Below are 72,089 nucleotides of genomic sequence, written 5' to 3'. Positions count from 1 at the left end.
AAATATTATTATTTTTGGTGAGCAATAATTTACACTTATATTTATAGGAGTTTTGCATACAAGAAACATATAGTTTGCACCTATATTTACTAAAGTTTATGAATTAATACAGTTTGTACCCATATTTTTTAAAATTTACACACATGAATTAATAAAATTTATTTATTAAAAATAATTTAATATTTATATTGATCAAATAATGACCAAAAATACTAAAAAAGTAAAAATTATTGCCCCAAGAGTTTCTCATTCAATTATTGTGATACAAAAGTAGATAATAATAGAACTATATAACATCTAGAAGAATATAAAATGGTAGAGACTTTGACTTAGATGTAACTATTTTCATGTAAAGTTAATAATCGAAAATTGTTAGAAAATTTGATATGCTTGACTAAATTATTATCTAATAATTTTTAATTATCAATTTCAAATGAAAACAACTCCGTATAAATTACCACAGTATAAAATATGATTGTTAGAGCGGTCTTGTTGCATAGCATGTTTTAATTTGTTTTGTTTTCGAGTCTCATAATGCTAATTAACTATTATGTTTATTTGCATTGGTTGTTCTTACCTTGAGTTTTTGAATCTAATAAGTCTAAGATGTAATTAGATGATAATCTTATATATTTACAATGTAATTATTAAGGATAATATCAAATTATTGTTTAATTGTTAAAATTAAATTAAATTTAGTTTGTTAGTGTAAAATTCGGTAAACATTGGTGCATATATCATTCTTGTATTTGAGCACAAATCATAAATTATCTCGTTAAAAACTCTTCTTTATCTCAATAACGTAAATCTTTTAAATAATTTTAAATAATATTCTTATATCTTCACCTTGATTGAAAAATTGGACCATTTGTTATGCTGTTATTAAAATCATGTGTGAATCCTTTGCAATAAAAAATGATTTTACTTATTTTAGACAACACTTAAAACAATTTTCCTAAATTATTTAAAGGGATAACCATCATTTTGTTAAAACAATTATGTATTTGTAATTTTGTACATTTATACATGTTATTTTACATATTTTTAATAAAATAATTAATTATTAAAATAATCAAATCTGATATAATAAAATAATCAAATATTTTTACTTGCTCATAATGTCCACCATTTCCATTACCAATATAGCATGGTTTCTGTTCACATACTTTTATTTGGTGATCATCGGTCTCTGTTCACATACTACATTCCTAATTCTCATTTCTTTTTTCTTAAGTTTTTATATTACTTTATTCTTTGATAATTTATTTTATAAATAAATTGAATAAAAACGCCAAAAAAGAATGAACCCCGATTTAGAAACACAAAAGCAGGATTGTCGACATAATAGTGTATCAAACTTTGCTAAACAATATAATTATATAATGTAAGAGCCTTTTGTGGACTCTCCCAACACAATAATAAAGTTTGGTATGTCTGGACTTTGAAGTTCGAACTCACGCTTTTAAGTTCGGCAAAAATAGTGGAAAATATTATTTAAGAGTAAAGTATTAAATTAGTTTTTTACGGTATAATTCTGTTTTGATCTTTAAGATTTAAAGTGTTTTATTTGAATTAAAAAAAGTTTTATTTAGCTTCAATGTAGTCTTATCATGAATTCAAAGTTAAATAATTAACAGAATGTCCTACATGACAGCAGTACAAGAACAAGGTCGATAATTTAGAGAACAAGTACAAGCTCCAAAAGCACAAAATCAACCGTGGATGCATCAATACATTTATTTATAATTTTTCTTACAATTTAAATGAAATATTTTCTATAGAACGAGAATGATAAATAAATGTATTGATGCATCCAAGGTTGATTTTGTACCTCTGGAGCTTGTACTTGTTCTCCAGATTATCGACTTTGTCCTTGTACTACTGTCATGTAGAACATTCTGTTAATTATTTAACTTTGACCTCACAGTAGGACAATATTAAAGCTAAATGAAACTTTTTTGAATTCAAATATGATACTTTAAACCTTAAAGATCAAAACAGAATTACGTCCAAACGTAGAGGACTAATTTAATACTTTACCCTATTATTTAAATAATAAATAGTTTTGACAATTCAAGAAAAAAAATTATTGTTTTTAATATTAATTTTCTTTTTAACTTTTGGATGTCTAATATCCATTTAGAGTTTTAAACAACATCATGTTTAAGTTTGGTGTGGAAACAGTTTGCTTTTGTCAACTTCTTGTTTAGTAAAATAGTATTTCACTAACAATAATAAATAATAATAATATATTATGTGTTTACACATAATTTTGCACCTAAATATATTCTAATAAACTTAAAATTTATTGGTATAGGCAGGGAGTAGAATAACTTTTTTCTTCCTTTTTTTTTATGGGGTATTTTTTCTTTCCTTATTGTGGTTCGATTTTAAAATTTTTTATCTGATGTTTTATATTTTAATTTGATTTCATCATTAAATAAACAACAAATGTTGATATGGCACAATCTAGGCCTTTTTATTTAAATAAAATAACTTTTATTTACTACAATGGACAAAAGTTTAAAATTTTATGATTCTGCACATTGATTGTCCAATTAGCAAGAAAATGTACTAATAGGCAAATAATATACAAATATAAACTTTTTCTCATAGTAGAAAATAACTTTTTTTTTTAAATAAAAAAAATCTAAAAATATTTAATAACTGTGTAACATACTTGATATTGTCAACGTATCAAAATTAAATTTGATTTGAGTATTATTCTCACGATCAATAATATACTGATTTGAGTATGAGTGTACTTTTTGCAGGTGCCTACATTGCCTCGTGTTTTGCTGACGCTGAAGTATAATTTATCTCTGGTCTGGATAAGAAAGGATCCACAGCAATCAGCATCATCTAAAAGCGTTATACCTTGGGTCGTTTCATATGGCGCCAAGGCAGGTAAAATTCTTGCTAGTGGCTATAGATTATTTTTCTAAATAGATTGAAGCTTAGTCACTAGTTAAGATAACATCCGAGAACGTACAATCGTTCCTTTGTCGGTCAATTTGGCATACCAGGTGAGATTATAAGTGATAATAATCGCCAATTTACTGACAGCCGAATTTCAATTGTTTATAAAAATACTATATTAAACATCATTTCAGCTCAGTCGAACATCCACAAACAAATGAATTACCAGAAGCAGCCAATAAAATATTTTTGCAAGATTTGTGAAGAAAGTTGGACGAAGCAAAAGGACAGTAGGAGGACCTAATTCCAAAAGTCCTCTGGAGTTACAACACAACAAAACACTCTACTACAAGTGAAACACCCTTTCACCTTGTATATGGTGCAGACGCCATGCTACCAGTTGAGATAGCACATGGTTCTTTGCGAATCAACCTATACAACGCCTCCTTAAACTCGGACACCCATATGGCCGAATTGGACCTCATCGAAGAAGATCACGAAACAGCTTCACTCAAACAATATGCAACGCAACAATTGTTACGATGGAAGTATAACAAGAAGGTTATTCCGAGGATATTCAAAGAAGGCAACCTCGTCCTAAGAAAAAGGGAAGAAGCTCAAAAACAGCATGGGTACGAAAAATTGGCAGCAACATGGAACAACCCATATAAAATTGCCAAAATCAGCGAACTCACGCTGCGACTTCGAATATCCTGCGTTAGTTAGAACCTTCTTCAACTCCTTATTTTTGAAGTGAGTCATGAAGTTGGCAGCGATGTGTCTTGTACAAAAGGCTTGGAAGGCATGAGGTGGTTTCCATAAATTTCCCTCGGCGTTCAGCGCACCATCAATTGATTTGTGTCTGTCTTTTGTGATGTCACATGCTGCCGCAGATACGAAAGAAAGAACGACCAAGTCTCTTTCATCTCACCCTCAATAACGGCAAATGCAATAGGCAAAATGTTTGCATTTCCATCTTAAGCAATGGCCATCAACAACATCCAACCGTATTTATCATATAAGTGGGTGCCATCGATGGAAATAAGTGGCTTGCAATGCTTGAATGCCTCAACACACGGTAGAAATGTCCAAAAAACCCGATAAAACATGATAGTGTCGGCTGAACCAGTCCAAGGCTGTGTCACAAGTTGCACCCAAGTACCGACACATCAACAGTTAGCACATATAGATGGTGACTTCTTTTATAGCGAATAACCACAATGAAATGAATTTTATCGGGCAAGTACATCTGCATAGTGAATAACCAATGAGGAAGCTCGTTGTAGGACTCCCAATCGCCATATATTCTAGCAATGACTCTGTTTTGCAAGCCAAACCTTTCTGTAGGACGCTTTGTAACCGAAATGATTCTCCACACCTCCTTGCAGAAACTCTGATGCTGATTGTTGGATCCGCTTTGACCATTGTGAAAATATTTTAAGCAATCACCTTCGAATCCAACCTACGATGGTCATGCCTCATCGATGTTTGCATGCAAGTACGAGGACCAGTGTATCTCCTAACCTCCCATTTTTCTTGCTTTCGACGATATGATATGAGAATATTCGAAGAACAACCAGGCCCGAACTGGATACACTGTACATTATACCTCAACTGGTCACTCTCCACTATTTTATACTCCGCGTCCCTCCTGATGTTGTACCTCTTAACTGCCAACATGACTTCTTCCTTGTTCTGAAATTGTTGTCCAACCTCGAACTCATTACTTGGATCCTCTTCGGGGCTTCTCTGAGTAAACGACCAATCCAAAGTTATTGCATCAAGATTCAACTAGAAAAGTGATCCGGCCAGTCATATGGTCGAAAAATGGCAGGCTGTGTCAGAGCGATTTGTGTGTCACCATAGTAGTTCATCTCTTCTTCCTCATCACCATCATCAAGAATTTCCATTGGTTCATCATTAGCATCGTCTCCGTCATCGGGGTTAACTTCGTACTGATCCATCATCATATCCCTGATAGCAGAACCCTCGTGACTTTCAACATCATCATCCATCATGTCAGCATTACGAACTTCAACATTAGACCCCTCTTGATTACCTTCAGGTGGCATATTTAGATCGACCATCGTTCTTCTAATATTTTGTCTAACAGCTCCACTCAACGGACTAGCATCGACGGTATCTGCAGATGATCCTCGGACACCCAACTCAACGATGAACATGAATAATTCCAACAGATGAACATTTGTCCATCGGTTGTGCCACAACCTTATAAGACATACGTCCTCGTCGTCACATAATCGATACCTAATTCAAAACAATAGAAATATTTCTCACAACCGTAGTCTAATAAATATACTATAAACAGAGCCAAGACAACTGTGATATACCTTTTATAAAACAATCTGTCATCTACTGCGGTCGGATATCTGTAGTAAATTTTTTCACCTTTTTTGTCTGTTGCTGCTCGACGGAATGCAATATCAGATTCTTCAACGCTATTAGACTGTTGACTTCCGATGTCATATAGATAATTATCGGTTGTCCAGATCTAAAAATGAAAGAACCTTCTTCATCGTATACTATTTTACAATCATAATAAATGGATAACAATTGATTCATTGACATTGTAGAGAAAAAATGTCAAGAATGAGAACGAAGGTAGAGAATGAAATTGGGATTTTGAGCTCCATTCTTCAACAGGCATGCTTTTATTTTGGAAAGTCAATCTAAAGTTCGGTGGGAGTGCGGCGAACTTACCTTTAGTACCCAAAAAAAAATCGCATTCTGAAAATTAAAGTTAAAAAATCTTACTTGGGAATTAATTAATTTTTTTTATTTTATTTAAAAAAATCCAACATACAATAGTAAAAGTTCAAGCATTTATATATTATTTGTTATGGGATTTTTCCTTAGAGAATAAATCACGGCTACGTGTGAGAGGTATTAGTAAAATAGAATAAGGAAAAGTATGAGGAGCCAATATAGATATTGTACAATGTATATAATTGATGTTAAGTTATAAGCACCGAATCAAGTATGTTTGGAGTTGTTGCAGTTAGATATAAGTGATTAAGTTATAATAGACATGCTATAACATTATTAAATCCTACTTAATTATGTCATATTCCATAATGTAAATTTATCACAAAGTGTAAATTTTTTCAATTATAAAACATATGCCGTTAGTATCGTGAATATGTGATTAAGGAGAAGTTTAACCCAAAAGTGTTATACGTTGTGGTCAATGACGAATAATTCAGATGTTTATTTCACTATGTTAGCATATGATTATTTCTATTCATACGTGGATGGTTATTTAAGTAATGACATGTTAAATATACTGTCTTTCAGTTTAATATGGATTCGGATGGTTACTTTCAATGACAAAATAGATGGTTATTTTTGCCGCCTGGTAAGTATGTCATGATTAAAAGATATTCTACCAATACATTCATATAAGTTCAGAAAATGAATGAGCAATCACATGTTAATCTTCATCAAGTCTCATGAACAAAATCTTAATACTCCAACTAGGGAATTAGCTCAACAAGCATTTTGTATTAGAAAAAAAAATCATGTTTATAGATATAATAAATTGGATGGTCAATTTCATATGGAATTGGATGGTTACTTTTATAGACAAAATAGATGGTTATTTTTTATGCCTGGTATCGACGGCTGAAAGGTGATGAGGGAGATGCGGTGTCAGTCAGCGGCGCTGCGGTGGGATGGTAATCAGAGCTCGCGAGGAAGAGGGTGAGAAGTGTGCCGTCATTCACAAAGAAGGGATTGGATAAAATTTGAATAAGGATTGGAATGTTAGAATTAAAGTGAAACTGAAGGGTTTTGTTACACTGGGTAAAAAGTGGATACATTTTCAATTTTAATTTAAACTGGGCCAAATAAATAACCCATTATACACATTGTATAGATATTTCATTCCCTAGCGAGATTCATAGAATAATAATATATTAATATGATGATTTATTTTTTATCTACTTACTTAAGATCAGAGTTATCATTTCATTACTCGCATAATAAATTAGAATAATGTATGTGTATTTAGTTTTATGCTATAGTAATAAGATAAATGAATAATTTTCAAACGAGTGAAATGAATTATAAAAATTTTTTTCATGAATATATATTCTGTATTTAAATAGTATAAGAAATAATATACAAGGAAAAGTACAATAATTATTAGTTTGGAAAAAATACAAAAAAGAAGCAAGAATACACAGTGAAACCAAAAAAGAGGGAAGAAAAAGAATATAGCCCTTAAATAATTAAATACAGGTTAACTACTAGTCAATAACAATGACTAGTTTTTACTTTTTATAATGTGACAATTTTTAATTCCTAAACTCTAATTGAGAAATATGTTTAGGTTTAATTTTGGCCAATATCTTAAATGAAATAACTAAAAACAGATTAAGACCTAAAATTTTGTATTTTGTACTTATAAGTATATTAATTATCTGTTTTGCCGCGCCCTATCTTCCGGTGTTTTATGAAATTGCTGCAAAATGTTTTACAACGGTTCAAAACTGCCGCTAAATGACATTTTTGTTGTAGTGGAGTAATACAATTATATATCCATTGATACTTTTTTTTTTCTTTTCCTCTTACTTGCGTTCTTCTTTTTCTTTTTCTCGTAATTTGATGAAAATTATGAAAAAAAAAATTGCAAATAGATTGATAAAGTGAGTGTGAGAGATCATACATGCACACTGCAATAACTATCTCGTGTGATAAATTCTCTTTTTCTTTCTCTCTTTCTTTCTACTTAAAAATTATTTATTATCATATATTATTATTAATTAGATTGAATTAGTTAATTGTACATGCACATTCCATTTTTGAATATTATTTTAATATCTCGAAATAAAATTATCTATGAAAAGAACTCTGAAAATGTATGCAAACATTGGTCAACTAATAACAATACTTGAGACTTTTGAAGTAATGCTATAGTTCAAAACTAAGACAATAAAATTGTTAATTAATTACTTAATGACCTCACATACAAAAAGTAAATATATATATTAAATTAAATAAAAAAAAAGGAAAAAGAAGAAAAGAACTTTTGATTTCTTGAAATGTTCTGTTTCTATTATCTCTGTTCTCATTTGTCTATGAGTTCACACTATATCCAATGCATATATAAATATTAAATATCAATGAACCAAAAACCCTACTTTCTCTCACACCCTCACTTCAATTCCTCTTATCTCTATCTCTCTATCTATCTAGTTATGTTCTTAACACCCCATGATTTGAATTATTGAGAAACAATATATAATAGTTATTAATATTAAACAAATCAAGCAATCATCATCATCATCATCTATAATTTCATGTAAAATCTTCATTCAATCTTGTAACATATAATTATATATAGATAATAAATTGATTATTAAGGTGGATCCAAGGCATGGAAAGAGGTCACTTTCATTGGAAGAAGCACAAAAGGAGGAAGAAGAACATCATGAACACTTGTTCCCAATTTATTCTGAAAGATCTCAACAAGACATGTCGGCTATGGTTTCTGTCCTCACACAAGTCATGGGAGGAGGCATCCCAAATGACCCTTTAACCCCTTCTCATCAATCTACTAATCACAATGATCAACAATCTCAACCACCATCACAAGATCAAGGTATGTAATAATCTGTTAATTATTATTCAGTTTATACTTAATTAGTTATTAGGAAGGTTGATGTTTACAACTCTTGGATTTAATTAATTTCTTTGATTATTTGGTATAACTATTTTGTTCATTCCTTTTGGTGCGTGGCAATTATTATTCTTTTGTTTCCTTGGTCAAAGAGTTCACAAATGCTACACCTAACCATTGATATTTTATGTTCTTATTAATAAATTCAATCCTTCTATAGTAAGATAGTATAATCTTAAATCTTAAGTTTTTTTTTACTTAAATAACTTAAACAAAAAATAAAAAAGAAAATAAAGGTTAGAAACTGCTTAAAATTATTCTCAAATTTGATGAAGTTGTAATTCTATTGTTAGTTTTGTTATACTGTCTGCTACTGTGTTTATATTTTTCGTAATTAAACAAAAATTAACATGCCAATTCCAATACATGATATATCTTATTTTAAACACCAACAAATTAATAAAACCAAAACCATCTTGATAATTAGGGTTACTAATCGTCTAAAAATCTTAAGGGTTTTAATATTGCTCTTAGATTATTCATTCTCTTCCCCAACAAGCTAATAAGTGGTGTGGTGTTTTAATAGATTAATATTCATCACCTCCATAAGATTCTTGCAATTTTCCCTTACAATGAAAAAATAAAATAAAAAGAGGAACTCTTAATGATATTAAGTATTTATGGACTACAGAAAATTTAATTTCTCAGATATGCATGTCAATCTATCACTTTCATCACATTTATACATATTCATAATAATTTATTACATGCATGATCTAAAAAGTAAGGATGAGTGTATGAATATGCATAAATCAAATGTGTTAAATTTATGTTTATATCAACTCTAAAGAAATTCATTAAAACTTTAAATATATAGATCCAATTAGAGAAATGCTATTTGTACACCAAAATTAACTACTAAAATCAATTATCAATGTATTTGTGTATAAATACATGTGTGGTTTAATTTAATTTTCATAGTGTATTTGTATTCGAGCATGTATTTTATACCGATAACGAACTTTGATAGCTGATTTTAGTATACACGTAGTATAACCCATCTAATTAACACCTCACATATAAACATGCATCAAATTATGCTTTCAAGACAATAAGATGGATTTACTTCAATAATATTAGAGGCATGCTACCATGAACTAAGTGTATAAGTAGTGCATGTGTATATTTTACCATTAACTTATATGATCCCGTTACATATCTTTATACATTTCATTAAAAATTTCTCAATCTCACTATGCATTAAAATTAAAAAGTTCCAATGTTTTTACATTGACCAATGTTGTTGTGAGTGTATGCATAACATTATTACATGTTAATTATTTTGGATATATTCATTCCATGCTACATGCATGCACATCTATGTATGTTGATTTAAGCATTGAAACATGAAGGGAACATAAGAAGAAGACATTATAGAGGGGTGAGACAAAGGCCATGGGGGAAATGGGCGGCGGAGATTCGAGATCCACAAAAGGCGGCTAGGGTTTGGCTTGGAACTTTTGAAACTGCCGAGGCGGCTGCACTCGCATATGACGAGGCAGCCCTTAGATTCAAAGGAAGCAAAGCTAAACTCAATTTTCCTGAAAGAGTTCAAGGAACTGGCGAATTTGGTAATTATCTCACGAATTTTCAACAAAATAATAGTCACCATCAGATTCAATATCAGAATACAACAACTCAACAAAGTGTTCAATATCCATCACAAGGAATAATGGCAAGTGACGGTGGATTCGATTATAATCAACAGAACATGTATTTTGTTCCGTCTCATTATCAACACTATTCATCATCTTCTTCTTCATCTTCCGAACCACCACATCAACATTATAACCAACAACAAGAACTTATGAGATCATATTCATTGCAATATGGGGGTTCTTCTTCTTCTAGTGATCATCATTATCATCATCAGCAATATCCTCCTAAGAATTGGAATGATGATGACATGGATGGTAGACAATAATATTTTCAAGAGAATTATATATACAAGATACATTCATATGCATGCATGCATTTCAAATGTTGATTTCTTTACTTTTTTTTTCCCATCTTGGTTGATGGATTCTTTCCTTTTTTTTTTTTGGCATTTTCAAGATTTTACACTTTTGTTTCATGCATTTTTCTTCTTTTGATTTCAGCATGTGTTGTATTGACTAATTACTTGTTAATGAAGTGTTTTATTTTGAATAATAAAGCAAATTATTTAAAATGTTTGACGGATAAAAAGAGACATATAAATAACTATATTTCTAATATAAAAATTAAGTTGTATAAAAACAAGATTACTATCATATAAAAAAAATTAAAATCTTTACATTATAATTTTCTTATCACTTTGTTATTATATATGTTAATTTTTACTAATAATTAAAATATAGTTAAATATAAAACCTACAAAAATATTTAATTAATAATAAAATCAATATGATATTATATGAAATTTTCAGACGAAACCATTCATATCATCATTGTTTAGATAGGGAGAGGAAAACCATACCATGCAATATAATATATGCATGCATGGTTTAGAAGTTGAAGAGAGAAGATATAAGGATAATGGAAAAGGAAAAAGAGAGAATAATTATAATTTTATGTAATCGCCATGAAAGAAAGGAGTTGAAGATGGAGAAGAGACTAAGACTTGTTTTGTTTGTTTGAGGTTTAATTATTATATTACACGTGTGTTTAAAACCATTAAATAAAAATAAAATAAAATAAAAGAATATGAATGTGATAGATGATGTGTATATGAAGAACAAGAACAAGTAAATAGGTTTGAACACGCAAATATTTTTAAGTATATATTCTAAAGCTGTGAGTTCTGGAACGATGGCTAAAAACGCGTCCCAATTTCGGTGTTCATATTTATTTTGGTGAAAATTTTTGTATAATTAATTTGTTGTGAAGTTGATAATTTAATCAAATCTTGTCAAATTATTTAATAATTTTTAACTATAATTTTATATGAAATTAATTGTAATTGAGTTTTCATCATTTATTCATAATAACTTTGTTACTACGTACGTAACACATACACTACCACCTTATTAGAATAATTCACACACAAAACATAATGTCTCATATAATGTACGAATATTGCTTGTTATATATATAATTAATTTGTTAGTTTCTATAATTTTGTTAAATTTATAATTAAGTTTTTATATTTTATTTTAACTGAATATTTACATTATTTTTAATTTTTGTAATTAAATTTTTATTAGTGTAATATTTATTTGCAAATTAAAAATATCCACACTTAAAAACTTAATTATTAGATCTTAGACCACATATTTTTTGGGATGAACATTCTGTTAATTTTAATATTTAGTGTAAAAAATTAATTAAAAATATAAAGACCTAATTATAAATTTAGTAAAATTATCAGAATCAATAGAGTAATTAAATCATATATATATATATATATATATATATATATACTATTAAATGAAACAGTTAAAATTATATCGAGACTGATTATCATTTATTTAAAGTTATATTTTCATGATATCATACATTTTTTCTTAAAAAAAATACATAATGAATAATAAAAGTAAAATCGAAAAAAAAGGTGAGAAGTACTTACAAATTAAAAGCAAATTAGTCACCCAAAAAAAATTAAAAGCAAATTTCATTATAATAAATATATGACTCAGTGGTTAAAGAGTGTGCACAAAATTTGAAACTTAAAGGATTGAAAAACTAGTAGTTACAAAATCCTATTTATATTATCTGACTAACTAGAAAACTAATTATTTATTAGCCAACTTTTTCGAAATTTAATTTTTAATTCATAATAACCTCCAAATGAACATTCAAAACCACACATTAGACAAATATTCAAAACTAAAAACATTCAAATATGAAATAAAAATCTATCTGTTTCATTTATTTTGGGTAATGCATGTTAGAAATTAAAATCCTAAAATTTAACATCCATCCAAATAAAAATCCTCAAAATATTCAAACTCTCCTACTAAAAAGAATATTGAAAAATAATTGCAGAACATTTTAAATAGATTGGAAATTTGAGTCGATTTTATTTGAATTCAAAATAAATAAAAAATTGGTAAAAAAAATATGTTTTGATAATTTGAATATTATTGTTATATGTATTCATTCATTTTAATTATGATATTTAATGCATTATGTTATGACCATACATATTTTTAAATGGTATGTTTGGTTATTCAACTTTTTTAAACTAATATCGAATATTTTCATATTTTTTCTCTATTTCTTTATAATATTTTGTATTTAATCTTTTAATTTTAAACTGTCTATATCCAATTTTTTTACTCAATTTAGATTCGACTTTATTGTGACTCAAAAATAATATCATTTATTAGATCTAGAATTAGATAAAAATCTTAGAAATAATTTATGTTCTTGTTTGAGATTTGATTCCGAAATATAAGTCGACGGTAACTGAAAAGACACTGATGATGTCCTTTTCCGATATGTTACACCGCAAGTTCTTTTTTCGTCCGAACAATATAGAGAATCTGTAAAAAGAATTTCGATACTTAAATTAATCCGTGATCAAAAATCAACTATTTAAATAGAGACGGACTCAACTTCATCCGAATCATAAATATCTCTAATTTATATCAAATAGAGATCGGAGTTCTGTAAAATGATTAATTTTTCAAAATGGAACAAACGCTGTTTGAATCCAATTGTGTTGGTTAAGAAGGAATATGATAATACAGAGTACATTGTTTTCTACCTAATTGTATTAACACTAACTAAATCCGATGAAATATTATTAATTGTGTCTAGCATAATTCAATTTGATTCTCTGTATATAATGAATTTAATTTTGATATGTTATCAATATAAATAATTTTATACGTATATCTAATTATATAATATTATATTAATAAAAATAATTATTTTTTATATTAATTATTTAAATAGTCATCATCTAAAAAAATAATAACAATTATATGTGATTATATAAAATATTTTACATTATTAACATATTAAAATTAAACTCATAAAATTATCAAAGAAATATTCATATTTGATATCCCAAATAAAATCGACCCAAAAATCTAATTATTAAAATGTAAATAAATAACTATATTATTATTATTATTATTATTATTATTATTATTATTATGAACTTTAGATATTAGAAAACCAAATTAATTTTGAAAAGTTTTAATTAATTAAATAATATACACTAACTCAAGGTTCCGTACCTAGTTAAAGAACTCAAAAAGGTATATGAACATGCATGATATATATATAGACACACCTTCATTATTCTTTTTGTCATAATATTATGATATGCATGTGTGACACATGCACACAATGTTGAAATGATAACCAAACATAGAAAATGAAGACAAATTAAAGTAAGCTGCCACCGCCAAAAGAGGGATTAATTATGATTATGATGCCACGTGTGTTATGTTGGTGTTCCTAACTCCTAACCAAACCGCCCTTTTTTTTTTGTATATATCCGTCGCAAATTTAAAATTTATTTAAAAATTTGTTATTAGTTAATAAATTATTGTATGTATAAAACGAATTAATGAATTAACGACTAGATCAATTCGCTTAATTACCAAACCTCCCAATTAACTTTACAAGTCACAAGTGACAACCATAATCATTCACCAAAGTTATGTTTGGTTAAAAAGAAAGAAATAGAAAAGAAGGAAATAGAAAAAAAAAATATAAGAAATTAAGTGAATTTGTATTTTTTTTTTTAAATGTGTTTAGATTGAAGGAAAATAAGAAAGAAAGAAATCTTATAAAAAGATAATTTTATCCTTATATTATAAAATATATTAAAAAGTGGAATAGTATTAGAAGTAGAGAGAGTTTTCTCTCTATTTTCTTTTTTCTTTAATTTTTTTCCTCAATTAAATAATAAAAAATAATAATTTTTTTTCTCATTTTTTTTTCTTCCTTTTCTTTCTTTCCATTTTCTCTTCAAACAAATATAGCCCAAATGTAAAATTCAAGGAATGGATTCTTCTCATTGATATTGTCAAGTAAGATATTCATCATACAATATTTTTTTTATATTTTATTTATTTTATTTTATTTTACTTAAAGAATGTATGTTTCATTTGACGAGAGATTCTCTAATTTAAATGAGTTTAAATTAAATGATTTCTTCTCCAAAACATTCAATTTTGGTTGTTGGACAATATCCAACTATTGTTGAAATTTTTTCAATCCAAAAATTATTTATGTTAAATCATTAAGAAAGAAAATACTAGATGCAGAAGCATACCTGAATTCATAAATATAAATGATGATTGGAAGAGTCTGGATTTTGTGGTTCTTTCGATCTTCCTTAACTAAAACCTTCTGTATCCTTAGGCGGCTGAATTGCAACTCTTTTGATGGGAAAAGAGCAATAAAGGCGGCTTTGGTATGTTGAGGACCGAAACCCTGAAGGCACTATTTATATTTGAGCATGGCACCCATTAAACCCTAAAACCCAAATAAAATAATATCTAAAGTCCAAAAGATAGTATATCTAAAATCCAAAAGATAATTATCTAAAGAACAAAAGATAATATATGGTTTTATTCTCATTTAATTCCAAATCAAAAGTAATAATGACTTATTCAATTTAACATTTATAACAATAAATGAGATCACCATTAGATAAGTCATTTAATTTGAAATAGCGTAATTTGTGATTATAATTAATATATATATTGCCCACAAATAAATTAGAAAATTAAATAATTTCCTAACAATCTCCCACTTGGGCTATACATATATTCTTTCTTAACATAATCACATCTTATAAACTTTATGCGCGCATCTGAATGCTATTTCTCTCGTTACTTTAACAATCTGGTCCGTCTCATACATTAGATATGGAACTACTGCAACTTTTATCACATTAATATCTTGACTAAACCACGACAATCACCATCTTAATATACTTAACGACATAGATCAAATTTGGATGAGTAATATGGAAATTACATGCCAAGTGATCTCATGCATGTCTATTTCCATCTGATCCAACTTTAAAACTTTATTGAGATCAAATACAAAACAAATATTGCAAAATGAACTATTTCACATAACATGAAATAAACCATCAACTTAATTCTGCAGAAAAATAATTCAATTATCTATCATAGGACATATAGCATAAAATACACTCCCACTAAACCAAGGCATTACAAATATTGACACCCATTCGAGCAGTGTGCTCATGAAAGACTTTAGGGATCAATTCCTTGGTTAATGAGTCTGCTAGCATATACTCTGTTCCTATATGTCCTATGAAAATATGTTTTTTCTTAAACTTTCTCCTTGACAACTAAGAACTTGATGTCTGTATGTTTCAATTTTGTCAAGCTCTTATTGTTGTTGGAGTATAGTACTGCTGACTTATTATCACAAAATATGTTAATGACCTTTCAATGTCATCTACTGTACGAAATTTGGTGACAAAGTTTCACAACCATATGCCATGAAATCGGAATCAGAGTACCCAATGATCTCCAAATTTTCTGATCTCTGATGAGTATGCATGTAATCCTTTGTTCTCTTTAGATAACGTATTATGCGTTTAATAGCTATCCAATGATCCTGCCCGAATTGCTCAAGTATCTATCCAACATTTCCACTATAAATGATATATCGGGATGTATGCAGACTTGAGCATACATTAAATTCTCTAGTGCTGATGCATAAGGTTTATCATGCATTGTTGTTTTCTCAAGATCATTTTGGAGCATTGCTTGAGACTAAACTTGTTTCCTTAAGGTACGGACGTGTCCATTGGTCTACAACTTTCGATGACATATCTACTTAAAATCTTTTTGATATAGTTCTTTTGTGATAATCCAAGAATACTTTGAGAGCAATCTCTTAGTATCTCGATTCATAATACAAAAGAGGCATCACCAAGATCTTTCATTTCGAATTTGTTCGATAGAAATTTTTTAGTTTCATGCGACAAGCCTATATTGTTACTGGCAAGTAGAATTTCATCAACATATAAGACCAAAAATATGTATTTACTCCCACTGAACTTGCGGTATACACATTCATCTATAATATTTACCTCAAAACTATATGAGGTAATGCCTTAAACTTATGATACCATTGACGGGAAACTTGTTTGAGATTATAGATGGATTTTCTCCTTTTTTCTGTTGGATCTCCTTAATGATACTTTTTGAAGTTGTTGAGCTTGCTATATGAGTTGGGGTTGAGGAGGATTCTCATTATTTTTCTGTGTTGTAGCAGTATCTTGAGCAACAACAGTATTCTTATTGTTCTCTTGTACTGTAACTAGATCTATAGTAGGATTCTCATTGTACTCTTGTACTATAACTGTATCTTGAACAATAATAGGCACATAGACCTGATCATTGTCAGTTATAGAATCCTCATCAAAAAAAATATTCCTAATATTTTCTTCCCCCAAACTCAACATCCTCAAGAAATCTTGCATTTTTCGTTTCAAAAATAGACCTTAATGCAGGATTGTAAAACTTGTACCCCCGTGAATGTTCATCGTAACTAACAAAGTGGCAACTAATTGTCCTTGAATCCAATTTTCTTTCATACGGCCTATAAGGTCGCGCCTCAGTTGGACATCTTCAAATATACAAATGCTTTATACTGGGACTTTTCCCAGTCCAAATTTCATATGGGGTTTTGTTAACTGCTTTGCTTGGCACCCTATTAAGAATGTACACTGCGATCTTTAAGGCTTCTCTCCAGAGTGATTCAGGCAAGGAAGAATGACTAATCATAATTCTCACCATGTCCTTAAGAGTTCGATTCCTTCGCTCTGCAACACCATTCATGATAGGTTTGCCTGGCATGGTGTATTGCGGAACAATACCACACTCCTCTAGGAAAAGAGCAAAAGGCCCAGGACGTTGCTCACCTGAACTGTCATATCTTCCGTAGTATTCACCATCACGATCAGATTTGACAGCTTTAATTTTCTTTCCAAGTTGAAGTTCAACTTCAGCTTTGAAAGACTTGAAAACATCTAAGACTTGGGACTTTTCATGAATTAAATATAGATACCCCTAACGAGAGTAATCATCTATAAACGTAATAAAGTATCGTTGTCCATTCCAGGAGGCTGTAGGGAATGAGCCACATATATCGGTATGTATCAGTTCTAAGACATCTTTAGCTCTCTCGGCACCTAATTTTTTTTCGTTTGTCCTTTTCCCCTTTATGCACTCAATGCAGACTTCAAAGTCTGTCAAATTTAGGGGTCCAAGAATTTCATCCGACACGAGCCTCTGAATTCTCTGTTTAGAGATGTGATCTAGGCGTTTGTACCATAATGATGCCGAATTCTCATTTAGTTTTCGTTTTGTACCCGTTTGTAGTATTTCATTATTATAGGAATTTAAGTCAAGCCTATATAGATTATCCACCAAATGACCAGAGCAAATATTATTCGAATTATAAAAGAGACTGACTTTATTGTCTCCGAACAAACAAAAATAACCTGATTTGTCCAAACGAGAAACAGAAACCAAATTTCGTCTAAATACGGTACATAAAATGTCTCTAATAAATCCAAGTAAAATCCACTCGTGGAACATAATCTAAAGGTTCCTATAACTTCGACTGTAACTATATTGCCGTCTGTCACATAGATGTATCTTTCAGTATCACTTGGTGGTCGGCTCCATAAGCAATCCTACATAATAATACTTACATGAGTAGTAGCTGGCTACCAGTAGAATAAAAGAATATTAATTTTAGTCTTTTAAGATTAAAATAAAAGAATATTTAACTTAAAAAAAATTGATTTCAAAGTTTAATTTTAATACATTTAAACAACTTTATCCTAAAAAATTATTTTATTATTTTTAAAATATCAAATTTAAACATAATTCAAACACTTCCTTATATTAGTAAATTATGTCATTCAAATCTTAATTTAATTAGTGTACGAGATGTGCTTGGTACGAGTTGAGAGATAGATCGAAAATTTATGAGTTGAGACGGGTGTCAAATTTTCTGACAGGAGCAATGGGAGGTGGTACTTACAAAGACACTTCGACGCTCAAATCAGAATGAATCTAAGAGGTATATGAAGTGTGAAGTGAATTACATACTTATTAAGGGAGTCAGGAACTTCCCTTTATATAGGTAATGGTGATCACTTATCTTTATCTTATTTGGTTAAGATAAAAGGGGTATTTAAATTCGAAAGTTGGTTACGAGCTTCAGTGAGTCGATTTCGGGCCTTCTAAAATGTGAAGTGGTTCAGACCCGAATAACCAGATTCAAAAATTATTCTGAGTACAGAATTCGTAGGCCCGATCCCTAATAATTAGTAAACTTTTTCAACTTTTTCGATAAAACCATCAAAAATCTTAAACATTACGAGACTATTATTTAAGTTGAAACATGTTAGATAGATCATGTAGATGGTCAAAATTCACCTAATAATTTTCATATAAAAACATTTTGTGATGTAACATAGGGGTCGTCAAATTCGGCATGGAATGACCAAAAGTCCAGCCTGAGAAAGTGTTTGGATGACCTTAACAAGCACGACTTTAATTTGACAGTTATTGTTTTATTTTTTTTAATAAGTAGACAACATTTGAAAGAAAAAAAACATTATTTATTTTTTTAATAAAAGTAGTTTGTATGTGATTCATATTAAAAGAAAGAATAATGTTATACATTCAAGTCTTTTATGAATTAAATTTAATTAAGTTAAATAATAAAATTTAAAATAATATTAGTTATAACTAATTTTTATTATATTAGATTAATTTGATTAAATTTTGTTAATAAAAAAATTGGTTGTTTAAAATTATTCTAAAAAAAAAAAAAAGTAGACAATATTTATTTACAGACACAGAATACGAGACAGAAAAATAAAATATAATTATATTTGACAGATGAGACAAAATAAAAAATATTATATCTAAAAATATTGAATTAATATATTTTATATTTTTCTGATAAAAAAAATACTAATAAAAGACACCACTTATTTTTTATTATTTTCATTAATTTTTTATAATTATATTTTTTATTATTATAATTTTTTTTAAATTTTTTATATGAAAAAATAAAATAAATTAAACTTTTATAATTTTAATTATCATCCAATAAAATATAAAACATTAATTTTTATATTTTAATGTTAATGTTTTATCTATTCTGAGAAAGCGTATGTAAGAACCTGGAAGATAGACTTTGTTTAATTTGGTTTCTGATCCTTTGACCATTGAATGAGTCTCAAGCTTCTTCTTTTGCACTCTTCTACGTACCCGGGGGATATGGGGAATATTCAATATATAATAATTGTCACATATGACCCATATCTTCTTATATAATAATGTAATCATATACTAATAATCTAATCATGTACATGTTATACACATATGTTGCTGTATTACTGTACCATTGGTGTCACGTGTGTGTATTTAATTATATATCGAGAGATAATAAAAAAATTAAATAAGTAATTTTGTATAAATATGAAAAAAAATTAAATTATTAGATTGAAATAGAATATTCAAATTTTCAAATTTTCGTTACAAAAAATCCATTGCTAATGCGGTTAAAATATTTTTAAGAAATTTAATTCAAACTAACTCAAGAATTATTTTATCAGGCGCGCTACACGTTCATGTAACCATGTAACCAAGTTGGTCCAATTCCAAATAGAGTCACATGCATTAATGAGAGTGAAAACACACGCCCCGTTCATTATGAAAAAACGTTTCTTCTTCTTCTTTTTCTTCTTCTTCTTCTCTTCTCCATCACGCTTCTTCTTCTTCTCTTCTTCTTCTTCTTCTTCTCTTCTCCCCCACGCTTCTTCTTCTTCTTCTCCCGCGCTTCTTCTTCTCAGGCTCGTTTACGCACGGAGCGTCTTCTTCTTCTTCGCCTTCTTCTTCGCGTTCCTCCTCCTCCTCCTTCTCCTCCTTTTTCGCGTTCCTTCTTCTTCACGTGTTTTCTCCCTATCGTCATTCTTTTGTTATTGTTGTTGCTGTATTTTTTTTGTCTTTTCCTCCTTTTCTCTCTGGTGAAGAAGCAGTAGAAGGTGAGGAAGAAGAGTTTTGAATAATGCAGAATGAATCGAACACAGTATTCATGGTGAATCGAACACAGTACTCATGGCGAACTGAACATAGTACTCATGGTGAAACAATTGTATAGTACTGAGTGAACGAAACATAATCTATTATATAAAATCAAATTCAAACAACTTTCTGCAGAATGAAACGAACACAGTACTCATGGTGAAGCGAACACAATACTCATGGTGAAACAATTGTATAGTACCGAGTGAACGAAACATAATCCATTATATAAAATCAAATTCAAATAACGCTGCCTACAATTTACATATTATCAATTCAATTCAGTACACCTCCGTCCATTTAATTCAATTCAAATTAGCAATTGCATTCCATTCAATTCGATTCAAAATTGAATAATCCAAACTTTGTCAGTTTGATTCGTTTCAGAAGAATAATCCAAATCGCTCTCCTGTTTACCAAAAAATTATGAACCCTTAAACACTAAAACCAGAACCCTGAACACTGAACCCTGAACCCATAAACCCTAAATCCCTAAAACCCTAAACCCTAAACCCTAAACCCAAACCCTGAACACTGAACCCTGAACCCTAGACCCCTAAACCCTAAACCCTCAACCATGAATACGGTGAACCGAAATTAATACACAGGACGAACTGAAAGTTTGAAACACACTGAACCCCTGTACACTGAACCCTGAACCCATAAACCCTAAACCCTAAAACACTATTGTCATTCTTTTGTTGTTGCTGTTGTTGTATTTTTTTGTCTTTTCTTCCTTCTCTCTCTGGTGAAGAAGCAGTAGAAGGTGAGGAAGAAGAGTTTTGAATAGTGCAGAATGAACCGAACACAGTACTCATGGTGAACCGAACATAGTACTCATGGTGAACCGAACACAATACAATTGTATAGTACTGAGTGAACGAAATATAATCCATTATATAAAATCAAATTCAAACAGCTTTCTGCAGAATGAACCAAACACAGTACTCATGGTGAAACAATTGTATAGTACTGAGTGAACGAAACATAATCCATTATATAAAATCAAATTCAAATAACTCTGCCTACAAATCAAAATCACAAAGGCCACTGAACCGAACAATAATGTTCATGTGGTGAATAAATGGTGATCAACTTTCAATCAACAAGAATAGTATTTCTCCATGCAAAAGAAGTACTGAATATAGTAACAACCAATTTCAAAGCCCTAGATAAACTATCCACTGAACTGAAGAAGAAGAAGAACCTACGTGCGTGAATTTGAAAGAAGAAGGAGGAGGAGGAGGAGGAATACTATTCTTGTTGATTGAAAATTGATCACCATTTATTCACCACATGAACATTGTTCGGTTCGGTGGCCTTTGTAATTTTGATTCACCAAATGAATGTTGTTCAGTTCGATGGCCTCCTTTTACTTTGTTCAATATTTAAGATTATTGTGATAGCATGCAGTAATCATTCCCTAGCTGTCTCAACGTAATAATCTCATTTAACTGATTTGAAATTGAATCATTCATTGTTTCCATTCAGAAGTGTAGATCGAAAAAGAAAACGAAGAAGAAGAAGAATGACGGAGCTTATTATGTTGAATTCAATGCAAATCAATAATGAAGAATGCGAGCAAAGAAGAAAAACGCGAACAGAGGAGAACGACGAATTTTATTAGGTTGAAGAAGAAGAAGAAGAAGAAGAAGAAGAAGAAGAAGAAGAAGAAGAAGAACAAAAACGCGATACGTTATATAAGGCGCGTGTATAACAAACGACTGTGGGGTGGGAGAACGCGTGTGTGGAGAAAATCACTTGGATAACATCCATGTATTTTTTACATGGATATAAAGCTTTTCCCTTATTTTATTATTTAGGGATTCTTATATTCTACTTTAGTCTATTAGAGAAATTTAAACTCGATCTATTATATCTCGAGTTTATTTATTATAATCTTGGATATTTCGCTATTAAATTTATTTATGATAAAATATTTATTTTATAAAATTAAAAGTTTTTTTAAACCAAAAATTTCTTTAATTCAAAAATTCAGTTTTTTGTAACAAAATTAATGTTTGTCACAAAATTCAATATTTTTTGCAATAAAAAATAATTTTGTTTCAAAAAATTTAAAAATTTGGTATCAAAAATAAAAAATATTGTGCCAAAATTTCAAAACCTTTTGCATCAAACGTTTATTTTATTTCAAAACTTTGAAATTTATTTATTAAAAGTTTTTTTAGGAAGAAAACTACACTATAAAATAAAAGGAACGTTGTAGATATATAATTAATGATGGAGGGTTTTAATAACCAATACCAAATATTTATTTAAATGTTAATGTAAGTTAAAATAAAATAGAAAAAAACTATAGACCAACTATATATTCAAGTATTTTTGTATCCAAATATAATCAAACAGGCTCAAATTTAACAAAAACTACTTTTATTATACCTGCATGTACACACACGCATTTCAATAACGCTTCTTCTTCTTCATCTTCATCTTCATCTTTGCGTTCTTCTTTCTTCTTCTGTGCTTTCCTCCTTCTTTGTCTTCGCATTCCTTCTTCTTCGCGTTCTTCCTTCTTCTTCTTCGTCTTCCTCCTTCTTCTTTTTTGCGTTTCTTCTTCTTCTTCGCGTGTTTTCTCTCAATCGTCATTCTTTTATTGTTACTATTGTTGCTACATTTTTTCTTTTTCTCCTTTTAATTGAAGTTCTTTTGGATCCATAAATGAACTGAATTTGGTTCAGATTTGGTGAATACTTAACAGTAGAATTAAGTGAACCTAACTCAATTTTTGAATTAACCGAATTCAATTGAGATTTGAACAAAAAGTGATAAACATTCAATCAGCAAGAAAAGCACATTTCAATTCATTTCTGCATGCAAATGAACTCAATTAAATTAAGAGATGAACCGAAATTTCTTAAGAAATAACAGATTTGGTGAACACTTAACAGTAGAATCAAATGAACCTAACTCAATTTCCAAATGAACCGAATTCGATTCAGATTTGAACAAAACGTGATAAACATTCAATCAGCAAAAAAAAAAAAAACACAGTTTATTTCATTCCTGCATGCAAATGTACTCAGTTAAACTAAGAGATGAACCAAATTTCTTAAGGAATAACAAATTTGGTGAATACTTAAAAATAGTATCAAGTAAACCTAACTCAATTCATAAATGAACCGAATTCGATTCAGATTTGAACAAATAGTTAAAAAATTACTTAAAGAATAAAAAATTTAGTCAATACTTATCAATAGCATCAAGTGAATCTCAATTAATATACAAATGAATCGAAATAAACTAAAAAATGAACCGAAATTATTTAATAATAGCATTAGAGAAAATCAAAACTAATAAAGATGTTAGCAAAATATTGGTGTTATTGGTGACGACGATAATAAAAAAGAAAAAAAAAAGACGTAACATTGGGGAAGGAAAAGGAAGAGGAGAAGGAGGAGGGAAGAAGAAAAATCTGGGTGTGTGAATTTAAAGAAGAAGAAGAAGAAGAAGAAGAAGAAAAGGAGGAAAATAAGAAATAATTAAAAAGTTATTATAACAACTTGATTAAATTTGGTTAAATATTTTGTTTAAATATAAAAATTTATTCAAAAAGAATTATTGATATTAACTAATAAACAATTAATTTTTTAGTTGGACTCTAGTTTGATGCTTACCAATTACTGACCAACCAATCGAATTAAGCACGTTATATTATACACATAATTACTAGTGTGACAAGTGGTGGGTCATCAACTAATTTCTAAGACCTAACTAATGTGGCCACCATTAAATTATCATAAATTATGTATCCATTTGAATAACATTTGATTTGCCGTTACTTTTCAACATTCTGTCATGGTTTGTATTCCTCTCTTTTCATCTGATTCATCATTTTTTTTTCTTATTTTTTATTTTGGCTTAATTATTTCGTTAGTCTTTATAATTATATTAAATTTTTAATTAAATTTTTATATTTTTTAATTAAATTTTTACATTAAATTATTTTTAATTTTATAATTAATTTTTTTTAATATAAAAAATATTAAAATTAATTAAATATTTTTTTACAAATTAAAAATGTCTAAAATTAAAAACATAATTAAATTTTTAATTATATATTTTTTAAAAAAATATTATATTAATTTTAATATTTTTAACATAAAAAAATTTAATTATAAATTAAAAACAAAATAAAAATATAATTAAAAAAATATATATAAATTTAATTATAAATTTAATAAAACTATAAACATCAATAGAATATAATTAATTCTTTTATTTTTTATTTTCCGTATCAAATTCTATCAAAATCTATTGTCATAGATTTCAAACTGAGCTAATATAAAGACCACATTTTACGGATTTACTTTCACCTTTTCGGCCACCGAAACTACAAAGATTCAATTAAAGCTAATAATTAAGAATTTGATTATTCTTTTTACAGTTTATTACATATCATACCACGCGGCATTCACAATTATGATTAGCGAGATTTGAGTGTTTTCTACGGCATTCATAAATCAATCTGCTCATATATATACATGGGGATATGTAAGCTAATTTAATGATGATGATAAAAAAAATTAAGTAGCAGAGATATAAGGTTTGAACTTTGAAGTTTAAAAATTATATACGGTTTGATTGATAGAAAATCTAATTGGATTTCTATTATATATGTACTATGATCTATCAATTGATTTGGGGATTTAATTTTTAACTTGGATTGATTAAATTAATTCAAAATATCAAATTAGTAATTTATCTTTAGAGATAATCAGATTATTCAGTTTCCGTGACCATCTTAGCATTATATTTAATCAAAGTGAATTTCGGTAAAATTATAGGTATATTTGTTAAATTTTAAAATTATTTATAGATTTTTTTGTTATTAACATCATTTAAAAAAAATTATTAGCACTTTTTGAATTTTTCGCATACTAATTTAATATTTATTTCTAAAATATACTATTATTGTGGTCTTGGAACTAATACGAGGACAATTACCTATTAAGTATTAACATAAACTACTATAAAAAAAATATCTTTTTAAATATTATTAAAAAATATTTTAAATATATTTTTTTCGTTAATAAAATAAAGTTTAATTATTTTATCGGTCTCTATAGTTTTACCGAATTTTTAATTATTTTTATATTTTTTTCTTTTTAATTAAGTCCCTATATCATATCAGATTTTGTAAATAAGTCCCTACTATGATAAAAACGTTGAAATTAACAGAATATTCTGTTAAACTATACAGAATATTCAGTCAAGTGTTAGATATATTCGTTTTTTTTAATGAAATATTCTGTTAATTTCACCATTTTTATTACGACAGAAACTTAATTACAAAATTTGATATGGTATAAGGACTCAATCAAAAAGAAAAAAAGTATATAAATCTAATTAAAAATTTAATAAAACTATAAAAATTGACAGAATAATTAAATCTAAAAAAACATTTGTGAGCATTAATTTGCCCTAATATATATCATCAATCAAGACAATATTAATATTTATTAAATAAATTTTAGTATTTGTTATGGTGCCTAAAAAAGTATTGTCTAATTACTAAAATAGATAAAATAATTAATTTTAAATTTAAAAATATAAAAATTAAAAAATTTTAAAATTATTATAAAAAATAATTTAGACAAAAATTAAACACCAAACAAAAAAGACTCGCCATAAATCTTTTAGACAATAGCTAGTATGATAATCTGTGTATGTAATGTATAAAATATTTGTTGGTCCCTAGTTGGAAAGTCAACACGCTGTGTATATCATTGACTCATGACTGATTCATTGGATGGACATTCACTTACACTGTTCTGTTCTGTTGTGTCTTGTGTTGTGTTGTTTTTAGTGTTTATTTCTATTGTCAACTTTTTCGGCCATTTTATTCGATTTCATTTTCAGTTTTCAACCCACTCATCATCACTCTACTTATATGTCAAGTAAACCCCCAGATTGCTCATTTTTCTATGGATGGAAAATGAATTCAATTATTAATATAATTATCAATATTAATGTTTAACTTATTATCAATTAAAAAAACAAAGCTAAGAAAACACTACGTGCATTTTCTTTTAAGAAAGAAAAAAGGGGAGTTTTTTAATTTATGAGCTATAAAATTATTAATGTATCTATATGCACGAGCACGACGACATGCAATACAAAATAAGAGTAAAACTTTGTCTATATATATTTTTAAATTTGTCCCTTTTTGTTTTATTTTGTATTCGTAGCATTTTTAGGATATCTGAAGGATATTATTCAAATTATATACCAAAAGAATGATGGGACAACTTGATCTTATAAACAATATTGGAATTATAAAAAATAAATAAATAAATTGGGGACCAAATTGTGGCAACATCGACAAATTCCATGTTAACAAAATTTGGTCTAGCGGTAATTATACTCATAGTTGCTAAAAACTATCATAAAATCGTTTTTTGGTATATCAAAAAAGAAAAATAGGAGGAGCCAATGAAATATTTGTACAAGAGGAATGTTAGGGGACCAGCAACTTTTGTAATTTGTAGCCATCAAATAGCCATCAATGATGGTTTTAATGGGGTGAAATTGGTGTGAGATTTCATCCAATGGCTCGCTTTTCTTTGTTGGTTACATGCTAACCAGAATTTAACAAAGTTGCTGACCCCTAGACTTTTTCTTTGTACAATGCGCACAATAAAGGTTTAGGGAGTATTAGAGATATAATCATTAGTGTTATCTTTTTCCATCAGCGTAAATTTTTGAGATGAGTGGTATCATGACATGGTATTAGAGCTTATTTGTGGACTATTCATATAAAATCTCTACTTTTGTTTAGTTCTTATCAAATTTTTCTTAGTTTTAAGTTAGTAAAATTTAAAAATTATCTATTTTAGTCTTTAGCATTAATTTATTCTATTAGATAGCGCTTGTTTTTTGGGACTGAAGGATTGAGATTCACTATTGTGTTTGATGGTCAAAGACTGAAATTAAAATTTCAGTTCCAAAACTTAAAATTTCAGTCTTTTCAATACTTTTAAAAAGTAAGAACATAAGGAACTAAAATTTTTTAGGACATGGACTAAAATTTTAATAATATTGTTTCTCAAAAATACCCTCATTTAGCTTTTTAAATTTTAAATCTATCCTTTAATCTTTATATTTATATTAAATTAAACATAATACTGAGACATAACCCAGTTTAGTATATTTTATACCAAACATAATATAGATATTTAATTTAGTTTCTGTCTCTCAATCGTTATCTCATAGTCTTAGTCTTTTAGTCTCTATTTCCTTCCAAACGCAACCTTAAGTATTGATGTGACAGGTTATATACGTGACAAACTAAAATATTAAGGTGACAAGATGTATTATATTAATATTTAAAATATCACATAAGTACTTATGAAAGTAAATTAATAGCATGAATTAAAATAGATAATTTTTAAATTTTATTATACCAAAATTAGAAGAAGAAAAAAACGTATAGAATCACAATCTTATTTAAACCTAAAAACTTTTGTTATCATATCTCAATTCATTTAATTTACCAAGGATTGGGGGTGACCAAATTCGATTCTGATTAGCTATTTTCCGAACAAAGGCATATAATTTGGAAGAAGTAAAGATAATGATAATTATCAATTTGCAAAAGATAAGCAAGGTAGGCTAATGAAGAATTATCTTTCATCTTTTTCCCTTTTCTCTTTTAAACAATTAATTAGTAATGTTTACTTTAACTTTACGGATGCTTAATTGAATTCAAAAGGCTTCACTTCAAGTATTCTTTGTGCAAAGTGTCATTTTCAGCATCAAAGTTATTTTTGGTTAGAGTACCTTCGAAGTTAGAAATAATAATTCCTACAAAATACAACCTATTTAAGGTATTATTTTAAGTTTTTTTTGTGAGAGTTGTAATTTACAAATCACATTAGCAACGGTATATTTGTCTTTTTAACTTTGTCATTTGAGCATAGGCATGTTTTCAAACATTCACACGGATTAGGGACTAGTTAGTTTTTTTTTTTTTTTTTTTTATCAAAGATAGGAGACTCGAACCTGCAACCTCTTAATTGAGTATGGGGAGACTATGCCATTTGAGCTATTACTCATTGGTTAGGGACTAGTTAGTTGAGTTTAAGATATGTGAAAAAGATATTTGGGGAATTTACTCTAACAAGGAGATTAAATACGATTTAGTTAATATTCTCTTTGGTTTAGTTTATATTAATCTACACAATTTGTTTAAAAAGTAGGCTAAAACTCAAACCAAATTGAAATTGAAGTACCACACCTTCTTATATATAGTTTCATTATGAACTGATCTTATGTGTAAATGTTGAAATAGTTGAACTGTTTTAGCATTAGAATAATATATATGTTATAACTATATTAAAATAAATATGATTAAATCTATAAATTTTCAAATATTTATGGTTAAATGTATAGTTTTAATAGAATAACATATATTATGTTTCAAAAATTATTGTTAAAATTAAAAGTAACGCTTTTTTATTATTTAGTAACGTTTTTTAAAAAATATTACAAAAAGATGTATTACTAAAATATAAAAATATTGCACACGTATGCCCATCTATCCACCCGCGCACGCACACGTGCATATATGATAGGCCTATTAGGCCATATAACTATTATTGGTTTACATATAATTTTTAAATTAAAATGTACATTAAAATTAATCATCATTATTTATACACAAATACTTGATAACTAACTTTTAGTATTTTTTTTTTTTGGTGACGATAACTAATTTTTAGTATGTACATAATATTTTTGTTTTTAAATATTGTAACAAAATATCATTAATAAAGTTTTTTTTTTGAAACTTTAAAAAATTCAGATAATTAATTGTGATATCAACCAAAATATAAATTTAAGTCTTTTACCTTGTATCATTGGCCAAAATATGAAGTACCATACTGATTTTAAGTAGCTGAGATTTAAGTATCATTATCATGTTTTGATATTCTCTTTTTTTTTTTTTTTTTATATATATTCATTTCTTTTAATCTTATGGTAATAATATAAGGCATGCCATATGCCATGCTGTATATAGGGGGACCATAGATCTCCATGAGAAGAAACTGATGCCTATATATATAATTTGCTTATTTAATTTGGTATATGCTTATATTTAGAAGCATGTATCAATCTATGTCCAAATAGATGCAGAATTTCACTAGTTAAATATCATATAATATTCAATAAAACCAACAAAATCAAAACAAATGATATATTATATTATAGTACTTAGTAGGCTCAGGTCAAACTTTGAACTAATTACATATTTAAATTCTAACCTCATATTCCTTCTTTGTGTGACTTGTCAGGAAAAGGCTGAAATTTGAAAAAGAAAAAAAATTAGAGGTTTGAACTTTGTGAGGTTATCTCCTTATTTTATAAGTGATTACTAGTTGGAAAATATTTTATGTTAAAATGATAATTAAAAATTATTAAAGATTTAATATATTTTTTAAAATTATTTGAAACAACATATGTCTCTATTTTAATTATCATTGAAAACATGTCAATAGTTGCAAAGTTGAAATCCAATGGGCTTTTAATGTGTCCAAAACCTGTAAGGGAGTTATGGATGCGAGAGTCTTGGTAGTTTTTGTGTTAGGCCTGCAAGTCTAGAAAAAAAATTGAAAATTCATTATTTTGGAACAATAAAAAGTAGTAAACACGTACTAAATGATCAAATTTTTTTTTTAATATGACTAGTATTTTAAATTTTAATTAAATTTAATTCGGTAAATATTTTATATTTTTCTAAAATTAGAAGATATATTATTATTCTCTCTCATGTATTATTGCATATAATGTGTTTATTTTGCATATTCTTAAAATATAAAATTAAATATATAAAAAATTATAATTTATTCTCTCATTTCTAAGAGTACCAAATAAAAAAAAAATACTGGAGTACTTGTCATTTAATTAACTATTAAGTATTATTACTAGTGGTAGTCTCTAATATATTAGGTTATTGTTTGCTCATATTTAATTTGAAGAACTTATTTAATTCAATTAAAATTTAAAAGACATTAATTTGCATAAAAATTAAGGAACAAAACTAACTAATAAACATTTACTCCATAATAGCATCTAATCAACTCGTACTTCAAGGCACACTAATGGAATTAAATTTCCATAACTAACTAATAAGTCTCAGGGTTCCTCATAAGTCCTACAAATATATATAGCAGTGTCTAATTAAAATTATATATTCATATATAACTAAGTAGCAAAATTACTACAAAAATAAGAATTAAAAAGGAAGTTGGGCAACTGCTGACGAAACAGAGGTAGAGACGGCTACGGTGGCGGCGACGACGACGGCAGCGTTGTTACTCTCAGCATGACAAAGTTGGCGGAGCTTAGTAGGGACATACCAAATGGAAAGGCGAGGATGAGCATTGAAGATGGCATCAATGTCCCAGCCCTGGCGAGCAGCTATCGCAACTAAAGGCTTGTAACACGCTTGCCTCCAGGCGCCAACGTTCTCGCCTCTCTCCTTGAAGGTTCGTCGGAGCTCGTTAGACGCGTCCTCGTCGAGGCAGTGCAGTGCATAGCAATGTACGTAGTGCCTCATCTTTGGCTTGTTGATGTAGCTTGCACCTGCTTTCTTTGCATACCTGAATACTTGATTTGTTACCTGCGCTACCAAAATTCGACAACAAACAAATGTTATCTCATCCTTCTAATAATATTAAAGTATAAGTCCACCAAACCCGAATAAACTTAATTAATTTAAAATATAAATTTTAAAAATAAAATTTATTTTTTTAATCTATTGTTTAAGTCAGAAAAAACATTGTTATATGATGGAGTTATATATACCTAATGTGAATGTGAATTTTAACTCCATCATTATATGATAGATAAGAAGTCAACTATATTATGGTAATATAATTCATCTTGCAACATCTTTTACTAATGGGTGTATGTGATATTGTGATATCTCAAAAGAATAATCATAAACAGTAACCTACTTATTGCCTACACCCATGCACATCAAAGTAACATTGAATAGAATATGGGCAAAGAACAATTCATCAAAGTAACAGAATCACAGGAACTGATGGATACGTGTCAATTAAAGGGAGAGGTGATTGTGATTGTTATGAGTGCATGCTAGAATCTAAGAAAAGATGCAATGCAATGCATGACTTTGACTAACGTGTGTTAATGTGAAAAGTTAGGGTTACTAAACCCTATATATATGGTTCTTCTTTGTGACCGGACAATACATTTCACCACCGTAAGGATGCAGAATCTCAGTTTAAGAGTGGGACCCTCTCACGAGACTCCCTGACTCGTCACGTGTTCCTTCTTCTAAGCAACACAAGGAACCATCAAAACTGCAGAGACTTACTCTCACTCTCAGAAACCAAAAGATAAAAAAGGACAAATATAAGAAAAAAAATTCAATTTTATTCATTTTTGGAATAAATTCTTTTTATGCATGCATTGATATCAATATTGATTTCCTACCCTATTAATTAAGTTTGGTTTATAAATAAAATAATTAATATGTATATCCGATGATTTAAAAATATTTCTATGGTTATCAAATAGAATTTATATATTTAGACAACATTTTAAATAATAAATTTATAAATTTATTAGTTTTTATGATATGAAAATATATGCATAATTATAAAACTATTTTTTATTGTAATTGCAAAAAAAAATTGAAGTATAAAAACAGAGAGTTTTATATTAGTATAGAATTTTACAATGCAACAAATACACAATTATAGGTGATAGGATAATTTTTTATTCTATCAATCCAGTGAGAACATTATTTTTTTTAACCACATTGTAATAAATATAAATGATAATGTAACAATTATTTCACGTATTATATAACAGATAATGAATCAAATCAACAACCAAAAAAATTGATTTACTTCACGTATGGATAACATTAATTAATGTAGCAAATAACAACGAACAAAGAAGGTAGCATAGGAGAGAGTTAGGGTCATATTATACCTTGGTGGGGCATTTTTCCCCACGGTCCTTCGCAATGGCTTGAACTTGGATCAAGAACTCACGGCATTGTTCATAGAGATGAAAAAGGTAGTCCAATCCATTCTTCTTGCCACGTGCCACTTCCCCAGGCTCAGTCACTATGAAGGGGTGCTCTCTTTGCCTTTCTCCGCCACTGCCGCCATTGCTCCCTTCAATCATGTCATTCTCTTCTCCTTCTAACTCTTCCTCTTCACCATCCTCGTTGTTGCTTCTATTACTTCCCTTATTATTTATCTTGTTGCTTCTTCTCCTCCTCCTTTCTTGCTGCACCTGCTTCCTCCTCTCTTCTCCGCCGCCTACCACCTCCCACGTACTCCCTCCCCCGCTTCCCGCAGCCTCTTTCTCTTGTTGCACCGGTTCCTCTGATAAACCTGTGTACACATGCAAAACTAACATCGAGTTATCCTATATTTTTTCAGAATAAGTAAAGTATTAAATTCAAAACATTTCCTATATATTAGGATATTATGTTTTGGCTAATAATCAGACCCATTTCACATATATACTTTAATTAATTAATGTATCAATAACATCATATTATTCATATATAATAGGTTATGTATATAGTGTTTAACTTGTAGCATTATATATAAAATGATACAAAGAGAAAAAAACACACACATATATGTTGAAACTATAAGTCACAACAACAAATAAATCATGTTAATTAATAAAATAATGAAATTAAATCTAAACAAGGTATATATGTGTAATATATTTAATTTGTAGCAAGGAGTGTGTATATATTACCAATGGTAGAACAGTAACTTAATATAACAGTAGTCATTCATCAAACTTTTCAAAATGACTAGTGTAACATAGATTGACTCATTATATACATATAAGTATAATGATATGATTATGATATGTAACACAAAAAGATAGTTACTATATGATTAAGGGTTGAGTTTAAGAACTTGGATATTTAATTTATTTGGAAAATGAAAATAGAATGAGTTATTACCTTCTTGAGAAAGAGCGTCAAGGGCGTTGGTGGTGGTATCGGTGGTGCAGAGGAAGTTACGGCGTTTGATAAGCTCCTCTTCCTCAAGACGGCGGCGCTCAGCTCTAACGGCAGCCTTAACGCCGTACCTCTCACCGACGAGAAGGTCCCAGCGGAAGATCTGAGAGAGGCTATTCATCATGTCGTCGATCTCATCGTCTTTCATATCAATAAGAGTCCTCACCGTGAACCCTAGCTCCGCCATCTTCGCCGCCGTGTAGTAGCGTATACCGTAGGCTTGGAAAAGCTCCTCCAGACCTCCTAGGTCAGGTCTCTTAGGCGGCGGGAAGGACACCGAAGAAGGGGAGACAGCAGGGGGAGCAACGGTGTAGTCAAGGATCTGAGGCGGCGGACGAGTGGCGGAGGATGGAGGAGGAGGAAGGACGGTGCGTGGGTCCCACTTGAAGAGGCTTGTTGTGAATGCGTCAGCAGGGTCCATTGAGTGTTGAATGTTGAAGAGAGGGTTTGTGAAGTGAGATGAGAAGAAATGATGCAATGTAATTGTATTTGTGTGAGACGGTTTTGGTACTGTGTTCTAATGTTTCGATCTACATAAATATTTATAGAAAATATTTATAATTATTATTTTTTTAATTTATGATTGATTGTACTCTTTGTTGTATTTATTATGGATATTATTAAATGTACTCTTTTTTTTTTTTTACTAAAGATATGAGACTCGAATCCGCAACCTCTTAATTGAGTATGGGAAGTCTATGTCATTTGAACTATTACTCATTGGCTTATTAAACGTACTCTTTATTGTACTCTTTATATAGGTTTATATTGTAATAAATCAAATTAATATACATCAATTTATATATCTTAGTGAATACATAATAAATCGAATCATCTCTAATCAATTTACATGTATACCTATTGCTAAATTGAATATAGCTGTATTAATTTATATAAAAATGTCCATTAGAGATATGCACTTAAAATTTTTTACGTGTAATTTTAGAATGATTTTAGTTTATTTAGGTGTTTTCTCCTAAACAGCAAGAATGTAACCCTGCAAGCATTATACAATCTCTCACAAAAGACAAAAATCATAAAGTCTGTGGTTTAATTTATTTTTTATATATATTTTATATTTTAATATATATTTTAGAATAAAACACATAAACAAACTAAATAGAAGCTAATATTACGTAATAATCATAATGTAATAATATTACATGATTTATTTGATTGTTTATATATAAATCAAATTTATTCAATTCGATTTACACCTTCTTAGATAAATTAAATTAATAAGATTGGAATTAGTAAGAATATATATAAATCGAAATATATAGCTTTGATTTAGTAGGTCTAGTATATAGTAAAATGTTAAAATGACTAACAGATAGTAAATTGAATGTACAGACTTCGATTTATTATGTTCATAGTAAATTGAATGGATTTAATTCAACTTAAAGGTATTGTCACTATAGCTAAATTGAATGTATTAGTCTCGATTTACTATATATATATATACTATTCAAATTCAGTTGTTTCAAATTACAATTCACAACCTCTCCTATCACAAAAATGCATCCTAGAGAGAAAAGTTAGACAACAACACCAGAAGATTCCAATTTTTTTTCCTTATCATTCAAGAAAGATAAGAAGAGTTCGGGATTAAAAGAGGAATTGAAAACCCTAGAAAACTACTTTGCAGTGAACCCAAGCAGGAAGAAATTAAGAAGCAGAGGATTCTAGAATAGAAAAGATTTCTTGAGAAAAATGAAAACAATGAATTCTATTGAAAATGTAAAATCAAAAGCACACTAAGAAAATCACAAATCTGTATTCCTCACACCTATTTATAATTCTTTAACTATCCACTAAACAGTTCTCTCAATACTCCCCCTCAAACTGAGGCACGATTTGTCTCGAAGTCGCAGTTTGAATCTGTATTTCTGAAACGAACTCAGGGACAATGGTTTAGTTAAAGAATCGGCCACCTGATCTTGAGAGGGTATATTAACAACATAGAGAGATTTTTTATTTACTAAATTCCTTAGAAAATGCAAATCCAGCTCAAGGTGTTTACATCTACTATGCAAAACTGGATTTGCAGCCAATAGACAGGGACTCTGATTGTCACAAAAGATGGTTGGTGACATAGGTTGTGGGATTCGAAGCTCTCCCAAAAGCTGCTGTATGGACATTAGTTCAGTTTGTGCAGCATACATTGCCCTATATTCTGCTTCAGTACTGCTCCTGCTCACCTTTGTCTGCTTGTTACTCTTCCATGAGATCAGATTGCATCCAAGATAAACACAAAATCCAGTGATTGATTTTCTATCATCTAGATCTCCACCCCAATCAGCATCTGAAAAAGCCAACAACCTAAAATCAATAGATTTAGAAAATAATAATCCATGATCCACTGTACCTTTCACATATCTCAGAATTCTTTTTACACTCTTCCAATCCAGCAATGTATGCTGATGCATAAACTGAGATACTTTGTTAACAGCAAAGGCAATATCTGGTCTTGTCATTGTGAGATATTGAAGTGCACCAACTATTGATCTATACAGTTTGGGATCATGAAAAGGTTCTGAGTAATGAGCTGAAAGCTTTGTGTTGGACATCATTGGGGTAGGCATCGAATTCGCAGTCTCCATTCCAGCTCTCTTAAGTAATTTAGATGCATATTTGGTTTGTGAAATGTGAACACTACCTGTAGACAAATATGAAGCTTTCAAGCCTAAAAAATAACTAAATTTCCCCATATCCTTTAACGAAAAAATATTGTTCAATTGATAGATTAATTTATCTAATTCTGCAGTATTATTACCGATAACAATCATATCATCTACATAAACTAACAAGTAAATCACATTAGAATAAAAAAATCTAGCAAACAAAGACACATCAGATCTGGTTTCTTTAAATCCAAACTGTTGAAGAGTAGTAGATAATGTTTTATACCAGGTCCTCGGTGCTTGTTTTAGACCATAAATGGCCTTGTTTAGCTTGCAAACTAGTTGTTCACCCTTTGTAGAGTATCCCGGAGGTTGCATCATGTATACAGTCTCATTTAAGGTGCCATTGAGAAAGGCATTATCAAAATCAAACTGTCTCAATGGCCAATTTAATGAAACATCAATAGTTAAGATAACTCTAATAGTGGAGGGCCTTACCACTGGACTATAGATTTGATCATAGTCTATACCTTCCACTTGATGAAAACCCTGTCCAACAAGTCTTGCCTTATACCTCAGAATATCACCTTTAGCATTTTTCTTTATAGCAAACACCCACTTACTTCCAATAATTGTGGTATTAGTTGGTGGTTCTGTTAATTCCCATGTCTTGCACTTCTGAAGAGCAGCAAACTCTTTATCCATTGTCTCTCTCCAGTGAGAACATTGTAACGCTTCAGCCACAGTCCTTGGAGTATTGTGTAGTAGATCAGTTTGTTGAACAGTCAAGACTTTTGGTTTGAACACTCCAGATTTCGATCTTGTTGTCATCGAATGAGCATTTGTTGAAGAGATGGAATGAAGGATAGTTTCAATACCACTAATAGGAATCATGTCCGGAGAAGAATTGGTATGAGATACTGAAGGTGGGTGACATTCTGAAATTCTGATCTCATTCTCATGACTAGAAGTAGTGTCATGAGTGTCCAAGCCTGAGTGAGAAGGAGATGCTGTATCGTGTAATGGTTCACTTGTAATTTGTAATTCAGTATCCAAATGTATACTCAAAGACTTCGTAGCTTGATTCGATGAAGACATTGATGGTGGAGTTGAATCAATGATGGTAAATGCAGGGGCCTTAAGCTGGCTGCCACTCTCTGGATTATTCTTGGAAGAATCATCTATGCCCAAGGTGTTAGAAAACAATTTTTGATATGGAAAAGTATGCTCATGAAACAACAGATGTCGAGCCATATAAATTTTACCATTTTGTGCCATACACTTATAGCCTTTAAAATTTGAATCATATCCTAAAAATAAACATGGTTTAGATTTGTAATTAAATTTAGTTTTACTATAAGGCCTTAAGAAAGGAAAACACATACATCCAAAAATTTTAAAAAAAAAGTATAATCTGGTTGATGCTTAAAAAAACCTCAAAAGGACTTTTGTTATCAAGAACTGCGGCGGAATCTTGGAGCTGTATAGATGATCTTCCATCGAGAGGCTCTGAATTATTAACATTGCCGTGTGTCTCCATGTGCTATAATTGTCTTGAGTGAGTTTGTCTGAGACAGGTGAGAAGGTCTTCTTGGAAGAGTCAGAGAGGATAATCTCCATGACAAAGATGAGAAAGATTATAGGCTCTAATACCATAAAAGAGGAATTGAAAACCCTATAAAACTACTTTGCAGTGAACCCAAGCAGGAAGAAATTAAGAAGCAGAGGATTCTAGAATAGAGAAGATTTCTTGAGAAAAATGAAAACAATGAATTCTATTGAAAATGTAAAATCAAAAGTACACTAAGAAAATCACAAATCTGTATTCCTCACACCTATTTATAATTCTTTAACTATCCACTAAACAGTTCTCTCAATAAGGATAGCAAACATTCTCTAGAATTTCGTTTAAATTCAAAACCATAGCTAATAGTAGAACTATAATAGATATTTTTTGTTTCCTACTGACACGAGCCCACATCTTTGCTTTTCTATCGATCTCTAGTTCTAATCTCCCTCTCAATCCGATATTATAGTGCCAGTATAGACCAAAATCTCGTTATGGTCCAAGATTCCAAACTGTAGACATGGAGGACGACTCGAATCATATTTAGGATTTTAGAGGCAATGGGGGGAAGGGGGGATTAGCCTAGGGTTTCATTTCAGTTTCAACGAAAGGGGGGGATGAATTAGAATGGCGCCGTTTAGGATTTAAAAAAAAATAAAAAAATTTACCACCCGGACCGGGTCATATAACGCAGCTGGGTCACTGTTTTTCATCAAAACCCGTCGGGTTGAACCGGGTTTCACCGGGTTTGTTGCATGGCCGGTTCAACGAGTGGCTCGGTCCGGTTAGGTGACTGGGTTTCCGGTCGAACCGACCGGGTCGAGCCGGGTTTGATAACTATGTTTAGGAGTATTCATAGATCGAATCGTATCCACAGATCTACGATGAAATCGGTATTCGATCCGAAAATCGTATATCCGATCCGTAGACTGATCGGATCTGCACCCTTCAAGAATCGAATCACGGATATCTGCTTTGCATCCGTGAATCCACATATCCGCACAATAATAATTTAAAAAAAATAAATACATATGTTAGTTATTTTTAGCCTTTCAGAAATTCAATTCGCCCTAACCTAACCCTAATCTCGCACTTTATGAGTTCACGGCGCCGCAACCTGCAACCATTCACTCCCAAGTCCCAATCTCTCACCCACCCTCAGAGACACCAAACCACCCATCGGCCACTCCGTCTTCCTGACCACCGTCGAAAGCTGCTGACCGAAGATCTCATGATGTTTCTCCCTCTTCGTGGCGTGCTTTCTCTCAGAGCTCTTCCTCGCGAAGACGCATAGTTAGGTCGGTCCCATTCGTTGCGTTCTCGCCTGTCACTGTTGCTTCTTCCGTGACTGTGGTCCGTGGTTGGCGGTTCAGACTACTCCCCGCCTCGCTCGCGTTCTCGTTGCCGGGCTCCATCGGCTTAACGTCTTCTGTTCTCTATTCTTAACTTCCTCCGTTTTTTGTTCCTGCCACATCGCCGTCCTCCATAGTTATAATTTATATCGTAGTTATAATTTGGTAACTGCTTTCTGTATTTTGTTATTTTAATAAGTATTTTTTAATTAATAATTGACTAATAAATAATAAATAATCAAAGCTAAAAAATAAAACTTTTTAGAAAAAGAGAAATATTTATTGATTAAAAAATGAATTAATTCCAAACTTTTTCTCTTGAATAAATTATTTGGTTCGCTTATTTTTACTTCAACAAATAAAATCAAAATTAAAGAAACTTTACTTCACTCATTATTTTGGATTAATATAATTAGTTACTACATAATAACAAGATAATATTAATAATATTTAAATTAGTAAGTACAAAATAATAATAATAATAATAATAATAATAATAATAATAATAATAATAATAATAATATGTTTGGCATAATAAACTATACTTTATATAGTGAGTAAATATTTAAATTGGTCTCTAAAAAATTATGCGATCTCCAATTTAGTTTTTGAATGATTTTTTTTGTCAAATTCATCCCTAAATGATTTTAGTTTAGTCACGTTAGTCCTTCCGTCACTTTCTACGTTAACGGCGTTAACGGAAAGTAATGTGACATGTTAAGAGACAGATCAACATTAAAACACTATCGTTTTTAAGGGTGAAGGGCAATGATTGAAACTCCGTCATTTTGATCTCTCTCACTTTCATTTACTCACAAGTCACAAAAACACACAAGACGAAGAGTCTCTCTCTCCTCCCTTTTCCACGTCGCTGAGAAGATGAAGAAGTCTTCATCCCTGTCACCGATTGAAGCATCCGGTGTGGCGTCTCTGTTTCTCTCACAAGACTCTCCGTCTCACTTCCTTTTTGACGCTACTGAAGAGAAGACAAAGAAGCCTTCATCATCGTCGCCGATCGAAGCATCTGGTGCAATGTCCCTGTTTTCTCTCACAAGACTCTCCCTCTCATTTCATTTTTAACGTGCTGAGGAGAAGACGAAGAATCCTTCATCATCGTCACCGATTGAAGTATCCGGCGCAGCGTGTTTGCAAGTTTGTTTGAGGAGTGGCTTCACAGTAATTGAAGACGTGACCGACGACTATTTTTGTCATTGTTTAAGGTTTTATTTTGTTCTGGTTACTAAATTTGTTTTTAGGATTGTGCCGTTGAGAAAAATTATTTCTTGTTAGTGTTTTTTTGTTGGAATTGAAAATCAATTGTGGGGTTAGGGTTTTGCTCTTTGTTGATTCATAAAAATTGATGAAGAATTATTTTTTCTTAATATTAAAGGAGCACTAGTTACCAATTTCTTTTATCATTGTTTATGTTTAATGTTTGTTTTGTTGTTTAGTTTTGGGATCGCATTTTCTTTGCATAATTCAATTTTGTGGAAGGAAAATTTTTCTATTTATTTTTTCTATTACTGAACTTTTCTTTAGGATTGTACCATTGTTAAATTTTGTTTTTTGTTGGTGTTTCTTGGCTGAAATTGAAAATCGTTTTTGGGATTAGAGTTTCGTCTAGTTGCTTAAACATTTTCAATAACTAAAAGTTGATTAATTCCACCATCGCAACCTCCATCTTCACGAACCATCATGCCAGCAACCTCAAATTTTGCCATTTAAACCGCTGCAATTATACTGTATAGGAAGGGGATATATATGCAACATTTTGGAATTAGGGTTTGTTATTTAGGGACTAATTTGACTAAATTTTATAAAGATATTGTATTGACTGTCAATTAAGATATAGAAAAATGTGCTGACAAGTAATTTAACGTGCCACATCACTTTCTAATAATGCCGTTAACGTAGAAAGTGACGGAAAGACTAACGTGACTAAACTAAAATCTTTTGAGGATGAATTTAACTAAAAAAAACTTTTAGAGACCAAATTAGAGATCATATAATTTTTGAGGAACTAATTTAACTATTTACTCTTTATATAATCTTTTCATATTTATTTAAGACCTTGAATTCTAGACTCTTTCCTAACTTAAAAAAAAAAACAATGTAATTGCCATGATTACGAGGGTTAGGACCCTTATCAAGTTGTTTCTTCCCCGGTAGTGGGAGAGTAGTGGTGTTTTCCCGAGACACGTTTTTGGGGGGTTCCTTTCCTTTCTTTTCTAACCTGTAACTTCATGAAGGTTCCATTTGATTTGAAATAAACAAGAGCAATGGCATTTAGTACGAAGATTTTGTTGAAAACTAACTGGACTATGTATATATACTACTGTCTATCTAAGAAACCGAACTAGCTAGCTAGCTAGTTCTATGTGTCTTTACTCTTTACGAGGTTATATATATTACTACTTATTACTTGTAAGAAAAAGAAACAAGATATAATGTTGTTAGCATTATTCAGCTACCTCGGTATTAGTTTTGTGTGCAGATATTTCCTATTCATTCATCCATATCTTCTCATTTTGTGCTTTGACCTTTACTTTTGATTTGACTCTTATTTTCTGCTTCTCTTTAATTGCCTCACAAATGCAATCTATGTTTTTGTGCTCTTCCCTTTATATTTAATTATTTATATAAGGTTTGGAAGGTCCAAATTAAAATTAGAGAAAAAAATAAATAGATTCTGATTTTTTGTTCTGTAGATATTTTTGTCTTTGATTATTAAAAAATATTTTTAAATCCCTAACTTTCATAAAATTTGGACGGATTAATTCTTGACGGAGGCATTTGGACAGAGAAACTGATCCGTCCAAATTTTGTGAAGGTCAGATATTTAAAAATATTTTTCAATAGTCAGAAACAAAAATATTCGCGCGACAAAAGGTCAGCACCTATTTATCCTTTTCTCTTAAAATTAATAGTAATATTTTTAGAACACTTAATAATATTTTTTCATAAAATTAATATACACGCCAAAAAAAACTCTATAGAGATTAAATAAGAGTGAAATATTTAAAGATGGAGATTATGTATGTTTTTTTTTTTCAAAATACCATGGACAAATTTGAAAATAACAAAATATTGGAACGAATTAATTTTTTTAAAATTTATATAAAATAAATACACTGAAAATGAATTATATTTTTATTTTATTTTAAATAAAAAAATATCAATCAAGTGGATAATTTAACAATCATCTAATAAAATAGTGTATGAATAAGAAGTAAGAATATGAATATTATTATAAAAAGTTGAGTCAATGTTGATTAAAAGAATTAATTTGTGATTTTTCTTTACATTATACATAAAGCTAATTAAAACTTAGCAAGTTAGCTTCAACCGGTAATTTAAATTATGTATCTATTATTTTTAATATGACACATATTTAACATTTATTTAATTTACAGTATTCCATAATCATACATTAGTTTTTTTTTTTTGGTATAGAAATAAAGACAGTGATATATTCTGATATTATAATTTTTTATGTTTTTTAAAATTATAAAAGATATACAAATTAAAAAGTCTAATTTTTGTACGTTAATTTTTTTTAACACAAATCAGACAATCTAATTTTTATATTTTTAATAAATCAGACAATTTAATTTTTATTTCTCTAATTAAATTATTTCACATTTAAAAATAAGGTTTAATTACTCTATTAGTCTCTATAGTTTCGTGAAATTTTTAATTAGGTTTTTATATTTTTTTTTAATTGGATCCCTACACCTTTTTTTTTTCAATTAAGTCCCTCTTAGTAGTAATTGACTTAATTTTATAGGGACCCAACTAAAAAAAAGAATTGGTATATGGACCTAAATAAAAGAAAAAAAAAGTATAGGAACCCAATTAAAAAAAAATTTGGTGCAAAAACTCAATTAAAGAAAAAAAAATATAGAGACCTAATTAAAAATTTTGCAAAACTATAGAGACTAGCAGAATAATTAAACCTAAAAATAAGAGTTCAACCGTCCACATTTCTAAAACACTTACCATCCAATGTGAAAAACAAAAATTTCATCATAAATTCATACAATGATAAATTGTGTGTCTAAGATAAGAAGGAAAGTTTGCACATACTTAAAATTCAAGTTGTGCAATGACTGCATTGGGAATAAAGAGAGAGAGAGAGAGAGAGAGTGATTGATGAGATGAGTAATGAAGATTGAAGAGTCTCTTGTCTTTCTCTCTCAATGTATGAGGTGTTGAAGTGGGGAAGACTGAAGAGTAGTGCAGTGGCTTCTTCCAAGAACAAGTACATACAATTCAGCCTTTTTGCAAAGGGAGCCTTTAAAGCCCAACTGGAACAATTGTACTTTCCCTGCATCACTGTATCTCTATGTGTCTTTTCTTTCTTTTTCTTTTTTACTTTATTCATTTATTATTACTTTTTTATTAAATGTTTGCAAGGTAATAAATGTCAAATTACATAAAATAATAATTTTTTTATTATTTTTTAATGATTTAGTTTCAAATATTATATTAGAAACAACAAAAAAATTTAATATATAAAAGTGGACACTTTAAAAAAAAATTAAATAACAAAGTAATACAAGTAGAACATAATAAAATTTTAAGAAAATTAAAGAATTTAAATTTGATCTAAAATTAAATATGATACAAATGATTTTTATCAAGTTAAAAAATTCATAAAGCTATTTGTAAGTTGTCCAACTTGCATAATCAAAGTTTTAGTCAAAATTGAGTAAAGTATCGTTTTTGTCCTCAATATTTGGGGTAATTCTATTTGTGTTCCTAACGTTTAAATCGTCCTATTTATATCTCTAACGTTTGTAAAAGTGATTCAATGTTATCCTGCCGTCAATTACACATCATGAGCCTTTAGTTTGAGTTTTAAAAATCTCTTCTTGAAATTAGAATACAAATGTCTGGGATAGAATCGATGATCTACTCCGAAAAATAGCTCATCAAATGTTAAAACTAATTCCTACAACATTTACATAATTCACTTTTCTAGGGACATAATTGAATCTAAACACAAATAGTGGGTATAATATTAAAATCGACCACATTCAAGTGAGACCTAATTGAGAATGAATACATCCAAGTGAAAATAACTGAAAAATATAATTTGATTTGTTAGTATAATTGATAGTAGGATAACATTGAATCACTTTTACAAACGTTAGGGATACAAATAGGACGATTTAAACGTTAGGGACACAAATAGAACTTACCCCAAACGTTGGGGATAAAAACGATACTTTACTCGTCAAAATTTATAACTTAAAGATAAGTTAACTTAATTACAATCTTTGATTTAGTCAAAAAAAATGAGTTGTTATATAAGTTGATATTTATAAATTTGTCATACAACTTAATAGAGATGAATGTAAAAAAAAAAAGGCTATAGTACACACTTGTACAATTTATGTACAACTTAATCAACTTATAAACCAAATGTATCTTCACAAAATACTATATATAGAGGGTTAAGGTATTTACTAATGTATGTCATATTTTGCATAGAATTAATGAGTGAAACTTAGAGAAAAAAGTAGTAAAATCTTTCATATATATAATCCATTTGTATGAATTTTCATAATATATAAGAGAATATTATAGACTTCTCTATGTATTGTGAGAGAATATAATTTTGCCACTTTATCATATTATTTTTATTATTGTTTATATTCTTGTTTACTTTCATCTATTTCTCGTTTATAAATTATAGTTGTGTAATATTAATGTAATATTAATAATTAAATAATTAAATATAAATATAAAATTATTTTATACTAAAAATATATTAAATATTTAAAAATAATTATATTACGTATATATTAAAATTAATTATAAAATTTAATTATTATTATAAAATATATATTAAAATATAAACATACATAAAAAATAAATTAAATTATATATATATTTATATATAAATATATTAATAATTAATTTTAATCATTAATTTTAATGTAGGAATACTATTTTTTTTCTTTTTGCAAATGATGATGGTTGATTAAACTAAATGAAATTACTGTTTTGACGTTGTATGTTGTCTGAGGACAGGAAACCCTGCAATCTGAAAAGCCCTTTAACTTTAAAAACCTCAGTGAGATTTGATCTGATTCTCTTTTAACACACTTAACAGTAACGAATCATCATCCATCAATGCAATGCCAATGCACTCGGTCCCCATTACAACCCTACACCTCTTTAGCTTCTTACAATATTCATAACAAAATCTTGAATAACGTGTTCCCTCATAATTTCATATCCATCTACATTTCACAAATTAAAGCATTCATTTTGTAGTAGTTGAATTACTATATATTACTGAAAAAATTTCAAGTGTACTGTCAGTATTTCAATTGTTTTAATTATTAATTTTAATTAATATATATTATATATATATATTTTATAATTTAGATCAATAATTAAAATAATTAAAATATCAATGTTTTTGATACACTTAAAATTCTTTCTATATTACTACTGCTATTTAGTTTTCTTTCTACCTAGCTAGCTATATATGCTATCACATTGCACATTAATATGTATTGTGAACATGAGACATACATAGCCCTAAATTTTATTTGTGTTGTAAATTAATTTAAAGTTGTTCATACTTTTGGCTCATCACTTAGTCAGATTTAAAAAAAATGGGGTTTAATTAGTTAATATTATCTATAGTAAACAATTACCTGATTTCATAAAAATCGAACACAGTAATTAAAACACAACTCTACTTATTTAAATAAGTAACTAATTTTTACTATCTCTTCTACTCTTCTAAAAAGAAGATCGTAATAATTTCCTATAAAAAGAATAATAAACCTATTATAAAAGAAAGAACTACTCATTGAAAAATATTCTTATAAGAAAAAACAAAAAAATACTTATTTGTTGAATAGATAATAAAGAGTGAGCAGTGATTTACTAAAGTTATGATTATGAAAAGATGTAAAAGAATTAATTTTTTATTCTTTCAAATATAAATTTATCTACTCTAACACATATATTTTTTTATTTTAATATCTAATTATATTTTTATTTTTTTATAACTATATTAAAAAAATAAAGTCAGGTATTTTTATGTAAATACAGTTTTTTTAATATTATAATTTGATAATCTAAAGTATACTTTTTACATTTTTCATGATTTTATTCATATCTTTGATTTTTTTTATTGATTTTATTTTCAACGCCCATTTTTTGTTTTTTTTTTTTGTTTTCCTCACAGGTGTGGAAGTATTAGAATACTTAGGAATAAATTTATATATATTTTATAACTATTTGCACTCTAATTAATCAATCTTATTTACATGTTTCGATGTGGTTATATCTATTTTAATTTTTTTTATTTTAATAGTTCAATCTTATATATTAGTCTGAACATGCAACTATATTTTTCTTTACAGTGAATACCTTCATTTCTTTTATGAAAAATAATATAATCGGGAAAATTTTCCAATAATATTAATGTGTGAACGATATAATTTTCAATTCATAATTATTATGTATTATTGATCTAAACACACACAATGTTTTATAATTTGCCCTTATTGTATAGAGTGGTAGAGTGTGTTTGAATTTGACATGAGGAGGAGCTTCATTGGTTTTACTTTGACTCTCAAAATTGGAGGGTTTTAACTCCAAGTCCAAGATTTGTTGGATGTTTCTAAAAGGGTGAAAGTTTTGGAAGAGAGTACAAGAGTTTTTTTTTTTTTTTTTACTAAAAAGGATCATCTTTACTCTTCGTCATCGTAATATTATCCTAAGTTTATAATTTTTGAAAAAATATAGTGTTATTATTTTTTTTGTTATCCCCGGTATCTTCAATTCGAACATATAAGTGAACTGATTACTCGATTAGTTATAGTTGGTTAGTGTTATTTTTTGTTGTTGCCCATAGTATCTCTCATTAAAATATTTTTAGGTTGAGACAACATTTAAAAAGTGTTGCCTAAAAACTGACAAAAAGTTGCTTTTGATCTATAGCAGCACTTTTAGACCTAAGGCAACGTTTTTGAGGAGCGTTGCAGATGCGGCCGTTGCCTTAGATCAAGGCAACACTTTTTTGCTTCAACAGGCTAAGAACTAATCTGTTACGGATCTGAATTCTATTGGCCAATAAGTTATTACATGCACAAGGCGAGATTCGAACCTTCGACATTTGTTTTTGTCACCGTAGGATTTCTTTTTTCTCTTTTTGGTGCGGCTGTTTGTAGACTGTAGAGCTATAATGCACGGATACTGACGCAGACATGGGACACGTTGACACACAGACTTTAAAATTTTATAAGACATGGAGACAGACATATATATAAAATATAAAGTTTTTTTAGATAAATTATGATGATATTTTGTTATTTTATTGATATTAAAATGTAAATTATTTTATTAATTATTTTTAATGTCTTATTTTAATTATATAAAATATTTAAAATATTTTTGTTTTAATAAATAATAATATATACTATTTCTAAATTTATTTTAAGAATATATATTAAGAATAAGGTCGAACACATTGATACGTAATGGTATTTAAGAGTGTGAAAGTGTGTCTGGAGTAAAATTTTTTATTTTTGATTAAGATTGAGTTAGACATAACAAACACGTATATTGAACAAGTATCAATGAGCTAGTGTCGTGTCCAAAATATATCTGATACATTGACACGATAATTTAACAAAGTGTCTATGTTTCATAGCTCAATAGTCAACTAAGGATGAACAATAAGCCCAAGTGTACTACACTTTACACTTATGATGCAGTTATGCCATAATTTTTAAATTAAGCCCAAACTTTGAGCCCGATAAGAAACTAGACATTGGACAAAAACAAACTACTACTAGTGAATACATATACACACAATCTCGCACACATGTTCATTTTTTAGTTTTTCTTTTCCCTTTAAATGAGCTTTGTTATGTTCTTGTTATTCATCCAAAAATTAATAGATATTAAAAGGTTGAATAGGAAATGAAAAAAAAAGAAACCCTGTTTAAGTGTAGAACTATATTATATATATGTTTTTGAATCCATGAATTGGACTAGATGCTTGATCTTAATAATTCAACTTTTATTCAAGGGTTTATATAAATAATTTTATGCAATGTCATTATTCTACATTCGGAAACTAAACTAAAATCAATGGTTTAGTTTTTGTGATTCTCTTTAATTTGATGTGATCTATCCTAAGTATTCTCATGAATCCTTCACCATAATACCAAAATATGTTCTTCAAAGTTCAAACCACAACTTCAGTTCTTTTCCCTCATTATAACCAAACACTTTAATTCTAAATTATCAGCTCCTAAAACAGTTTATTCTTATCTAAATTGTAGCGTAATGAATTTCTTCATTAACAATGTTATGACTTAATTAATTTAAGAGTAAAATGACAGATAAATCCAAAAGAATTTATATTTTAGATAGATTAATTTCTAAAGAAAAAAATACCAATAAAATTTTTTAGAATAACAAATGTAAACAAATTAGTTTAAATTAAGACCTTTTACTTTAATTATAAGGACTAATTTAAAAATATATTGTTCATATATATTATTTTAAACGACTTTATTGATTTTTTTTTTTTAAGAATTAATTTGTTCAAAGTGTAAATTTTTAATATTTTATTTATTACTTTTACTCTTAATTTAAAGGACGACCCATTTTAAGATACAAATATAATTGCACTTAGGATTCGATTTATTATATTTGAAGCACATAACAAAGTTCATCATGTACGATATCCTTTTTAACTTTTAAGCATAGCAAAAATAAATAATAAATAATTAAATAAATAAAGAAAGATTAATTGAATATACCAATATAGTCTTGATTATCTATATAGCTCCAATCTGTTGTACATAGCACGAGATGTACTAATTGAACAAAATATATATATATATAAATTAATACGCAGAGTGCATTTTTCTTAGAACTTAATAATAATTTTTAATTAGAAAATTCTATGTTGTATTTAATTGAATTGTGAATGTGTGATTATTTAATTAATCAGCAATTTTCGATTGGGACTAATGGCAATTTACCACCATAAATCTCTGGAAGCTGGCTCTCATCTATTTCTTCTAGCAATGTTCGTGTTATCTTTTTGTTGTCCACAAATACTATCTGCACAATAATAAATGCAAAATTTCAAAATATTTATATATTAATATTAATATCTCAACTTAATTAATATCTCATCAATTTCAGAAATTTCTTTGAAGTGTGTGTTGTTACCTTCTTTTTGGTGTTGTTGTCAATAAAAGGATAAATAATTTGCCACACTTTCATAAACACATAAGGTGCATGCAAAATGAAGAGCTTCCCCATTCTTTCTGGGTTGTAATCCTGCATCCAAAAAAAGGGGTTGTTTTCATGACCAACAATATTGTTTCCTTTTATTTCATCATTTTTGTATTCAAAGTGTTAAGTTAAAAGGGGAGTGCTAGGTAAACAATGACCATTTTGAATAACATAAATAACCACCAATCAAATAAAAATACACTATATCCTAATTTAATGTTACTGATTAAATTTAAGATTAATTTACTCTTTTAACTTTATTAATTCACATTGTTCACACATTGTTCAAAAATGTTGTTAGTTATCTATACTTTTCCTAAAATAGTTTAGGTCTTCTAAGTCAAATGCACTTTATCACTTAGCAATTAAGAGTTGAAAGACAAATAAATCCTGAGAACTTATACTTTGGACAAATTAATTTAAAAAAAATATCAATAAAATCTTTTAAGATAGCAGATGTGAACACACTACCTTTAAATTAATTTCCTATGATTAAGATAGAAAATCTTAATTTGAACTAACTTGTCCACATTTTTTATCTTAAAAGATTTTATTAATACTTTTTTTTATTAAATTTATCCAAAACATAAATTGTCAAGAGTTTATTTGTCATTTTTCTCTAAGTAGATATTATTGATATTTTAATTAGTCTTCTAAGTTTCTATCATGTATTTATATCAAACATGCTACGTACATACAAAAAATCAATCGTGCTTGATAGCTAATTTTTTGTGTGAAGATAATAATATTTTTTATTTTCCATTTACAATGTTCAAAGTAATCAACTAACTATTTAGCAAGTTGAACAACACCAAAAACAGAAATGTAACGGACACTAACTACCTGCAATTACTTCAACAAATTAAAATTATTGGTAAGCATAGATTCATAATAAGCTAAGAACAATGGAAGATAGAAGGGCACACCTGCAAAATGGTTAGAGCATTAAGGTAGCCACGAATGTCACTGTTTGCATATCCCCAACCCTTAATATCTGCTATAGCACAAAACTTTTCTTGCCCCGCTGGCATCCTGATTCATCAAAATTAAAACATTCTTATTACAATTTAAGGTTCTTGCTTTTCATTTCTATAAGCAAAATTAGAATAAATTACCATTTGTATCTATTAAATATACAAACGTTGACAAATGTATCCATATAAGAATAAAATGACAATTGTATCCACAGAAGATACCTTCCGTGTGCTAAGAATACCCTAACGGACTAATTGTATAACCAACGTCCGGCTACTCTTGGCACACGAAAACCATCTTCCGTAGGTATAATTGTCGTTTTATTCTTATATGGGTACATTTGTCAACATCTGTATCTTTTATGGATACAAATGGTAATTTATTCGCAAAATTATATAAGAGAAAGGGGTAAGTACCTTGAACATAACTTATCAATGGTAAATGCTACGAACCCTGTTATACAGAAACACATAAAAGAAGGGGAAAAAAAATGAGGGGACAACCTTCTCAAAAGGGAATTTTCTACTAAGTTATAAAAAGAAAGCAAGAGTCTATCTATCCTCAAATTTAGGAAAATGTTGCAATTTAAAAGTGAAAACTCAGGTGCAGTCAACTTCACGTGAAATTGATAATTGAGAGCCGTTAGATGAAAATTTAGTCAAATCACTCAAATCATTTAACGGCTCTCTGCTATCAACTTCACGTGAAATTGACTACACCTGAGTTTTCATCTTAAATTAAATTAAGATTTAATGCACAGTTAAGTCTTACCAAGGACTTCATATATTTCTTTCTCGGAGAAAATGTGATTTAGTGCAATTTTTTATGTTTTAACTTTTAAAATGTTGCCAAGGAAAAGTTTCTGCTAAGTTTTTATTGAAATTTATTCTTATAATACATTAAGGGAGATAAATTTATGGAAAAAAATTAGCAGAAAATATATAGATTTTGCACTTTTTAATGACTTTTAAGAAATCAAATTATACATTTTAAGAAGTTTAGAGAGGTAAATTTCAGATGAATCAATGTTAAATTATTAAATTGCATGTTTTCTCTTCTTTCTTTTATCTATAGTAAAATCTAAATTCCACTAGAATAAACTAATCTAACTTGAGCAGAGTTGGTCTGGTCTATCATATCTTAGTATATTGATTTTCATGTTTCTAACTACAATATTCATCTGAACTGAGATCTTGTTGAAGAGTTAACAAAAAAGGTATAGAAGCATTGAAATTTGTCAACCATTTTTTAATTAATTGTCGTTGGGTAAAAATTCCGACCAAGATGTCTAGAGTTATTTTCACATAAAGATAAAAAATTCAAATATTGACATATATGTTTATCGGTTTAACTGAAAGAATTATTCGTTTTTTTTTTTTATATTTACAAACTTGTTTGAAATGCATATATATTTTAGATCTAATATGTCATTGATTCTAGTACAAATAAAAGATTATTGAAAATAATCCCCTTTTTTCTACCTTTGCCAGAGAGTTCTCGACTACTGGGAGATTTCGGGGATGAATCAAGCGAGAGAACATAAAAGGAGAAGACAACACATCCAACTCAAAACCTTAAGATAATAAGTTAATGGGTCTCTCATCTTATAAACTCCTCACTCTTCCTTACTTTCTTGGATGTGGGACTAACTTTAACACACCTCACACTTGCAACACTAACAGATAATAACCCCTCTAAACTTCAACTTTTCCTTATAAATTGTGTATAAATTTTGGTCTCTCTTAAAATTTTTATTTTAATCTGTTTATATTAAAAAATTAAACTTTGGCCGCTTTCCAAATTTTATGCTAACTCTGCCCCTAACGATAAACACGATTAGTTGAAACTACATAATACGTGTCAATATTTAAACTTACAAAACCCCTCTAAACATCTTCCTCTAAATTTTGTGTTTCACCTTTTAATATCCAACATATGGACAATTAATTAAGGTAATACTAATTTAGGAAATAAAAGTGAGAAATGAGTAACAATGTAACATACTTTTGAAGCCATCACCACCATCACTTCCTTGGTAATGTTTGGCAGCAAATGCAAGAACTATAGGTCTACCCTGTTTATCAAAGCCTTGAGAGAACAATTTCCTGTGTGCAAGTTCCTCAGGAATCTCTGATGGAGACACTCCATTTGGCACAAAAGAGAGTTTCCATTTCAGGTACTTAAGGAACATGTAAGAAGCTTTCTCCACATCCAACTCACGTGCCCTCAAGAACCTTCTAAGTGTTAAATCATCTACATCCTATGCCACCCCATGACCCATCATCAAAAACAAACACAATTTGCATTCAAATCATCAAAGTTATAAACTTTTTCCCATAACAAAAAATGGGTATTCTTCAATTATGCTTAATAATCATCCCAAAAGGCATAAAAATCAAGGTCAACGATTCACAAATCATAACATATATATCTATTGACCCAAATTATATGCCACAAATGGTTAAAAAAGAAAATGTCCCATGAAAATTTCTTCATCCAAATGGGTTTGATATCCCCATCAATTAACATCAATATGGTAAAAAAACAGATCCAACATTATTAGGAAAAACAAAAGTACTATGATGATGTTGGAAACTATAATTTGGTACCTTAGAAGCCGGATCTTTGCTTTCAACAAAAGCTCTCATGAGAGTGATTTTTGTGACCTCAGCATCACTGCTATCCTTCAATAATGAACCACCATTTTGAGCTGTTGTTGTTGATTCTTCTTTTTCTTTCACCGAATCTAATGTTTCTGCCTTTGATGATGATGATGGTGATGATGATTTTTCAGGTTCAGGATTCGTTGACTTCATTATATTATATTCTCTTTTAGATTTCTTCTCTGGGAATTTTTTCTTTGAGCCTCAAGAGCAATACAAAATTCCTATAATAATAATAATAAATGAATAATATGGATCATAGTTTATCAAATATATATAAGTGCTTGAGATGGTGCCAGAAAGGGAAGATTTTTTTTTTCATCATTAAAATTAAATTCTGATAGCGATTCTGTGGTTTTGGTGGTTTGAAATTTACACAACTTCAACTACCACATCGTATTCCCAATAAGTTGTGTGCTTTGATTTTTTTTTTTCTGTTTCATTTTTGTCTCTTATGCATCCTTCCTTTGGTGTTTTTTTCTGCTCATAATAACAATATCAATAAGAATAAGAACAGCAATAATATGAATAAACCACAACAATTAAGAATAATAATATGAATATAGTGATATGTGTTAAAATGCTAGAAAGTCAAATTTTTCTCCGAAATTTTCGGCTAAAAAAATTCAATGTACAAGAGAAATGTAGTCATAAGCAATTAAGTTAGATATTGATAAAATTATTGGATTATATGGTATACAATATGGCGGGGACATATTGTCCCACCCCCAAAATTTTTAAAAAATTATAAAATTTAATAATTAAGTATTACACCAAAGTTTTTCCCATATTCAAAAAAAAAATCTTAAATAAAAGTGTCATGAAATGATATCATACGATTTGAATTTTTCTTTTAAAAAAAATATCTAAATAGTAAGTAGCGATTTTGTCCTTTTTTTTCTTGTTATTTATCTATTATATAAAAGAAATATGAGGGTAGTTTATCATCATCAATAATAATAATAATAATAATAATAATAATAATAATAATAATAATAATAATAATAGTTTTGAAATTAACTAACTACTAAGATAATAAGTAACAAAATTTATGCTTAACATATACAAAATTATAGCTGTTTAATTGTCTCTTATGTGGTTTTTTTTTTTTTTCTCTTTTATCTTCAAAAATTAGCTGTATCTTTTTTTATTTTTAACCATCAATAAATTTATCCACGAATATAATTTTTTATTACTCATTTGAAAAATATAAAATTTTGAATTTTTAACATCTTTTCTATCTTTAAATAAAAGATAAAATTATAAACTATGAATTTAATACATATAGTATTTTTCAATTAAGTGATATGTCGGTTAAGTAGTCAAATATTACTTATATTAACGAAATTAGACAAGAATAGAAAAAACATCAATCATATATGAGAAAGTCTAGGGAGCCAATGGCCTAAGCGCACAATGAAAGTTTAGAAAGTATTAGAGATATCATTATTAGTGTTACATTATCCTATTAGGTTACGTTTTTGGGATGAGTGGTTTCAGGACATGGTATAAGAGTTCTAGATGCAGAAGGTCAAGAGTTTGAACCTTGGTGAACCCAAAATTAACTTTTTATAACATGAGATGTTTATTATCCCTGGTATCCGGATGGTTATCCTTGGTATCCGGATGGTTATTCTGCATGGACTAACCTATTAAACCTATCAAAAAGAGTAGATTGGATTAAAATTTGAAATTCGCTAAATTAAAAAAAAAAAAATTCGCGCAAACCCGTGAGATTTGATGCAGATTAACTTGTCCGGACAAAGGTTTTGTTGAGTTTGAGAAGAACAATAACATTTATTTGATGATGACAAACATTAATAATTTGGGCTAAAAATTCAATAATGTGTATAATTTATTTGGTTATTGTACATAAAAATAAACCGCCCAAAATTTTCTTGGCAACACACTCTTCTCTTCACTGGCCCGTAACCATTGTACCCAAACACTTTCTTTTCTTTTCTAAGCCAAAACCCATGTGATTACCCACAAATTAAAGATGAAAAAATGTTTTACAAACCAAATGGTAAGTTCAGATGGTTTCAAGCAAAGTAAAAAAGATGTATCACCAGATTTATGCATTAAAAGGGAAAAAGAGGAAAAAGTCAAAGTTGGAGCCAAAAAAATAAAATCAAATCTGATTTGATGCAGAAGAAAATCAAAGAAGATGAGTTACTATCTTTTTGTTACACATTTTTGGGTAAGAAAAAGAAAATACAGGTTGTTATCTCTGTTGTAAAAAGTTACAATTGAAACTTAAAGTCAAAGAATGAATCAATAGTTTAGATTTTTGAAGTCAAAAGAAAAAAGAAGAAAGAGAAGCAACTAGCCAACTCTACCAGCCATGTAATTTTGCTGCTATCCCATCACTTATTTATATTTCTGCTCTGATTTTTGAGAAGAAGCACAAAGTATCAAGTTCAAGTTTTGGAAGCTTTATTCTTATATAAAAGCGTAAACGACTAGAAATTAAAGTAAGGAGAGAGAACCCACAAATTTGAACCTATCCAGTACCCTCACCACTCAAGTCTGAAGTTTTGGAAGTAATGCACCTATACTAAAAGGAGCATTCTGCCAAGATGGAAGACAACATTGAAGAGTTCTAAAATCGGGTTATGCTTATAACTTTCAAGCTGTTTTATTCTTCTCCTTCATGGTTCTTTATCGAATCTTCTATTTTCAGTTTTATCTTTTTTTGTTTCAATCAATGAAAAAAAGGCATAAATGTGAGGATTTAAAAAAAGTCATTGAAAGAAAAGACAAAGAGAGTTAGTTTGGAGAAAAGTCTAAAGATTATTTCTATCTCTTTTATAATCTATTTCTGTTTTGTTTTTTGTACTTGAGAGGTATTCTTTACTAAGATGGGTGAGCACTTAGGGTTGAAAGTATAGAGAGTGAACCTAGTCAAATCAATCTTGGTTAAAAATTTGGTTTGTCCCGGATAGGATTAGAAAAAATCCTAGAAATTTGGTAAATGTAAATATTTGAAAAGATAATGAAAATTCTACAATGCTTATAGTAGAGACTGAATATAGACCATATTATACAAGGTGGTTGAATCAAGATATATGGATGTATACTTTTTTCTTCTTTGTTCTGTTTCTAATCCATTCGTTATGAGACAAAAATAAATTACTTCCTGCATAATCACTTTTGTAGACACAGCAAAATTTGTTCTTGAAATTGAAGTTAAAAAAAAAAACTTAAAAAGCAGCTCTAGATTTAATCCCCTCTTTTTTAGACCATTGAAAATCTCGAAGTTTTTTTTCTTTCTCTCTTTTTTTTTTTAACAAAAAAGTGATTAGTGTTGTAGCCTAAGTTAATGGACTTAGAGAGCTGAACTTATTAGTTGGTTAATAGTTGCTCGTAGTCTTAGTTAGTTAGAATTGTTAGTTGACAAAGTTAGTTAGGCATATTAAGTTAGTTAGTTGTTAGCTCAATATAAAAAAGGAAAAGTTTAGAGACTAGCAACTTTATTAAATTTTGGCCAGTATGTAACTAGCAAAGAAAAATGAGTCATTGGATGAAATCTCATACTAATCTCACACCATTAAAATCTTCATTGATGACTATTTAATGGCTACAAATCACAAAAGTTACTGTCCCCTAACACTCTTCAATAAAAAATTAGTGCAGTCAGTCTATTGGATTATTAGAGAACTGCTACTTTTGTGTAATCAAGGGTGGAGCTAAAAATTTTTTATAGAAGGAGCCAACATGCAATAAATAACTTGAGAAAAGAGAAAAAACATAAAATTAGAAAGGCTAAACTGTAAAATAAATAAATTTTTGTATAAAAATTATTAAGTTAGGGAATCATTTCCCCCTACCCTGTTATGTAATGCAAAAAAGTAGATGAATCAATCACAATTTTCATCTTTTTCAATTCTTTTTTTTTTTCTAATTCACATTTTTAACTGCACTAACATCTTATTGTTTTGGACTGAGTGCATCATAAGAAATTTGTTGTAAAATTAGATACCAACAAAAAAGATTAATGAAACTAGAAACTAAAAACTGTACTGTGTTGTCTTACAATGATAGTCTTTGAGATAGTTTTATAATCTTTTAATTTTTGTTGGTTTTCTGAATTCAATTGGTTGAAGGTTTGGATTTGATATATGTGATGCAAGATTTTGAGATTCTTCAGCAGTATTTACAGAATGAGCTGGTTTATTAATGATGGGTTCAACAAATTCAGAATTTGAATTTGATGGTATTTGAAATTTTTGATGATGTGCAAGTGAAATATGAACTCCTTGGACATGTGTGATTGATGTAAATTGGGAACAAATGAGTCAAAATTATTGTTTATTTTTTTATATATTGGTATAATTTTGGTGTAATATTCAATTATTAGATTTTATGGTATTTTTTAAAATTATTAGAACAAGACAATACGCCCCTTTTTATTGACAATATGTCTCCCTTGTATTGTATATTTTAAATACAAAGAGGGTGTATTGTCGTGCTTCTACAATTTTAAAAAACACCATAAAATTTAATGATTGAGTATTACATCAAAATTTTTTTAATATACAAAAAAATTAGACGAAAATCATAGGTAAATGGATCAAAATTACAATATTGGGTGGTTGATATTTGTTGTGAATTTTCAGTGCTTGTATAGATCAGAATTACGTGCAAAATATGAAAAATGATTTTCATAAAAAATAATATCTCCAGATGTAAAAATTCTTTTAGTTTTTAGATCAATAAGTGTGAATTTTTTTGTTCATTTTTTTAATCTAAAAAAAGTATATTTTTATGCTCTTGAATCCAATTTAATTCTTCCATTTATAAGAGTTGAGACATAGACAAGACACCAACAAATTTTTAAATTGCACACATAAAAAATGTAATTGAAAAATAGTTTAAAAGATATTTTTTATTGAGAAATTGATTTGGCAATATGTTAATAATATGCACAGCATGTTTTACTGCAAAATTCTAAAAGTATTTTGGCATAGATAAGTGGAATAGTAATATTCTAGCCATTCCTAAAGTGTATTGGTATTTTTTTTTTCACTAAAAAATAAAAAAGTAAAAAAATTTAAATAAAAGATAAAATTATAAATTATAAAAGCCAATCAAAGTAGAACTCACATTTTGATTTTTATATATATTAACCTATGAAGTACGGACACTTCGTTGAGTTGTCGTGTCTGCGTGTCGGACACATTTCAGACACAACACTGATCGACACTCGTTCGATACGCGTGTCTGCTGTGTCCAACCGTGTCTTAATAAAAAATAAAAAATTCTTCTCCGACACACCTAGACACATCTAAATATTATCACGTATCAGTGTGTCCAGTCTTATTCTTAACATATATTCTTAAAATAAATTTAGATATAGTATATATTATTATTTATTAAAATAAAAAAATATTTTAAATACTTGATATAATTAAAATAAGACATTAAAATTTTAATTTATATTTTAATATCAATAAAATATCAAAATATCATTACAATTTATCTAAAAAATACTTTATATTTTATATATACACGTATTTCCGTATCATACAAAATTTTAAAATTTGCGTGTGGGCGTATCTCGTGTCGTGTCTCGTCAATGTCAGTGTCTGGTCATCATAAATATTAACATAAATCTTATATATACGGATTTATTACATAATATTAAACATAATATTTTTCTTCACCTCACGGAAACATGATAGGATGAGTTGGGTGGCAAATATGTCAAATAAGTACATTTTAAGTGGTCACATACTAACCGCACTAATCAATTACCCCAAGAATGGAAGAAACACAGCCACATCTTGTTGGGTCAAAATTAGAAATCAAAATCCTATATTAATTAAGTGGTCACCACCTCCACCTAGGAATTAAAAAGTACGCAACTTCAATACGAGAAATCATGAGAATCAAATTCAATCGGTCAGTTTAACTCTGTTAATTTTGAATCAATTATTAGATTGGTCAAAAAATTTATTAACTGAGCGATATAATTGTTTAACAGTTAATATTTTTAAAATAATAAAACATAATATTTTTTTCTAAAATCAATATATTATTTATAAATATATTATTTTGTTATATCTAATTAGTTTTCAATTAAATTTTAAATTTTTTAATTCTATTAATTCAATAACGGATTTGATTTTTAATTCTATTGATTTTTTGTTACACTTTCTTGATTTGATACATTTCGGACACGACTCATCGATACATGTCCAATATACGTGTGTTTTCTGTGTCCAACCATATCTTAATAAAAAATAAAAAATTATTTATTGAACACACTTAGACACACTTAAATACCATCACATGTTGGCGTGTCCAGCCTTATTTTTAGCATGTAGTCTCAAAATGAGTTTAGAAATAATATATATTATTAATTATTAAAACAAAAAACCATTTTAAATACTTTATATAATTACAAAAATGTTAAAAATAATTAAAAATTTAATTTATATTTTAATATCAATTAAATATCAAAATATTATTATAATTTATCAAAAAATATTTTATATTTTATATATATACCGTGTTTCTATGTCTTATAAGAATTTTAAATTCGTGTGTCTACATATTCTGTATCATATCATGTTCTGTATTCCTATATTCGTGTTAGTATCCATGTTTCATAGTACGAAATGAATTCGATATGCTTGTTTTATTTATAATATGTTAAACTTTAAACAACATATACAATACACTATAATATAATGAAACATCTTTCATAAAGAAAAATCATTGTCATTTTGTCAATTAGAAGAAGAATATAGAGTATTATTGCACTAAACTTTGAAGTAACCAAGTTAATAAAATTATTATTCTACTTCAATTAGTACTCATGATTCATGAATGAATAGTGAATTACACAAGCGTATTATAGATTAGGGCAACTCACTCAAATTTTATGTGTTAATTTAAGAGAATTACTAATTTAATTACTATGGTATGGTCTAAAATGTTCCAAATTTATTTAGTAGAATAATGGAGCATACATCATTTATTTAGTTTAAACTCCTCCTCCCACACTATCAACAAGCTTAAACCATTGACTTTCAGCATCACATGACTTATGTGTGGTTAAGCACTTACAAGTATTGGTAACAATGATGTTATTAGTAGTGTCTACATCCAAACAAACCCTAACACTAGAACCATTTTTGTTGACTCTAGATGAGAGGTGCATCTTAGAATCAGACACCATTTTCCATGTTGAACATTTTCTTCCAAGTTTTGGTGCCTTCCCTTCTCCATATGCTTTCAAACACAAAAGGGTACCTTCTATTGATAGCTTTTTCTCTTGTGGTTTGTATTGCCAATGATCAGAATTAGAACAAGGTCCCAATCTTAATGGGTCAACTGTTGACTTTGTCAAAACACATAGACCGGTCAACGGATGAAAAATCACTTTGTGTTGCTTAGCTTTTGATGACAATCCTGGCCCTGCATTCATGTCAATAGGAATATAGTTAGGGTGACCAAAATTTATAAAATGGGAAATTATTATTTAATTATTTTTTAAAAGTTAAAATACAAAGATATGATATTAAGATAACATAAAATAAAAAGTTTTTTTTTAGTTTTTTTATTTTTTTTTATGAACAAAAAATTGCATGAATTTTGTCCGATGGCAATTTTTTTTATGTCTGTTTCTTTATATTTCTCACTAGTATTATTAGCATGGAAATCTATAAAAACAACATGTGTTAAATGAGTTTATTAAAAAATAAAACAAAGTTATATCTACTACTACAAAATTTTGATATATTGCAAGTGTACTAGGGAGAAAAAAAAAAAAGACAACTTAGCAAACAATTAATTATTAGATCACAACCAAATAAATTCACTATTTTTTTTTAAATAATCATTTTATTTTTTTTATTTTATTTTTTATTCTTTCTTCGAAGTTCAAACATCACAATTTCACCCGATATTATTAGTCACCCACCACACCACCGTCGGTCGCCCATCCGTCGCCATTAACCCACCTACCATCGCTTCCAGCCACTTAAATTCTAAATCTAAATTCTAAACTCTGAATTAGTTTTACTTATTTATTTCACTTCCATATATTTTTTTCTACTTAAAATTTGGATGTTTATATTGTTTTAGTTTCAGATAATTTTTTTTTCAATTATTAACTTATTTTTATCTTAATTAACTGAATTGATGTTGGTTCTTTAAACTTTTTCATATTTAAATATCAATAATCATGCCAAAAATAGTAATTAATAAATACATTAAATTATGAATGTATGAACAAATAATATTTTACCTCTAAAAGGAAGTTGAACAGCTGAGATCTTGTGCAATATACTTGCATTCCTAACCCTAATCCAATCCTCATTAAGAACACCATAAACCTCTTCAGCTCCAACTATAAAATCTCCATTTCTAATGTAATAACTGCCAACAAATGTCCACAAAGCCCAATCCATGTCAAGTTCAGCCAACATACCCAAATAGCAATTCAAAAACCTATTATCACCCAAGTTTGTGCCTTTCATGTTCACGCCGAACTCACTCAACATCACTGGTCGACCTTGCTCGAGCAAGAAGCTAGAGTTCCTCATTGCCTCTCCTAAGATCTTTGCACACATTTTGTTTGGATTCTCAATGATCCAACCTGGGCCTTTCCCATAGCTATATTGGTGTACCTCAAATACTAGTTTTCCATTGAAGGAGAGTTTTAATGGTTGATTCTTAAGAAATGATAAGTCTTGATCCCAAACTAGGCCAGAAACAATTACTAGAACATTTGGATTTGCACCATGAACGGCTTCTGCTCCTTCAGCCATGTACCTAGCAATATTAATGTATTATTATTTAAAGAATTTAATTTCTATATACTTTTTTTTTTTTACTAAAGATAGGAGACTCGAACACACAACCTCTTAATTGAATATGGGAAGACTATGCCATTTGAGTTATAACTCATTGGCATTTAATTTAATTTCTATATACTGAAAATATAAAAAAAGTTTAATTTTATACTTACATCTAATAGTGTATTAAATTGTTATATCATAAATAAAAAATATTAATTTTTAAATCTATTACTTAAAAGTCATTTAAATATATGAATTTATTAATGCAGTTAAGATAAAATATAATGATAACCAGGAAGCTCAAATGTTAGTTAAGGGTAGGTTAGTTTTTTTTTTTTTTTTTTTGAACAAAATTAATTTTGTGTATAAAATTTATAAATTATGATTTTTATAAAAAAAAAATGTTAATTATAATGGCTTCTTGGTTAAAAAAAAAATCAATTTATAAAAGCTTGTTTGTCGTTCTTTAAAGTAAAATAGGTTTTGAAATCGTTTTTATGTTTCAATTATTGAGAGAAAAAAATTAATATTTTTTTTAATAATAAAGTTAACTACTATTTTTTACTATGAAATTCAGTATGCATAAGATTTAGAATTTTAAGTACATGCTTTAAATTCTATTTTTGAGATAGGAATACAAATACAAAGAGACAAACATATAGAGATAAAAAAAAACTATTTTTTATTGCTACTTTTAGAAAATACAGAGAATATTCTTTTTTTTAGTATAATATTTTTTGTTTTCGTCTTAATAACCAAATAAAATTTTGGAAGAATTTTAAATATATCTAGAATAATACCAACGTTTTAGTAATTTTAATCGTTATTTTAATTATAAAAAAATATATAATATATTAATTAAAATTTACGATTAAAATTACTGAAATATTAGTGTTTTAAGTATATTTAAAAATTTTTCTAAATTTTTATCTCTTAGAGAGAAATAGTATTGGAAACATTTTAAGTGCACCGGGAGTACCGGTGCTCCAGTTGTTTTATCCGTTGATTTGAATTATAAAAAATATATATAATATATATTAATTAAAATTAACTGTTAAAATAACTGGTGCACCGATACTCTCTTGGTGTACTTGAAATGTTTCCAATAGTATTTAATGCAATCATCAGAAGTAGATAGGGTAGATTGGAAACCTAGTTACCTGTACCAATCTTTGAGGTTGGATCTGGGACCTCTTGGCTCATTTCTTAAGCTCATAGCCACAACATTAGTGACTCCATTAAACATGGTGGCCATTTTGGTAAGGCCTTTGATCCAAACATGTGGATCAAAATACTTGTCTCCAAAGAACCCATTTTGGTCTGTTTCAGAACAACACATTGCTGGTTTGGTACAGTGGTTGTCCAAAATCACCATCACATTGTTGTCTCCTAGGCTTTTTACCACTGCCTGGGGCAAATTAGTAAATATACACAAAAAAAAAGGATAAATTATTTAGAAAAAATATTACTAGTGAATAAAATAAAATAAAATAATGAGGAGTGGCCAATTTATTTTTAGAGACTAGAAACCAACATTAGGATTAAAGTGGAAAACTTTTAAAAAAAGTGTTTATCCTTTTGAAAAGTAATAAATATCTTATTTTTTGCTTGACAGATTAAAAAAAATCATGTGACTATACTTTTAATTTTGAGAAAATATAGATGGTTTTGAAACCATCTATAGTTCTATAAAGATATTTTTTAAAATTAATTTATATTTTTTTTAAATTAAAAAATTTAATATAATTTTATATATTAATGAATATGTATATTTATTAATACTATTTATTACGGTTATATTATGTCTACTAAAGTCATGTTAAATATATAACAATTTTACTAAACACAACTTTTGTAGTTGAAAATCACTTTTATTTTTATTTACCAAACATGGCAAAAAAAAAAAATTTAAAATCTGTCTTTAGAAAATTAGTTTTAATAAACTATTTTTTAAAGGGCCTAAGTATTGAATTATTGATAACATGCATGAAAAAAAATGGAAACTTTTATTTCCTCTAATAAATAAATGCTTTTTAAATACTTCACATGAATACCAGCTACACTTACTAAAAAGTAAGAAACATCTGAATTTGCCAACATAAATCTTTTTGCTTTTTATAGAACTTTATGAAAATAAAACATTGGTTTCTATTTTTATTTTTATTTTTAACATAAATTTTTAAAAATAATAAAAACAATAAAATTTCACTTCGTTTCTATTTCTTATTGGTGCATTCTATAGTGCATATCTATATTTGCCTAACTTATTAAAAGAAGATAAAAACTAATATTTAAATTAAAAAAATATAAGTAAATAATTTTTTAATATTTAAAATTTACCATACAAGATAAATTTGGCAAATTCGACACTAAAATTATAGGCACCATAGAATTTGTCTTTCTTATTTTCACTATTAATTTCACATTAAAAAAAAAAAGCCCATGCCGTAGATTGAGAAGGTTTATCATAAAAAAATTACCTGAAAAGCATTGATGAGGGGAAGGTCTAAGATAGAGGGGTTGTGGGCTTGGATACCATTAATATCATCAAAAAGCCCAAGCCTGTTAAATGATTCTTTAACAGTGAGAGAAGCAAGAGACTCATTGATGACTAATTCAAGAGGCCAAGTGAGCCTAATACAGTTAAAGCCCATGGGCCTTATCCTCTTTGTAATGGAATCAAGTGGTTGCTTGCTTAGGCCCTCAGCCACTACAGCAAGCCCATGGGCCATCCAACTAAGACATGCAAGCTTCACCCTCTTCCCTCCTTCTTCTTCATCCACTATCCACCTTCCATTGGTGTGAAGTGGAAAAGCCTTCACTTTGGTTTTGGTATTTTGGAGTGTAGTACATGATAGAAGAAGAAAAAGAAGAACATAGAAGAGAATAATAATAATTTTGGTGCAAGAGAATCTAGCCATGGATGGTGCCTTATGCAATAATAATAATGCATATGAATATACACACAATGCATGCTACTTATTAGGATATGGAGGGTGTCACTCGTGACTAACTTTTCCTATCAATGGAAAACTCTTAATTATTGAGAATTTTACCCTAATTAGGATGCTATATCACTATTATTATAAGAAATTTAAGTACAGTTAACTTTATATGAAGTTAATAGTTAAGAGTTGAGAGTCGTTAAATGACAATTTAATCAAACATATCAAATTATTTAATGACTTTCAACTATCAACTTTACATGAATTTAAATATGAGTTTTCATGTTATTACAATTGATCACAATGTATTTAACATTGCATCCACAAATACAAAATTTATTTTTAAAAAAAATTAATACCAAAGAGTAAAAAAACATATATTTTATACTTGCTAGATACTTAAATAATCTAAACAACTGAGACGAGACATGGGATAAATGGTAGATTTATTAGTTTTTATATCAAGCTGCACCCAAGTATTTGAAACATGGGTTTAACTCATGGCAAAGTATTTGATGGAGCTTTATAAGAGACTTTCATCAAATGGAGTTGTGCAAAATATTTATAAAATTATCTCAATTTACTATTTTATATAATTTTTATTAACTCCTCCATCAATGACCATATTTATATTATCACTCTTTATTTTTTTTATCGTCATCATATATGTTAGGGCAATGTTAGGTAATCTATGATTTTTTTGAATAATATGAACAACTATCAATAAAATAAAAATACACTACATTTCTAAATTATCTATCTAAATTTTAATATTAGAATAATCATTTATATACCTAGTAAAATAAATATTCGATATATCTATTGTTCACCATTATTATTGGTTACCTATATATATATTTTTTTATTAATGTCTATGAGTCCCTATTTCAGGTCATGTCTATGCTGGTTTTAGCAATTAAGTAGAAATGAATATTGTTGTTTCGTATCAAAACTCCTTGTTGATGGAGGGGTTATTAAAAAAATATATAAGATATCTGTTGATATGAGTATATATAAAAATATAAAATAGTAGAATAGGATAATTTTGTATATATTTTACATAGCTTCGTTGGATGAAACCTTCCTATGAAGTTCCATCAAATACTTTGCCTTAACTCATATATAGTAGAATACAAAAACCTATATAGTTGTGTATGGATGTGAATATAAGTTTGTGATGTAATACTAGGAGATTATCTAATTTATTCGAAAAAAAGATAAACATCTATTTTTTTTTTTTTTTGTCTTTTAGATTATGTTTAGTTTTGAGAACAAGATAAGACATCAAGAATATGACACAAAAGATAGGGATACTAAAATTAATGTTTTTTTGTATTTATTTGATGATAAACTAATTAAATATAAGATAGAACAATTAATAAAATATCTAATTTACCTTCATTTTTTCCTTCACACAAAATTTAGAATAAAAAATAAAATGATAAAAAATATAATTATGAAAATTTGATAGTGATCATAAAAGAAAAAAAAATAAATTATCTTCATTCACCTAGTGCTTTTGTCTCCTTTCTAGTTTTTTTTGTCAGAAAAGATACAAAATACACTAATTCAATTTTTTAAGAGGCTAGAATATAATGTCTCCGTCCATATTCAAATTCTAATTATATGGATGTAAGAGTTTAACGAAGGGGTAAGTGAATTCTATTTTATTGAATGATGGTTGGATATTCCTAACTCCGCCTATGTTACACTTGCGGTACATAGCCGGTCCCAAGCCCGGACAAAGGAGGAGGATTGTGTTAGGTTTTCGACAACCAACATAAAAATATAGTCGAATCCCCATGACATGAATCAAAGACATTATTGTGCTAAAGCTAGGTCGTTGCCCGGAAGCAACGCGCTGTATGGCTCGAGTACGGTGTCAAATGAGCAAGAGCCGCTGCATCGGTGTCCGGATGCGGTGTTAAATGAGCAAGGGTTCTCGCGTTTTCGTGAACGAACGAGGGTAAATAAGCTAGTTCACAAAGTAAAAGGTAAAGGTCGGAGCGACAGAAGGTTGAGATTCGGGACATGGAACATAGGCACTCTAACAGGAAAGTCCATGGAGGTGGTGGACGCCATGACAAGAAGGAAGATTAACATTATGTGCCTGCAAGAAACAAAATGGGTTGGTGCGAAAGCTAGGGAGTTGGATACTTCTGGTTTCAAACTTTGGTATACAGGAAAGACGAAGAATAGGAATGGGGTTGGAATAATTGTGGATAAACAGTGGAAAAATGACGTAATGGATGTCAAGAGGGTGGGAGATCGGATCATCTCTATCAAACTTGTGGTGGAGGGAGGTGCTTTCCATGTGATTAGCACCGATGCACCGCAAGTGGGTTCGGACGAACAACACAAGATAAGATTTTGGGAGGATCTAGAGAGTTTGGTTCAAGACATACCTTTATGAGATAAGATTTTCTTAGGAGGAAATTTAAATGGCCATGTTGAGAGAGAAGTAACTGGATATGAGAGTATTCACAGATGCCATAGTTTCGGGGTGATCAATGCCGAGGGTAAAACTATTTTGGACTTTTCCTCAACCTTTGATCTTCTCATCGCAAATACATGCTTTAAAAAGAGAGACGAACATCTTATAACCTATAAGAGTGGCATGACAAGCTCTCAAATCGACTTCTTCTTGTTGAGGAGAGTCGACCGAAAATTTTGCACTAATTGTAAAATTATCCCAGGAGAGAGTTTGTGTAACAATCGCCCCTTCTAGAAACAAAATTAAATTTGAAGTTTGAAAATCAGTTAGGAGATAAGTTTAGAATTTTGAAATTTTGGATAGGAACCTGGTAACCACCCTCAATTTGAAATTTAAAATATCCCAACCACCCCATCCCCAAATGTATATAAATAGGGGAGCACCCATAGGTAGAAAATCACTTCTCTCAAACACTTATCCTCTCCCTTCTCTCTCTACAAAGAAATAACATTCTGTGGGCAAACACAAGAGGCAAGCTCAAAGAAGCGTTAGAAAAGAAGGTAGGGAATTATGTTTTTTTAAACTCTTGGCATGTGTTATGTTCCATTCTTTATTATTATTTTCTTCCATGTTATCATGACATAAATTTTCTCTCACTCACCTTTCATTCATGATGATCATGTCTCTCCACCATGCCATTCACGTCTTCTTGAATCGTTATTATATGTCTCCGTATGATGTTCATTCAATTATTTACTATACCCATTTTGTACTATTTCATATAATTATGTTGTTAATATTCTCTTTAGGTCGATAGTACATGCCCTCTTAAGATACTTATTCAATATCCTATATTATTATATTGATATTCCCTTAGGGCCAAGAGTACATGTCTTCTTATGTCTTGTTCAACATATAGGTATATGTGTGATCTCTTACCATATTCCATCATGTGCATCCATGTAACCTATTATACCATTATGTTATCATCATTCCTTTAAAGTCAAGAGTACATGCTTTCTCAAATATTTTATTTAAAAAATTTAATCCTATGTGCATCTATGTGATCTCTTCTATCATTATTCCTTTAAAGTCAAGAGTACATGTTTTTCTTCAAAATATTTAATATTCTTATTATGTGCACTTATATGATTTTTCCCTTGTGTACATTTAAAACAACCTAAATGTAAATTGAACTGAGGGAATGATCTTTCGGTAAGAGAAGGTGACCCCCAAAGACAAGATATCGATATGATCCTTCGGTAAGGGAAGGTGATCGATCGAGATGATCCTTCGGTAAGGGAAGGTGATCGAAAAACGTTTGGGATAAGAACCTTCGGTAAGGGAAGGGGACTATCCCATCAATTTTATATAATAATATATCTTTTTATATGACTCTCTTCTTGTGTATGTCTGAATAACCTTGATTGTAAATTAAACTGAGGGAATGATCCTTCGGTAAGGGAATGTGACCCCCAAAGACAAGATATCGATATGATCCTTCGGTAAGGGAAGGTGATCGCCAAAACGTTTGGGATAAGAACCTTCGGTAAGGGAAAGGGACTCCCACTTATATCGGTTTGAGCTCAATACCCTCCATATAAGTTATAAATTAAGAAAGAAGAAGGCACGAATGAAAGCTTGAGTTCTATGTTTTCCTTAGATTTAATTATGATTATGTTGATGTTATCCTTCTATTTTCCTATATGTTTTCCCTTTCTTCTACACACATGTTTTACAAAAAAGAAGATGCATATTACATGCCATGTTATACGCTTGTTTTTAAAATCCCGCACGTGGGCTGGAGATGGATATGGAGGTGTTGCATAGCACTCCTACTGAGACGCTAGGTTCTCACTCCCTTTCTTTTCCCATACTGTCTCCAGAGGAACATGGCACAGCGGATAGAGACGACGCAGTGCCCCCGAGGGTAACTTCTGAGTATGACCCCTCAAAGCACGCGTGGGTAGTTGCGACCACTACTACCGTGCTCCAGACTATCTACTTAGGTTGAGAACCCGTGGAAAAAGAACCCCAGATGCCCGTCATAACCTTCCTAGATAGGAATGCTTCAACATCTAGAAAGCGGTCACCTAAGGTGGTACACCTCGAGTCCGACTCCGAGGCCGAGGAAGAGGAATCCGACGACCTTGGCTAGAAGGAAGACACCATGGAGGAGGATCCAGAGGAGGAGTTGAACTCTTGCGGAAGTCCAAAGGTGGAATACGTACCCTATTCCCCCACTTCGGCACCCCGTCGAGTTTTGGTTCATCCCACGCAACGGAACCGGGTCTTCACTGCGCGAAAGGGTGTTGGAGGGAGACCCCTGGTACCTCGATTCGTGAATAACTAAAGACTCCTGATCAAGGATAGGATAGGATGCAAGTAGGGGAGCCTCTTCGACGAGATTAGTTTAGGACGTAGTTAGCTTCTTTTCCTGTTTTAGTTTCCTATACATATTTTTATTTTGAAACGTACTCATGGTTAAGATGTTTATTTCATTTTTATTAAAATTCCAACGTTTTAGTGCTACCCATTTTCCGCTCTACGCGCATTTACTCCTTCCTTGCGTAACGATTTAGTCATTTCTTTGCTTAATCAAGTGTGGCACCTTATTTTAAAGACCCCCACGATAGTATAAAACTTAGGGTGTTACATTATTGGTATCAGAGCAAAGTCGATCCTAGGAGATATGACTAATGAAGCCTCTTCCTATGGTTATCCATAAACAGGGAATGTCCAGCAGTTTCCCCACCCTCTGCCGATGCACCCCAACGTCAAGGACGAGTCTTTGCCCTCAGCAAGTCTGTAAGAGGGTTTACATCCTCATTTCAGGTAGATTATACCTTGCTAACCTAGTGTGCCTCCCTTTAGTAGGATTAGACATCATCCTAGGAATGGACTGGCTCAACGAAAATCGAGTCTTGTTAGATTGTTTTGAGAGAAAAGTCATCTTCCCTTCTCAATCCATACGAGACACACGTGACCTTCCAAGATCCTCCGAAGACACCAGTACGAGGCAAGAATATGCCTTGCTAAATTCGGTAAAAGCAGACTCCCATCAGGAGTTCTGTGAGATACCAGTAGTACACGACTTTTCAGATGTCTTTCCCGAAGATATACCCTCATTTCTTCCAACACGAGAGGTTGAGTTCTCTACAGAATTGATGCCTGGGACAGGGCCAATCTCCATAGCCCCTTACCGGATGGCTCCAGTGGAGCTCACTGAACTGAAGAACCAACTAGAGGAGCTGCTGCAAAAAGGATTCATCAGACCAAGCGTCTCTCCCTGGGGAGCTCCAGTATTGTTTGTGAAGAAAGAAGACGGCAGCATGCGTCTCTGCGTGGACTATAGGCAACTCAACAAAATCACGGTGAAGAACAAGTATCCCCTCCCAAGAATAGATGACTTGATAGACCAACGACAAGGTGCAACAGTGTTATCAAAGATCGACCTGAGATCAGGGTATCATTAGATAAGGGTAAGAGAGGAAGACTTTCCAAAGACAACATTTCGAACGAGATACGGACACTACGAGTTCACAGTAATGTCTTTTGGGTTGACCAATGCCCCCGCCGTCTTTATGGACTACATGAATAGAATTTTTTGACCTTACCTCGACAGTTTCGTGGTGGTATTCATAGATGATATTTTGGTTTTCTCCAAGACAGAAGAAGAACACAGGAGCACTTGCGTGTAATACTGGGAACCCTTCGAGAGAAAAAAATTGTACGCAAAACTATCCAAGTGTGAGTTTTGGATGAAGGAGGTACAATTTCTTGGACATATGGTCTCCGGCAACGAAATATCAGTAGATCCCAGTAAGATAGACTCTATACTAAACTGGGAAAGGCCGACGTCAGTAACAGAAATAAAGAGTTTTTTTTGGATTGGCGGGCTACTATAGAAGGTTCATAAGAGGGTTTTTCCAACTAGCCCTGCCGTTAACTCGTTTAACCAGGAAGGATACCCTGTTTACTTGGACGCCAGACTGCGAAAGAAGCTTCCAAGAGTTAAAGTGTCGTTTGACATCCGCCCCAATACTAACCTTGCCTAACCCCGACATGGCCTTCGAAGTTTACTGCGATGCCTCAGGACAAGGATTGGGTTGCGTACTAATGCAATACAAAAAGGTAGTAGCATATGCGTCAAGACAACTGAAGACCCACGAAGCCAACTATCCAACTCACAACCTTGAACTAGCCGCGATAGTATTTGCGCTGAAAATATGGAGGCATCATTTGTACGGAGTTGGGTTTCATGTATTCTCCGATCATAAGAGCTGAAAGTACCTGTTCGACCAGAAGGAACTCAACATGCGACAAAGGAGGTGGATGGAGTTTCTTAAAGACTACGATTTCGTTCTAAATTACCACCCAGGGAAGGCTAACTTGGTGGCTGACGCTCTGAGTCGGAAGGTACTCAAGGCATCATGGCTGATGATAAAAGAGGCAGAGTTGATAAGGAATTTCAGAGACATGAACTTACAAGTCACCCTCGCTCCAAAAAGCATACGTCTGAACCACCTAACAGTGGCAAGTCAATTCAAGGAACAAATAACTAAGGCACAGAGTTCTGACCCCAACTTTCAAGAAACCCTGCGCCTTGTCAAAGAAGGAAGATTGAAGGGCTTCACCGAAGGAGAGGACAAGGTATGGAGATACCAAGGTCGAATCTGTGTCCCAAGGGAAGGAGACCTTCAAAGCAAGATTGCGGAAGAAGCCCACA

The 72,089-nt window shown here is 29.5% G+C and overlaps 4 protein-coding genes across 4 annotated transcripts; 1 reads left to right on the top strand and 3 right to left on the bottom strand.

Moving 5' to 3' along the window:
• The first annotated feature begins 8,074 nt into the window (after window positions 1–8,074).
• LOC112773083 (ethylene-responsive transcription factor ERF115) lies at window positions 8,075–10,790 on the top strand. Its single transcript, XM_025818125.3, has 2 exons — window positions 8,075–8,542; window positions 9,973–10,790. Exons 1-2 carry the CDS (start codon window positions 8,416–8,418, stop codon window positions 10,542–10,544), a joined length of 699 nt encoding a protein of 232 aa, XP_025673910.3. The 5' UTR covers window positions 8,075–8,415; the 3' UTR covers window positions 10,545–10,790.
• A 19,979-nt stretch (window positions 10,791–30,769) lies between these two features.
• LOC112771554 (floricaula/leafy homolog) lies at window positions 30,770–34,191 on the bottom strand. Its single transcript, XM_025816328.3, has 3 exons — window positions 33,647–34,191; window positions 32,644–33,053; window positions 30,770–31,300 (listed from the first exon to the last, which is right to left on the bottom strand). The coding sequence occupies exons 1-3, from the start codon at window positions 34,122–34,124 to the stop codon at window positions 30,914–30,916; spliced, it is 1,275 nt and encodes a 424-aa protein (XP_025672113.1). The 5' UTR covers window positions 34,125–34,191; the 3' UTR covers window positions 30,770–30,913.
• Window positions 34,192–49,025: 14,834 nt separating this feature from the next.
• LOC112772712 (uncharacterized) lies at window positions 49,026–53,835 on the bottom strand. The gene is made up of 6 exons (XM_025817697.3): window positions 53,118–53,835; window positions 52,513–52,768; window positions 50,925–50,961; window positions 50,460–50,565; window positions 49,468–49,578; window positions 49,026–49,356 (listed from the first exon to the last, which is right to left on the bottom strand). The coding sequence occupies exons 1-6, from the start codon at window positions 53,322–53,324 to the stop codon at window positions 49,240–49,242; spliced, it is 834 nt and encodes a 277-aa protein (XP_025673482.1). The 5' UTR covers window positions 53,325–53,835; the 3' UTR covers window positions 49,026–49,239.
• Window positions 53,836–60,102: 6,267 nt separating this feature from the next.
• Window positions 60,103–64,928, bottom strand: LOC112772176 (glycosyl hydrolase 5 family protein). The gene is made up of 4 exons (XM_025817063.3): window positions 64,462–64,928; window positions 63,142–63,389; window positions 61,429–61,955; window positions 60,103–60,596 (listed from the first exon to the last, which is right to left on the bottom strand). Exons 1-4 carry the CDS (start codon window positions 64,900–64,902, stop codon window positions 60,163–60,165), a joined length of 1,650 nt encoding a protein of 549 aa, XP_025672848.1. The 5' UTR covers window positions 64,903–64,928; the 3' UTR covers window positions 60,103–60,162.
• Between the last annotated feature and the right edge of the window lie 7,161 nt (window positions 64,929–72,089).

Source organism: Arachis hypogaea, chromosome 18, assembly GCF_003086295.3.
Source record: "Arachis hypogaea cultivar Tifrunner chromosome 18, arahy.Tifrunner.gnm2.J5K5, whole genome shotgun sequence".
Lineage (NCBI taxonomy): Eukaryota > Viridiplantae > Streptophyta > Magnoliopsida > Fabales > Fabaceae > Arachis > Arachis hypogaea.
This window is presented reverse-complemented; position numbering and strand designations above follow the sequence as displayed.

Bases quoted from the DNA above. Each gene is read 5' to 3' on its own strand.
- LOC112773083 (XM_025818125.3), top strand. From the start codon at position 8,416: ATGTCGGCTATGGTTTCTGTCCTCACACAAGTCATGGGAGGAGGCATC. The intron at 8,543-9,972 runs GTATGTAATAAT...TGAAACATGAAG, and splicing joins ACCACCATCACAAGATCAAG to GGAACATAAGAAGAAGACAT.
- LOC112771554 (XM_025816328.3), bottom strand. From the start codon at position 34,124: ATGGACCCTGCTGACGCATTCACAACAAGCCTCTTCAAGTGGGACCCA. The intron at 33,054-33,646 runs GTAATAACTCAT...ATGTGTACACAG, and splicing joins TGACGCTCTTTCTCAAGAAG to GTTTATCAGAGGAACCGGTG. The intron at 31,301-32,643 runs GTATAATATGAC...TTGGTAGCGCAG, and splicing joins GGGAAAAATGCCCCACCAAG to GTAACAAATCAAGTATTCAG.
- LOC112772176 (XM_025817063.3), bottom strand. From the start codon at position 64,902: ATGGCTAGATTCTCTTGCACCAAAATTATTATTATTCTCTTCTATGTT. The intron at 61,956-63,141 runs GTAACTAGGTTT...TAATATTGCTAG, and splicing joins AACCTCAAAGATTGGTACAG to GTACATGGCTGAAGGAGCAG. The intron at 60,597-61,428 runs GTAAAATATTAT...ACATGAATGCAG, and splicing joins TGTTCAACTTCCTTTTAGAG to GGCCAGGATTGTCATCAAAA.
- LOC112772712 (XM_025817697.3), bottom strand. From the start codon at position 53,324: ATGAAGTCAACGAATCCTGAACCTGAAAAATCATCATCACCATCATCA. The intron at 49,579-50,459 runs GTGTGCCCTTCT...TTTTGGATGCAG, and splicing joins ATGCTCTAACCATTTTGCAG to GATTACAACCCAGAAAGAAT. The intron at 49,357-49,467 runs GTAACAACACAC...ATTATTGTGCAG, and splicing joins ACAACAACACCAAAAAGAAG to ATAGTATTTGTGGACAACAA.